At 51.3% G+C, this 61,635-nt stretch overlaps 1 protein-coding gene across 1 annotated transcript; it reads right to left on the bottom strand.

Annotated features, from left to right (window-relative positions):
- Positions 1–1,350: 1,350 nt before the first annotated feature.
- Positions 1,351–60,768, bottom strand: LOC309793371 (regulator of G-protein signaling 9-like; the record flags this gene model as incomplete). Its single annotated transcript, XM_082603844.1, has 11 exons — positions 60,683–60,768; positions 59,999–60,262; positions 23,834–23,930; positions 20,282–20,332; positions 18,831–18,937; positions 18,583–18,634; positions 18,270–18,328; positions 16,987–17,063; positions 11,049–11,130; positions 4,285–4,356; positions 1,351–1,476 (listed from the first exon to the last, which is right to left on the bottom strand). The coding sequence occupies exons 3-11, from the start codon at positions 23,907–23,909 to the stop codon at positions 1,351–1,353; spliced, it is 702 nt and encodes a 233-aa protein (XP_082459970.1). The 5' UTR covers positions 23,910–23,930; positions 59,999–60,262; positions 60,683–60,768.
- Between the last annotated feature and the right edge of the window lie 867 nt (positions 60,769–61,635).

Below are 61,635 nucleotides of genomic sequence, written 5' to 3'. Positions count from 1 at the left end.
TGGTCTCTCGGCCTGTCTCAACTATGGAGCAGAGATGCTAAAGCTTCTACCTCGTGAGCTGCTGAATCTGCACAGAGCCCTGACCAGGGGTGAAGCAGCCGGCCCCGTGGCCGGCACACAGGGAGCTGTGGGCAAGCCTCAGCCCTCCCCCTGCTACCACCGGTCACGCAGGAGCCCCTGGAAGACAGCCGTTTGTCCCCAGCTGGGGGAATACATGGCGGGAGGGGTTATAGCTCACGGAGGGCTCCAGGCGGGGGGCTCTGCAGAGCACAGGACTTCCTGCTGTGCAGCCACACTTCTCTCCTTCGCCCAAAGGCTGGTGTGGCCGCCAGTATAAACAGTGCTGTTCTCAGCAGCCGTTCGAGGCACCAGGCAAGGGTGTGGACACTGGTGTGGACCTGCCTCCCCCCCACCCTCAGCCAGGGCAGAAGGATGAGAAGAGACAAGGACAAGAAGGAAACTGGCGAGGGACAGTCCCCCAAGCAGGGTCGAGGGCCTCCAGACCCCATAAATGCTCTCTGGCAGCAGGGAGACAGCTGTAATGACAGTGAAAGCTGCAGTGTACACGTCGGATCCCGTTCTAGACACTTCACATAAATGACCTCGCTGAGGCCCCCGAAGAAGGAACTATTCTTATTCCCATTTTATAGATGAGGAAACTGAGACTTTGAGCTCAAGAGCTTGTCCAAGGTCACAGCTCCAGGGGGTGGCGGAGCTGTACTCACTCTGGTGTCAGAGCTCTCTCGAGCACATGGCACTGGCCCTCGTCACAAAACGACCCTGGTGACCCTGTCGGGGTCGGGGAAGGAGGGCCGGCCCCGGGCACTGCTGCCCACAGCAGGCTGGGGCCCGGCCACCACTCAGCCCCTCCCTGCAGGGCCAAATCCTCTCTGAGATAACGGGAAGGTGGCCCCCCACCTCCAGGCATCAGGACTGAGAGAGGACACGCTCCCTATGTGTCACCCTGGCTCTGGCTGGCTCCTCCCAGGGCTGGGTGCCCCAGTGGCCAGCGGCCATCAGCTTGAGGAAGCGGGTCACCCAGGGTCGTGGACACCTGCCAAGCCCACAGCCTCCTTCCTGTGCTCAGTGGTGTTTATGGCTCTTGGATCATTTGCCCCTGTTTAAGGAAAAAAGAGATCTTTTCAAGAATTTACGAATTCTTGGAAATGGGCCACCTCTTCAAACCGGCACCGAGAGATCTTCTCTGAACGAGGCAGAAATCTGACACCTCTGCACCCCCAAGGCCTCCTGGACACACGCCCCGTCCTCTGGACCCTCTCCTCTCAGGCCAGGTAAACAGGGGACACTGGGTCCCACTGTGGGGAAGGTCACACAGGTAAAGCCCAGCCCCTAACAGCTGGCTGTGACCCGCGCTGGCCGAGGGGAGGACGGAGGGGCCCCGTGCGCGGGAGGATTACGGTTCTTTGTTCTTCTTAATGCACCAGGGCAGCCAGAGTGCAGACAGGAGAAAGAGAGCTGGTGGGAGAGACACAGAAGACAGAGGGTAAACGGCAGTGACAGCGCCCTGGTCACACAGCACCGCGGCCGCAGCCTCACCCCCCGCCCGTGCGCGGACTCCGGGCTGAGAGCATCGCCCGCGTCTGCCAAGAAAGGGGCTCGGAGAGCAGGAGGCATCTCGGCCCCGAGGCTGCCCGCCAGGGAGCCTGGATACACTTCCTCAGCGGCGGGGCCTGGACGCCCTCCTGGGAAGGCTCCCCAGATAGCACCGAGAGGAAGCGGCTCACTCAGCATCTGTGCTGTCCTGCCAGGGCTGAAGCTAGAGATCCCGCCCCACGCACACGTGTGCACACACATGTGCACAGGCGCGCAGACACATGCATACAGCACACATACACACACAGACAGATGCGCACACACACACATATACACAGACACACAGAGACACATACACACACGTACACACATACACAGATGCGCACAGACACACACAGACGCACACAGACGCACACACACAGACACACAGACACATACACAGACACACACGTACACAGACATACACATAATACACACAGACACACACAGACACATATACACACAGATGCACACAGAGCCACACACGTATACATACACACACAGACACATACACACACATAGACACATACACACACGTACACAGACGCATACACATACATACACACACAGACGTGTGCACACAGACACACACATACATACACACACACAGATACATACACACAGAGACACACACACATACACAGACACATACATACACAGACGCACACACACAGACATATACATACACACACAAATGGACACAGATGCACAGACACATACGCAGATGTACACAGATGCATACACATACATACACACATATGCATGCACCCACACAGGCACACAGACACACACAGACACAGACACACACATATGCAAACAGATACACATACACACACATATACACACACAAACATACACACACACAGACACGTACACAGATGCACATACACACATATGCACGCACATACCTACATATACACATACACATACACATACACGCACAGGCACACACATACACAGACACAGCAGCGCCTGGTCCGAGCGAGCGCCGGGCCTCCCCCTCCCCCCGCCACCACAGAGGTTCCCACAGCTGCCTTATCCATAATAACTGCAAATCTTCCAGCTGGTTCAGTATTTTCCTTGATGACTGTTTCCTTAGTAACCAAGCCTGACAAGGCCCTGGCAATTATCTGTTATCTGACGAGGGGGACGTAGGAAAGGCCGCTGCAGGCTGACAGTGCCAAGCGTGCGTCAAAGGAAGGGTGACTCTGAATCACAGATGAGGGTCCCAGCAATGTCCCCGGGGGATGCCCTCTGGGGACGCGACGTCCCCTCCAGGTGGACTTCAGCCGAAACCGGGGCCTCTGGCCCACGCACTGGGGGGTTCCCCAAAGCCATCCTGAGTTCCAGGTCCCGGTGGGCAGCATACCCAAGTCAGAGCCTCCTGGCCAGCTTTCGCCTGCTCCTTCCTCTTGCCCCTCAACTTCCTTCCTCCTCCCTTCCGGGCTCACCCCCCACGCCCCGGCTCCCGCCCAGGGCTTAGGCACTGGCTCACGGATGACACGCTAGGCTAACAAGGCCCCTGACCCCTTGCTGCCCAAAGACAACGGTAGACAGAAAGCAAGGAAACCGTCTACCGCTAGTTTACATGGGTTTAGGCTGGTTTACTGGCATCTGTGGTTCTCAGCTGGGGCCATCTCGGCCCCCCGGGGGGCACCGGACAAAGTCTGGAGACAGTTTTGATGGTTGGGACTGAGGGGCAGGCAGGGAAAGGCTCGGAGCTACTGGCTTCCAGGGGTTGGAGGCCAAGGGAGGCTGCTGAACTTTCCACAATGCACAGGACAGCCCCCAGACCACGGTCTGGCCCCAGGTAACAGCGCCATGGTCGGGAAGCCCTAACCGGGATGCCCACTCTTTCAGCAGCTTCTGCACCATCTTTCTTTCTTTTTTTTTTTTTTGCAGTACGTGGGCCTCTCACTGTTATGGCCTCTCCCGTTGTGGAGCACAGGCTCCGGACGCACAGGCTCAGCGGCCATGGCTCACGGGCCCAGCTGCTCCACGGCATGTGGGATCTTCCCAGACCGGGGCACGAACCCGTGTCCCCTGCATCGGCAGACGGACTCTCAACCACTGCGCAACCAGGGAAGCCCTGCACCGTCTTTCTTTAAATAAAAACCCATCTTAGGAAATCAGCCACCCATCATCCATGGTGGCCTACTGGGGGGAAAGGGTCCTTTTAAAATAAAAAGCACAGGAGAATCTTTGCAAAGATCCCACCCAACGAGATGCAAAAGAAAGTGGGACAGTCCAGGTCCTGTCATGCAGATTAAGGTTTAAACCCAAAGTTGATTCAAGGGTTGTGAGCCTGGGGCCTATAGACTTTGGGGCGGGGGAGGGGGGACTGGAGGAAATTGTGTGCGAAATGCCTGTCTGCGCACCTCTGGGTGAAACGGGTTCATAACTTTCATCAGGTTTTCAAAGGGGGAAGTGACTCAGAAAAGTCTGAAGACCAACCATCTAGATCCCATTGGCTCTGCCCTGCACGCTGCCGACTCCGGCCTCTCTTGCCCAGAACCCCTGCCATGGCCACCCTGCTCTGACACCACACAGCCCACAGGCCTCCCCTCTTCGGCAGTCTCCAAGGGGAGGTACCAGTGCCCCAAAGACACAAACAGACAACAGACATGTGGACACCTTCCCAGCCTGAGACCCTGACCTAGGCCCCTCCCAGCGTATGCAGCAGAGACCTACCTGTTTTACCTCAGCGTCACTTGGATCAGTCACTCGGTCCAGGCCATAGTCCAGCACGTCATTCATTCCCGGCTTAGTGGGAAAACAAAAATAAAAACAACATAAGAACCGCTGCTGGGAGAGTCTCCAGTTTCTGATTAACTTTGGATCTTGGTCAAGCTGCCAACCGTGAGACCAAGCTGAGGGTCGTGGCCCAGCCTGTGGGGAGCTACAGGGGTGTGTGCGATTCTCCAGGTGAGCTGGTGAGTTTCATGGGGCTATTCCACCACCACAGCATCCCCAGAACCTAAAACAGAGGGATGGAGGGAGGGAGGATGGATGGATGGATGGAGGGTGGGTAGGTGAATGGATGGATGGATGGATAAGTGATGGATGGATGGATGGATGGATGGATGGATGAGAGGGTGGGCGCACAGATGGATAAACAAAATGCAAACTCAATCAGAGTTCACTGGGATTAGCACGTGGGACCCCCGACTCCCTTCCCGCTCTACAGTTCATTGTGTTGGAGAGTCCAGGCTTCCGTCAGGCACCCAGAGGTTCCAATCCCGGTTCTGCCACTTCCCAGCTGTGAGGAAGATCTTGGAAACTACTCCTCTCCGCCCTTCCCACCCCTGAGAACTGCAGACGAGCCCTCCTGCCTGTCAGGTTCTTGTGAAGATTTAGCACGATGGAGTATGAAGCTCTCAGCAGAGTGTCACTGTTACCAAGCAAAGGCTGTGTTCATCGTAAGGGCGCGTGTGTGAACACCTGGCCCAAAGCTGGCCTCGGTGTCTGCCTGTCTCCATCAGGCCTCCCCAGCCAGCCCGGCTTGGTCTCTCAGCCCCTCGAGGCCAGCAATTCGGGTCTTCCACCTCCTCTGGGTGGTGTGGGCACCCATCTGGTACAAAGAAATCCCTCCAGGGTGACGGAAGACAGACATCACACACACACACTCGCATACTCCCACACTACTCACATGTACACACTCACTCTCACACTCAAAGACTCGCTCACGTGCACACACCCCCTCCCACTCACAGCTCACATCATCACTCTTTCGCACTCTCACAGGTATGCATTCACACCCGAACGCAGCCACACGTGCTCACATTTGCAGCTCACACACGTACATACCGGCACAGCCACACACACACACGCACATGCACACACACACGCTGCCCCCCTCGGGGCCCCTGCCCCCCAGCAGGCCCTCCAGCCTCAGGGGCTTCTGTGCAGTCGTCTGCTCGCGTCTTGGACCCCTTCTCCAACTCTTGGCTCTGAACTTGATCCACACTCTGATGTGAATTCAGCTGCTCCACAGTGCGCCTGTGTAATCGGCGCAGGACCCTGAGCTGGAGCCACCCGGGGCCTTGTCCTGCCGGCCGGTCCCCGCCGGCCCCTCCAGCCTCCTCTGGCCGCCCCGCTGCCCCTCCTCACCTCTCAGCTGCTCCCATCGAGCTGCAGTCCCACCCCGGGGCCCTGCCTTCAGACCGCTCCACGGGGCTGCCTTTCTCCTGCTGCTGTTTTGGGAAACTCCCAGGCTGCATTCGCTCATGCACTCATTCATTCATTCTCTCATTCCCTTATCCACTCATTCATTCACTCACGCACTCCTTCATTCATTCACTCATTCCCTTATCCACTCATTCATTCACTCAGGTACTCATTCATCATTCACTCATTCATTCATGCATGCATTCATTCACCCACTCACTCACTCATTCACTCATGCACTCATTCATTCATCCACTCATTCACCAGGTAGCATGGGGGTCTCTGTTCTCCACCACAGTCATCAGAGCCACCGCTGACACAGTTTCTGGGATGCAAGAGGCAGCTGGAACGCAGATACCGCAGAGCTGACCGTCAGTGCACAGGACCCAAGGGCCACGGTGGCCTGGCGGTGGGCTGTCAGCAGACAGGGAGCCGTGCAGCCGCGTGCAGGCCAAGTGCAGGAAGCCCCGCCTGCCCAGAGACGCCAAGCCCACCACCACCCCCTCCAGCTGGAGGAAGTGTGAACGCCAAGGCACGGTGCCCGAGAACATCCCTGACGCAAAAGCCGAAGAGACAATTTGCTAACGGCTCCTTAACTCAGGTTAGGAAAGGACCTTCATACCCCCAAAGGCTGCCCACAAGGAGGGGACAGTCCCAGAGCCGGCATCCAGAGCAGGGCCGGGGGGGGCGCTGGTGCCACGTCCTGGTGACACATGGCTGCACTGCATCCCTCCCGTCCCTTGTCTTGTTCTCTCCTCTTCTCACCATGACTCTCTCCCCTAACGTACAGTTTGGACCTTTTTGGTGTGCGGCACAGAAAACAAAGAACAAATAAAACACCAGATAGTTTTAAAAACAAAACAAAACGGGACAGAGAGAGAGATGAGGTTGACGCAGGGAGAGACAGAATTAGAGGGAAGGGTTGGAGGAGCCTGATCTTGGCATGAACGTTACTTCCGCGGAGAGCTGGTCCCAGACCCCTGATCTGAAGCAGGACCCCCGCCCCTCACAGCTGTCCCCGCATCTGTACAGGGCACATCCATCCGTGCAGTAGTTCTAGTCTCAGTCCCTCCACCAGACTGTAAGCTCCCCGAGGGCCACGTCTGTCTCGGCTCCCAGTGCAAAGACCCCCATTGCCTCCTAAGCCCATGGCACAGAGTGGAAATTCACAAAACAGATGTTTGGGGTTTTTTTTCTTAATTTGGATCAGGTCAATGGACTCTCCCATCCTGTTTTAATGGTAAAACATTATATGTCAGACCACTTTCCTAGGTTCATAAATGGCCTTTGAAAATATTATTTTCAGGGCTTCCCTGGTGGCGCAGTGGTTGAGAGTCCACCTGCCGATGCAGGGGACACGGGTTCGTGCCCCGGTACGGGAAGATCCCACGTGCCGCGGAGCGGCTGGGCCCGTGAGCCATGGCCGCTGAGCCTGTGCGTCCAGAGCCTGTGCTCCACAACGGGAGAGGCCACAACAGTGAGAGGCCCGCGTACCAAAAAAAAAAAAAAGAAAATATTACTTTCATATTGTCCCAGTGTTCAGTCATGGAGCTATAACTTAATTTACTTTGCCCCTCTCTGGACATTCAGTCCAACCTCAGCAGGAAGTGGAGGACAGTCATCCTCTCGGGTGAGTGTCTGCACTTGTGGTTGAAACAGGCCGTTTAGCTCGACGCTCAGGCCAGCAACCGCCTGACTCAGAGCACACGCGCCACAGGCCACCTCTGTCCCCAGACCACATCCTTCTTGTACTCATGGTCCACGTGTCAGCGGCCTGTACCCTGGGGAGACACGGATGCCACAGATGGCACAGCAACAATGCACGGGAGGCCCCAAGACGACTTTTCTAAAGGAACCGTTTCTCCTTCCATTCGTTTACACGATGAACCTTTGTTTGCATTGTGCCCAGATCTGTACCCTGTTCCACTGGGGAAAAATGTGAGAGGAACATCGTTTTTCTTCATGACAGGATGCCCCCCACGCCCTGAATCCATCCCCCCTCGCTGTGCCCCTCACACTGAGGTCTCAGCTCCCGGAGGGCATGGCTCACCAGTGTCAGCAGTTTGGACTTGGAGCTGCTTGAGCTGAGAGAGGGGCCCACCCATGGGTGCACCTTCCACGGCAGCAGCATGTCAGACAGAGGTGTGTTCACGTCCCAGCACTGCCCAGGCCGCTGTGGCTTCCTGAACCTCGATGTCCCCACCTGAACGACGGGGCAATGACACCCCTATGTCACAGCATTTTCATCAGGTCCATGGGACCAGCCAGGCCCAGAGCTCAACCCAGGCACGTGGCAGGTGCTCAGCGGCCTTCGGCTGTTACATCACGCCCAGCGCCCGGCTCCCCGGCTGGTGCAGACTCGGGGCCCCAGGAAGGTTTCGTGGATCCAGGGACAGACGAACAGGGGATGAATCTGCTCAGTAAGTAGGGCAGCTGGCTAAAGTCACCCCCCCCCCCAGCCAGGTGCTTTGTCTGCCCGGCTGGCTCCTTCCCACCCAGCTGACAGTGTGTCTGGGGCCCCTGACGGTCTGACAGCCCCCAAGCGCCTGGGCTGCTGCGTTGTCAGTCAGATTGCTCAGTTTCCAGCCGAGACAGACTTCAAACCGGATGCTCTTCAAACAGGACGCGTCCCTCATCCTGACGCTCTTGGGCCACCAAGAGGCTGAAGGCTTTACGAAAGTCAGGGAGAGAAGGAGCCAGGGCCACCCGGCCCCGTCCCCGACTCCTGGTACGGTTTTGGGCGAGGGCATCGGCAGTGAGAGGGCCGGGGCGGGGAGAGAGGTCTTGTGTCCGGGGAGCTTCGTGTCTGCTCCAAGCACAGCAGGCTTCCTTCTGCACATGCCCCACCTCCCGTGCCACCACTGAGGGACAGGCACCTCTGAACCCGGCACCATGTGCATGAGAGTGGCAGCGACCACGTGACACTCTAGTGACCAAGGAGGTGACCAAAGGCCTTAAACGCACAACAACATCACGTGACACTGTCACCGGAGGCAAAGGAGCATGGAGACCAGGAGGGAAGGCTCTGCAGTCTGTGGGTCCAGGTGCCCCGGTGCTCACTCACTGGCTGTCACTGGCAAGTCAGCAGCAGCCCTGGGCCTCTGCTTCCTCATCAGCAAAACGGGACTAATTACGTAGCCTCTCAGGGAGGGCCGCAGAGGTGGAACAAGAAAGCGCATGCAGAACGATGCTTGGTGCACAGCCCGGGGCACCGTAAGTTCTCCACTCAGGTCTGCGGTGACGGTGACCATGACAACACAGGTGATGGAGGTGGGGGAAGTGGGGACCGTGCGGGAGGTGGTGGTAGAAGCCACTGTCAGGGACACACTGTTGAACGTCTGTGCTTCTGTATCACACAGGGAAGAGCCACTCGGCCACCTGCCCAGCGTCGGGGCCGAGAGCTGCCCCAGGAGGCCTGGGAACAACGCGGATAATCTGCTTCTCGTCATGTCCCTGTAGACCTCCTGGCTGCAGGGACAGAGGGGAGGATAGGGTCCCAGGGCAGCTCACGTGCACAGTCAGACTCTGTCGCCTGGCAAGGGATGCAGGCACACGGGTGTCGCACAGCACGGAGCCTCCACAGGTGATACGGAGGCCGTTTTCCACCCTACAAGGAGCAGGACCGCCTCGGTCATGGGTGCCACAGGGCACCAGCGCCTCTTACCACCTGAGAGGCTTATCCACCATTCGCCATTCTCCTCACCAAGGGTCCCCACCCCCCCCCGGCTTCAGGATCAGATGACAATATGGGCCGAGCAAGGCCTGCCTCCCTCTCACACAAAGATCTCACTCCTGCGCTACCAGCGGGACGGCGGGTGTGGGCTCTGACCTCCAGGACCCTGTGCTCGGTCAAGCAGCCTTCCGCTCAGGCCCCCAGGGACCTGGGTCGGGCATCCGCCAAGTGGTCTAACTGGAGGAGGTGCCCTGAAACAAAGCAAAACCAAACACGCCTCAACCCCAGGGCCTTAACCTCGGCAACAAGGCATCCAAACCAATGCCCTCGCAGCTGGAACACCTTATGGGCTGCCTGTCTTGAATGCAGAAAGAATAGTAGCAAAACAGCCCAAACGTGATGGGCTCCAAGTTCAAAACTCCAGAAGCTTTGGCCCCGTGAGGGACGCAGTTCGCTCTCTGGTTCTGAGAACTTGGTTCCCGGTCAGGCAAGACAACTAAAGGAGGAAGATGAGGAACGTGTGTTCCGAATGCTCCACTTTGCAGAATTCCTTCCACTTCTCCCACCTCCAGTGCCTGGTAGGCAGCACACGGGTCTGACGCGGGAGGGAACCGAGGTGGCAGAGGCCCCCGCGGTGGGTGGCGGTTACAGCCTGCTTCTCCGCGCTGGGGATATGGCTTCCCTCCCAAGTAATGAGCTGCTACAAGTCGCATCTCGTATGTCCAGTTTGTGCCTCTAGGCCACCTAACGTCCCAAAGCCAGAGACGCCACGTGTTCTAAGCCATGAGGCTGAGCACACGTTTATCCCCTGGCCCCCATCTCTGCCGGGGACCGGATCCAGAGAGGAAAAGGAGGGCAGCAAGAGACACACGGCATGGCTGTGGCGAGGCCGGCTTCCGGTTCCCTACACGTGTGATTTTTCCTGCCGTGGAGTCTGTGTCCTACTTTCTTCTTCTTACATTCTCTTCTAAGGCATCGAGTCCTAGCCCTCACTCACACAAGGCAGACTTATTCAGGCCCCTCCACTATGGAAATGCACTCAGTCCTAACAGCAATGGATGGGCCACGGGCGGACTCCATCCAGATGGTGAATTTCCTCTTCCAGCCAGAGGCCCTTGGATGTTAATCAACAGTGAGCAGCGAGCTTCCCTGGTGGTGCAGTGGTTGAGAGTCGGCCTGCCGGTGCAGATGACACAGGTTCGAGCCCTGGTCTGGGACGATCCCACATGCCGCGGAGCGACTGGGCCCGTGAGCCACAACTGCTGAGCCTGCGCATCTGGAGCTTGTGCTCCACAACGGGAGAGGCCGCGGCACTGAGAGGCCCGCGCACCGCCATGAAGAGTGGCCCCCGCTCGCCGCAACTAGAGAAAGCCCTCGCACAGACACGAAGACCCAACACAGCCAAAAATTAATTAATTAATTAATTAATTAAACTGACATGTCATTAAAAAAACAACAACAAAAAAAAAACAGTGAGCAGCAACTCCTGCAGATTCAATTCTAGCTCCAGGCAGAGATGAGCCACAAAAGGGGGATGGGGAGCAAGGTTGGGAGTGGGGTTGGGAGTGGTCGGGCACAAGAAGAGATGGGTGAGACCAGAGAGGACGGCACTCACGGGGCATCGGTGGACCAGCCAATACGCCTTCTCCTGGCAATCCAGTGCGTACCTGTCCGCTTTATTCCTTTCCTTTCCAGCCCTGAAAAGCCAAAAGCCAGGTTAAAGGCCAGTAAGGTTTTGCATCTTTTGCTCACTGATGGACCCTCTTCCTGCTGGACCCCGCTCCGGACCACTCTCCCAATCTGTCCAGATAATCTGTGCTTTTGCCATAATGAGAATCATGAAAATAGCGAACATTAATATCCTACTTATGTGCTAACTATCCTGCTAAATACTTTTATACATATTAACTCGAACCCTCCCAGTGAGCAATTCTCAATTTGCAGTTCAGGGGCTGAAGCAAAGAGAGGTTGAATGTCCCACTGAGGGCCGTGCTGTCACCAAGGGGCAGAGGTGGGACCTGAACCAGGGATCTGGTCCCGGAGTCCAGCTCCCCCTGAGAGCACCAGCGTATGATGCGATCGTGCCACCATGACCAGCCCGAGGATCAGACCATCTCCACCAGCGTCTCCACTGGAGTGAGCGTGGATGACATTCTGGGCCCACCTGGCTTCCGGATCTTTCCCTGCTCTGATAAACAACATAAGCAACACCTGAGTCAGGAGGCGACAGCAATGCCAGAGCCTGGGATGGGGAAAACACGGGCCCTGGGGAGTTCTGGTTTCTCTCTAGCCATCAGTTCCACTCTGTCACTTCAAAGAGTTTGCACCAAGTCAGGGTGTCTCTGAGCCCAGCTGATTACCATGAAAGGTTATTCACGCTCCCTCTCGTCTCTCAGTCTCCCTCTTTCCCATTACAGGTAGGAAATGACAGGGGTGAGGGAGTGCTCATTACCATACCCCATCCAGCACCATTGCCACGGCGACCTGCGCTCTGCTCGGTGATGCCCGGGCAACGCAGGATGACGCACACGCCCTCCTCGAGACAGAGTCGGCGGATTTCTGTGCCACAGCTCATGTATTGTGAGTAACATAATATCCAGAGAGCCAGGTGGGTGGAGAGTGCCCTTCTGGAGGGGTGCTTTGCAACCTCCTCTGGAAATTAACTATAAACACTGTCACTCCAACTTCCCCCTTGCCAACTGAAATGGATTTTCTACCGGGTTAACTACCCCGTGTCCTCAGGAAGATGGGCTGCAGATGGCCTGAGGCACTGTGGACTTTCCATAATGCTGGACCACCTTGGCAATAGAGTTGATCGCTAATTTACTGCAATGCCCTTTCTGGCTTTGCTCTGTGCTCTTGTGTGACAGAGGTTATTGGAGGAGAGTGGTGATGGACGGCGTTCAAGAGAACCAGTAAACAAAGAACTATCTTAGTTTGTCATGTTGTGATCTTTATGGCAACAGTATACCTTAGCCAATGACACTTTGATTCAATCATGTATTTACTGATCTCCACTATGTTGCAAACACTGGGAGAATTCGGGCGAACCAAATAAGACTGTAATGGACTGAACATTTGCGTCCCCCCAAAACTCATACGTTGAAGCCCTAACTCCCAATGCAACAGTATCTGGAGATGGGGCCTTTAAGAAGGAATTAGGGTTGAGAAGTAATTAGATGAGGTCATGAGAGTGGGGCCCTTATGACAGGATTAGTGCCCTGGTAATAGGAGATAACAGAAGAGTCTCTCTGTCTCTCTGTCTGTCCATCTCTCTCCTCCATTTGAGAGCACAACAAAAAGGCAGCTGTCTGCAAGCTGAGAAGACAGTCCTCATCAGAAACCAAACCCTGCCAGAACCTTGATCTTGAACTTCCCCCGCTCCAGACCTGTGAGAAAATATATGTCTGTTGTTTAAGACACCCAGCCTATGAGACTCTGATACGGCAGCCTGAGCAGACTGACACACAGACATATTTCCTGCCCTTCCTTGAGTACCTTTAGGTCTAAACATTCCACAAATAGTCCAGAAATAAATATAAAATTACAAATTGTGTCGTGAGCCGTGAGGACACATTCAGTGTCCTATAGTGCAGAATCAGGGATGGCCAGTGTGGTACTTTTTAAATAGTTATGTCTACAGTCCTGTGACCCTCCTTCCATTGCCAGGTGGGTCTATGTCTTCCCCCACTGAGACCAGGTGGGGTTTGTGGCTGTGTTGACCAACAGAGTATATCACAAATGGCACTGTGTGATTTCTGAGGCTGGGCCATCGAAGGTGGGGAAGCTGCCACCCTCCTCAGTGAAGTATTTGCCCTTGGGGCTTCCAACCACCTGTAGGCAGTGTTATATGCCTGGTGCTGTGAGGAAGCCCAAGGCAGACCTCCCAGCCCTCTGGCTGCAAGCACTTGAGAGGCTCTGATCCACAACTGCCCAGCCCAGCCGTCCCAAACTCCAGACCCACAGAACCCTTGAGAGATAATAAAATACTGTTGCCACTCTGAGCCATGTTGTTTCAGGATGATTATGTGCAGAATAACAGCTAATCAGAAAAGCTTATTTGATTGGGGTTGATATACACACACTTCCGTATATAAACTAGATAACTAATAAAGCCCTACTGTACAGCACAGGGAACTCTGCTCAGTACTCTGTAATGACCTGAATGGGAAAAGAACCTAAAAAAGAGTGTATATGTGTCTATGTCTAACTGATTCACTTTGCTATACACCCAAAACTAACAAAAGATTGTACCAACTATACCCCAATAAAAATTAAACAAAAAAAAAAAGAAATAAAAGCTTCTTTGAGCACATGACATTTGAACTGAGGGTTCTCTCTCGAAAGGGTGGGACAGGATCCTGTTTGTGTTTCAAAACTGGGGGCATGTGGGAGCAGAGGATGCTGCCATGGCCCAGCTGACAGTGAGGTTGGCTCCAGGGTGATGGAAGCAGACAGAAGGGGACAGGTGTGGCAGAAGGGATTCTGCCAGCAGTACCAGCGGGACTGGATGACTGAACACAGGACACGGGTTGGGGAGAGGTGAATGGGGGTTCGTTGTATGGACACGCGTAACGCTGAAGGGAGAGAAGGCTTGGGGAGCGAGGGGAAAGCATTCAAGTGTGGACAAAGTCAGGCTGAGGTGTGACGTCAACGTGAGATGTCGAGTTTATAGCTGAGATGCTGAGTCTGGGATTCAGGAGAGAGGTCTGTGTGCAGAGACTCAGGGGAATGAAATGGGTGCCTCATGAGCCAGACTACACGGCCAACCTGATTTTGTGGTGAGATCTTATACTTGCATTAGCTAGGCTTCTCCAGAGAAACAGAAGCAGTAGGAGAATACATAGAGAGAGACAGAGACAGAATTTATTTATTTCAAGAAATTCCCTCACACGATTGAGGAGGTTAGCAAGTCCAAATTCTGCAGGACACGCCAGCAGGCTGGAGGACTTAGGGAAGAGCTGATGCGGCAACTCAAGTCCAAGCCCGTCTAGAGGCCGAATTGCTTCTTCCTCTGGGAACCTCAGGCTTGTAACGCTTTCAACTGTCTGGATGAGGCCCACCCACATTGGGGAGAGTCACCTGCTTTACTTAAAGTCTATTGATTCAATACTAATCTCATCTAAAAAACACCTGCACAGTGACATCTGAGATGGGTATTGGACCAACTCTCTAGGCACCGTGGCCCAGCCAAGCGGACACATAAAATTAACCATCACAGATCCTAAACCTGAAATGTGAGGCAGCCTTTGAGTGAAGCAACAGAATCCATGGGGAAAAGCCAGCATCTCAGGAGGAGAGTGGCTTTCAGGAAGTGCTCATCCCAAGGCATCTAGAAGCGAATGGCCAAGGGGCTGCCCCATGATGTGGGCAGCTCAGAGCTTTACCCAGGCTGGGGCCAAGGCCTGAGTGGTGGGGCTTGCGGGGGACACTGGGGGTACCCCTGTGCTGCAAGGCAGCTCGGGGCTCCACAGTCCTCTGGGTCATGGGCTCATCCCGCTTGGAGCAGAGAGGCAGCAGAGGAAGATGGAGAGGGGTCAGGGGTGGGGCGGGGGCACATCCCAGTCAACTCTGTGTCCCTGGGGCCTGGCCCAGTGCTGGAACCCAGTAGGCACTAAAAACCGCCCACTGAGTGGGAGTAACACTAGGCCAGGCTGGACCACGACCTCACCAAGTGACCTTGGCCAAGTCTTCTGACCCCTCTAAGCCTCCGTTTCCCCAGTTGCAGATGTGAGGGGCGACAAGAATTACTGCTCCAGGCATTTCCTCTCCCCAGCGTGGGACGAGACAGTGCACGGAACCCACCCCGTGGAGCCTCACACACAAATGCACGCGACAAAAGATTAGCAAACTGCCCCCCCGCTGTTCTGTCTCAAAAACACCCGGGCAGAGGCACGTTCACGGTGAAAGGGCAGGGCCAGCTCTCCCCACAATGCCCCTCCGCATGAGTTCAGGCCTGAGAACAAATTTTCCCCACGTGAGCAATAGAGCCATCCTGCCTTCCGGATTCCTGTTTTGCCCGGATGGCACTCCTGTGTAACAGTGCTCACCACTGGGTATGGTTAATTTTATGGGCCCAGGGGTGCCCAGGTGATTGGTCAACATTATTCTTGGGGTGTCTGTGAGGATGTCTTCGGATGAGGGTGCTTTTAGTTGAAGACCTGAATAGAACAAAAAGGTTGATCCTCCTGCAAATAAGAGGAAGTGCCTCCTGCCTGGTGGCCTCGAGCTGGGACATCGGTCTCTTCCTGCCTTCAGGTTCCAGCTGAAACATCAGCTCTCCTGGGGGTCCAGCTGGCTGACTGCAGGTACTGGGACGGCTCAGCCTCCATAACTGTGTGACCGAATTCCTTGTAATAAATCTCAATCTCAATCTCTCTACTCTCTCTCCCCCTGCTCCTTCCCCTCCTCCACCTCCTCCCTAGCTAGATCAATACACAAGAGATTCTGTTTCTCTGGAGAAGCTTGACTCACACACCACTACTCTTCTTCCAGGGCTGCTTCAGGAGGACGGGGTCTCCACCATCCAGCCCAACCATGTGACAGCCACTCTAGACCTCCCGGGGTCTGGACCTGCCAGGGTGAGTGAGGCTGGGCCAGCTGGAGTCACGGTTCTGGTGGTCACTGCTATTGGTCCCCAGATATTCCTGACTCTCCTGCATCTCAGACACACAAGAGGACTGCACACCCCGTGCACCCTCCTTTGAAGCAGGCATAACCACACGAGCTGCCTTGGCTAGTGAATTGTGAGCAGAAGTGACGTGAGTCCCGGAGTGGCTGCAAGCATGTCAGGGCCCCAGCTGACCCACGGTGGACACGTGACACGAGCAAGAAACGAGCCTTGTGGTTTCATGCCTCTGATTGCTGGGTGATGTTTGTTACGACAGCCTAACCTTGTCCTGACTGATACATATTCCCCAACATGTACAGCTGGCCCTTACAGACAAGGCAGGGCCCCCAGGGGGAACTTCAGGTCCAGTTTTGAACGGGCAAATGAGGACGAGCAGTGAGTGGGCTCTAACAGGTGACTCTGATGACAGCTCTCCCACGTTTAAGATCCTTCCATGGCTCCCCACGGCCCTGAGCACAAAACCTTCTCCCGATCTGCTCCTGCTAACACATCCAGCCTCACTTCCGCCACTTTGGGGCTTTGCACTCTCTGTGCCAGCTCCAAGGGACGGCATCAGGGGGGCACTCCCATGCTCCCAGACTCTGGATGTCTGCTTAGAGCACCCTCCCTCCCACCTCTCCTCTCCTCTCCTCTCCACCCACCACCACCATCCCTCACCTGGATACACCCTCTGCAGCCTCCAGATTCAATGCTGTTTCTGAAGCTCCTTCTCCAAACCCCGACGTGGGGCTCTCAACTCACTGAGGCATCATGGCCTGTCTGCTTGTCTGCCGGGCTCCCTAGACGATGCCTCTACCTTCCCTATGCCTCACCCACTGTTTAACACGTAAACACCCAATAAAAGTTTATTTTATTAAAAAAGAAACAAAGAAGGAAGGGAGGAGGAAAGGCAACCAGGGGACCAACAAGACCTTTGACTCACCGGTACTGCTCTTTGGCCTGCATGATGACAAAGTCCCACTTGTAGTTAATTTTTTTGTTCAAGAAATTATAATTTTCCTAGAGGAGGAAAACAAAATGAGAACACTGAGCCCCACAACCTATGCTGTGTGCAGAGGGCAGGAAGCCTTAAGTCAACGACGAGACCCAGCCAAACGGTCTCCCAGCCCAGCTGTGCAAAGGCAGTCATTCAAAGGGTAGCACCGAATTCTCGACAAGCCTTCACAACAGAAGCCACAAGTTGGCTTGGTTTTTTTTTTTTTTAATAAATGTATCCCAAATCTGATAAGGAAGAGGGGGGTAGTGTGGAGGAGAATGTGGGAACTTAATATTCAACAACAGAGCACAACAAATTCACAAAGCTAAGCCCTAACATTGGTGTGATGCTGGCTTTCTGAAAACATGTCTGTAAAAAGCAAAAAAAACAGCAAGATTGTTGCTGTCTGCCCAGAAATCTAGCCTTTTGAGGGTTAGGGTGTGTTCTCTGAGAAATATAACTCATCCCGCCTAAAACAAAAGTCTGCACTCTTGTTTTCCCATCTCAAACTCAAGTTAAATTTGTCCATCCTGTAATATGCATTATCACACATATTAATTAAGTCCTATTATTTTGGGACAGCAGAAGGAAAGTGGCAGCTACTGTGTGCCCAGTAGTTACTGAGGCAAGGGCTTACGTTACAGCAGGAGAAACTGAACCTCAACATGGAGGAGAATTTACTTCAGCTGGCTGCTTCTAAATATATGGATGGATGAGGGATGGATGGATGGATGGATGAGGGATGGATGAGGGATGGATGGATGGATGAGGGATGGAAGGATGAGGGATGGATGGATGAGGGATGGATGGATGAGGGGTGGATGGATGGATGGATGGATGAGGGATGGATAGATGAGGGATGGATGGAGGGATGGATGGATGAGGGATGGATGGATGAGGGATGGATGGATGGATGGATGGATGGATGGATGAGACCTGGATGGATGAGGGATGGATGGATGGATGAGGGATGGAGGGATGGATGGATGAGGAATGGATGGATGAGGGATGGATGGATGGATGGATGAGGAATGGATGGATAAGGGATGGATGGATGGATGGATGAGGGATGGATGGATGGGGGATGGATGGATGGATGGATGAGGGATGGAGGGATGGATGGACGATGAGGGTACATATGAATCGATTAATGGGGGGAACAGGGGAAAACATCTCAAGACTATATTCCACTCAATTATAAGAACCTATACTTGAAAGCATCTCTATACCTTTTCATATTCTTCTAAAATCCCTTTCTTCTTGATATTTCTCTTGGCCAGATAGATGGCTGGAAAAGAAGACAATGACATTTTCCATCATCATCATATTTCAAAACCCCTCTATGCGTGAGACTGCTGTGCTCAGCTTAGTGAAGAGAACACTCAGCACACCCAGTCCCTCCCCTGGGAATCACTCCTAATACAGAGGAGAACTGACATAAAGGTGGTGATGACAGCAAGACAAATGTCACCAAAATGCAGCAAGTAAATAAGCAGCATGGTAAGCCCTCCCCAAGGCACAGGAGGAGGGGCGGAGTTTTACCATAGTCTGTGTCTTCAGCCGGCCACTGCTGGGTGGGCCAGAAATACGGTGTCTACAAGAGAAACCAGGGAACCAGGCTTACACACTGGGCTGTGAACCCCTGGCCCCCAGCCCTCTAGCTTAAAACATAAAGCTGCCTTAGCTCCCTCCACTGTTTCTAAAGATCTGTGAGGATGTGAAGCCAACCAATCATCTTTTCAGATGACACTAACCCCCTGTTAACACCCAAGGTCAAGGCCAAGGCTCACCTGAAATCGATAGAGGCTGCTGTCAGGCTTGAGAACGAGGTTCTTGGGGTCTTGCAGGGGGTAAATGTAGCCGTACTTGACAATTAAGTTACCCAAGTTCTGTGCCTCTGGGGAGAAGCAGTTGAGACAAGGAAGTTAAGAGCAGGGGGCCAAGGGCAGCAGCTCACGGCCCCGCCCCCACAGAGCACCCCAAACTCAGGGCAGGTACCCCCATCCTAACAGCACTTCAGCCAAGAAGTGGGGACAGTGGTTCCTGAACTTAGCTGTGGACAGGTATCAGCTGGGTAGCCAAGGCTAAAAGGAGGGTCCCCCAGCCCAACCCCCGAATGACAACTCAGTAAGTCTGGAGGGCAGTCAGTGAACCCAGTGTTGACGGTGCCACAGGTCATCCACTGCAGGCGTTTGGGGTGACAGGTGGGGAAATCCTGGAGGAGCATCGCTGGGCCCTTTGGGTCTGCAGAAGTCCAGAGGAGCAGGGAGAGAACGTCTCTGCTTGACCAACAGACACCTCTTCATCCCGAGAGGGGCAGGAAGGTGAGGCTGTGTTTATGGTCAACTTCTACCGCAAGCTCAGCTCTGTCTGCACCCTGGGTCCAGATCCCCGGCTCCTCCCCATGTCCCTTCAATTCCCACCCCCCTCCAGTCTGCTCAGAAACACAATCTTGGTTCTGGATTTGCACCGATTAAAGGAAAACTTTCCTGGTTCATCCTCAGAGGCACCAGTGAGAGCAGGTGTCTTTCTACTATCAAGAGAGAATCCCAGCCCTCCCATCCTGCAGGCCCAACGACCCAACCCACATCCTACCCTACAGCTCAGCCTCCCAGGAGCGAGGAGGCTTCCTCCCCACCCTCCCTCCTCATATCTCCCTCCCTCTATCAGAGACCAGACCCTCGTACCAACAGCCTTTTCGCTAGTGGCAAGTCAGGTCCCCGAGTCTTTCTGCTCCAATCCATCCTTCAGACTTCTATCTAACATCCCAGCTTAAATCTGATGACTGTACACACCGCCACGCTGCAAAACCCTCCGTGGGTTACACTGCCTCTCTCCCAGATAAAATTTGGAATCCAAGAATGTACCAGGTGCACCCCACCCGTCCACTGCCCTGCACACCCAGCTGAAGTCACTACTCCCCATCTCCCCTGTTACCACTCCATTCCTCGTTCATTCCATGTTTACGTCTTTGCTAATTTCCCCGCTGGGAAGACAGACCCTCTGAGCTTCCCTCCAGGATTCACAGGCATCACTTGTTTCGGGACCAAGGGTACGTATGCATCACCCCCTCCAGGAAGTCCTTCTTGATTACCCATGAAGTTCTCATCTCTCCAATTAAAATGTCAATTCCTCAGAGACGCGGGCTGAGCCCCCCGTTTAGCTTCTACCCTCCAGAGATGCCCCCAGGGTGACGCGCATACAGCAGCCCTTGGTCTCGGAGGAAAAGACGAGCTCTCACCCAGACTGGAGACCCACAGCCGCTGGGCGATCCACTGGAGAACATCACTCCCTGCAAAGCAGAAGCATTTGGCCACCGTCAGAGCCTCCCCGACCTCCATGCCCTCCTCCACACGGTTGCCCAGCTGGCCTCCTCCCTGTTCAGCTGTGATCTCATCCTTCTTCTGCTCAAAAGCTTCAGGGATGCCCCCCCTTCCCCCAACAAAGTTCAGTCCGAACCCTGCAGCCCATAATTCAGGGCCGTCCATGATCTGACTCTGGCCAGATTTCCAGCCTAACGTCCGCTACACCCTTCGGGCTTCACCTCTCTTGTGATACTTGTTCTCTTTCCTTACAATAATTGGTGCCTGGACTGTCATTCACCGAGCAGGAAGTAAACAGACTAAGACTTAACAATGAAAAAAAAAAAACAAAACACCAGACCCAAAGCAAGCTGTTCGTGGAACTCTGGATGGAGCCCGGACCCAGGGGAGTAAATCAGAGCCAGGGATGAGAGGGGAAAGGGGTGCGCCAAGGGCAGGGCTGGTTCTCCCACACCCCCAAGTTCCCAGGCAGAACTCTGAGGGGTCAGAGAATTCTAAATCCAAACCTGGCTTTCCAGGTCATTGTAAAGACGCTTTTGTCAAAGCAGGAAGATGAGACACTTTTTTAGGAACACTTTGTGGGTTGATTTACAACTTCAGACCATGGAACGCGGGCTCCGTGTGCCCTCTCGCCCTGGGCCCTGCGAGGCTGAGGGGCTGGCCTGGGAACAACGCAGACTGCAGGCCGGCGTGGAAGAAATCAGGGGAGGCACACGGGGACGAGATCAGGAGGGGATGTGCACCCCTCCGCCCCTAACAAGTGTTCAGATTGATCTAAGGGCCAAGGAAAGCCGGGTCCCACCAAGTCCAGAGCTGACGCAGGACCCCAGGGAAGCTGCGGCCTCCTCCTCGGCCCGGGCCCTCTGGCCCCATCGGGAGAACACACTCCTCATAGGAGGCGGGCGGGATCATCTCGGGAGAAGGATGCACCCCAACTCCGACGTCATCTTGCAAATGCCAACAACTATATTTTCCAGCCACCCCGGCCTGCTTTCCAGAGGCCAAGCTGGGTCCCCTGCCTGCGTGGAAACCGGCCCACGAAACACACCAAGGAGGAGGGTCAGGGTCTGAAACCCCGCTGCCTGTGTCCTTGTAGCTGGACTGTCGCAAAGGACACTTCCTCGCTTGCTTGCGGGTGGCGAAGGGGAGTTTCTTCTGACGCCCACGGAGGGGTGGGAGGGCTTAGGGCCCCTCCCCCACTCTCTGGGCTGAAGGCGCTGCCCGCAGCGTGGCTGGGGGTGGACCCCCTGTACCTGCCCTTTCTGCGCACGCCCCGGGCCACAGATATCCAGCTATCAGCTCTCCGCACCCACGTGCCCACCGCAATGGCTTTCAGAGGCTCCCCTGTGGCTCCTGGCTTTAGTCAGCGCTTTGTTTATTCAAAAGCAAAATTCTTCACCTAAACCCCTACGTAAAAATCCCAGGACTGGGTGTTTTAGACTTTCCACCCCAAGTCTCTACACGGTGGTGTGCAGACCAGGAAAGAGAGCCCCCGGCGGAGAGCAGACAGGTTAGCGCTCCCCACCAAGGGGCTGAAGGTTTTCTCATCCACTTGACCGCTTCCTGAAATAGATCGAATGAGATTACGGCCCCCCCCACCACTGTGTCCGCCAAGTGACGTGTGCTGGCAGCACCACAGGCTGCTCAGAGCCCACGTGGGCCAACGTCGTCCCCTTAAGTCCTGAGTCACCTGCCCTCTGAGGAGTCGGGTGGCACTGATCCAGTTTGCTTTGATTAGTGCCGATACTGCAGGACAGGGCTCCTCCTGGGTTCCGACTGCAGCTGGGACCAGGGGCCCCATGTGCCAGGAAGGAAAGCAGCTTGCAAACCCGGACGGGGGATGAGAGCATGGACGCTGGAGCGGTGTAGCCGGGCTCAAGCCCACGCTCAGCCCTGGATGCGTTTAGTGACCTGGGGACAAGATGCTGGAACTCTGCGTCTCCGTGTCCCCGGCTGCAAGAAAGGGCTGGGGCGGGGGTCACATCTCTCCCTACGCTCATCATGGGGGACACAGTGCGGGACACTGCCAGCTATGGGCCCCGTGGAGCGTCACTGAGCACCGGCCATGTGCACACTAGAGCCTTGTCTGGTTCCTGCGGGCATCTCCTGGGGCAGGGATCACTACTTCTTCACTACAGCAAAAAAAAAAAAAAAAAAAGAAAAGGCACCCAAAGGATTCAATCCCAGGGTGCCTGACTCAACGTCCAGCGCCCTTTGGACAGTTCGAGACCAGGATGGATTCATGCACTCGATAAATTTTTATTAAACTTGCACCCTGACCCCCAGCTGCCCTAAGCGTAGGGGTTACTCAGATGAGCTAGACGAGATCTCTCCCCTCGAGGGTTGCCCAATCCAGTGGAGAATTCAACCAGAATTCTGACGACCTGGAACCGAGAGGGGGTGGGGTCAGGGGTCAGAGACAGCCTGCAACGTCTTGGGGCGCCCAGGCTCCTCTGGGCCCTATTCTTTCCCAAGTCTAGACCATTGGAGTTTTCTTTTCTTCTGTGAGCTAGCCTGTCGCATGCCAACCCCTTCCTCTACTGCTCCCACCAGCCAGAGCTGGCCTCCTGTCGCTCACACTCAGGGAACCCAAGAGATGCTGCGCTGGCTGGGACACGCCTCCTTCTGGCCGGCTTGCCTCTGCAGAGACCCCAGTACCTCGAGTGACAAATACTCAGGTCATGGATGGGGTCAAGAGTGAGGGCTCACAGGGGACTCAGCACAGCGCGAGTCCCAGGCACGCGCTCTGAGAAGCTGCCCCCCTCTGCCAACAGCACGACTCGGTGGAAAAGGGACTCTTTACTGCAAAACCAAAATCACAAAACAAACGCAACGCACGGATCAAAATGCATTCTCATTTGGGGGTCCAGCCCCTTCTGCCGATATCCTGAAATGACGCCCTTTATCCCACCCCCAGAGAAAGGAGACTAAGGTGCCCTGCCCTTGGGGGAGTCAAGAAGGGTCTGAATGTTAATTAGAAGACAGGGAAGGATGGAGAAAACAAAGGCCAATTCTTTTTTTTTTTTTCCTTTGGCCAAATAGTATTTTTTTCTGCTACTTGATTTTATTAAAACAAATCAAACAAGACAATCAAATAAAAAACAACAGTAAAGGTTTTTAAAATGACCTCCTGGGGAGGAGGAATGGCTTCACAAGGTGACCTACTAGATTCTTTTCTCTTTCCTTTCTGACTCCTTGCCCAGAAGGAGCCTGTGGTGCATGAATCGGCAAGTAAGCAGTAAGTATATTCGGCTGTGTGGGCCACGTTACGGTCTCTGCACAGCTATTTAACTCTGCCATTGCAGAGTAAAAGCAGCCACAGACAATACATAAATGAGGACGTGTATCTGTTCCAATAAAACTTTATTCACACATACAGAACCCGGGGCGCATTTGGCCCATGAGCTATAGTGTGCCAACCTCTGTGTACGGTCTGTTCCAGGCCAAGACCAAATCACAAGATACATTACCCGTCATGGCGTGAGGGACGCTGATGACCGTGACCTTCTGGTTCTGCATTCTGACCCCCATCTCTGGGTCCTGCATGTCCTTGACGAGGGCTTCAATCTGCAAGACAGAACCGCCAAAGCTGGCTAAGCAGAACCATCTCGAAGGCTGAGTGAGGCCCTTCTGGCAGCACCGAGGGAGCAAAAAGGACCACAGGGCACTTATAACCAGGAGCCCACTGCCTAGATGGGCAGTGCGCAGCTGTCAGGCAACCAGAACTAAACGCGCGCATCGGAGGCACAAACACCTCCCCAGGTGTGAGAGCTCGGACGGATTCATTCTGACAAGGAGATGCTGCAGAGGCTTTTAGGAGAAGATGGGACTTAGCAAAAAAGGGTTTTGTTGGATAGAAAGTGAGAGAGCTACAAGGCACGGGAGAATGACAGTGCCCAGGGTGGGAGCGGGACGGGGGTAGGGGAGGGGCCAGGTCTCAGGGGGCCTCGGATGCCCCCTCCCCCCACAGAGGGTGGGCTCTGTCCCAGCAGCTCTGGCTGGAGAGCAGTGTCATCGGGCCCGCACCTGAGAGAGGCGCATCGAAGCATGAAGAAACCCGCCCCAACAGAGAAAAGCAGGGGCCTGTTCAACACTATTGCGATGGTCCGGGCACAAGATGATGGGGCTTCCACCCCTCCCACTTCCGCCCCTCCGTCTGTCCTCAGCAGGGCAGCCCATGCGAGACTTTCAATTATTTTAGGCTGTATCTCTCCTCCGCTTGAAACTCTGCAAGGGCCATTCCACTCAGTCAGTGGCCAAGTTCTCCTACTGGTCTACATGGCTGGGATCACTTCCCCCCGACTCTTCCCCTAATAGGCTCAGGAGCCACACCCAGCTGCATCCTACTTCGTGCTGCAACCGCGAACTCCCTCCAGCCCCCGGCATTCCTATAGCATTCACCTTCCAACGTACGAAATAATCTACCTGCTAATTATAACGTTTGCCATGTGTCTCCCTCGCTCCTAGAAAGTAAGGTCTTCAAGAGCAAATCTTTTTTTTTTTTTTTTTTAATTTTTTGGCCGCGCTGCACAGCATGTGAGTTCTTAGTTCCCTGACCAGGGATCAAACCTGTGTCCCCTGCAGCAGAAGCACAGAATCTTGACCACTGGACCACCAGGGAAGTCCTGAGGGCAAATCTTTTGTCTGTTGCTGTTTGCTGCTGTATTCTGACTGCCTGGAACAGCGCCCAGCACATGGACAGTACCCAGTAAACAGCCGGCACATGAATTAATAAATAAATAAAGGCAGGGGCAGAGAAGATGATAAGAAGGCATGGCTTTTAGAGCCCTTGTTCTGACTCTAATTACCTAGAATTAACTATACATACGAGTGACTGACTGGTTCAGTAAGGGTGGCGAAGAATCAAGGCAAAGTTTATAACTTATATGATCGGAATTGCCAGTTACCAAAATAGAAATGTCAAAAGGAGGAGCACTTTGGGAGAGCAAACACTTTTGCTTTTGGAATGCTGACTGTGAAGGGCTGCTGAGATAGCCACAACATCTGGAAGGTGATTGGAAACGAATGTCCCAACTTTAAAGGACACGACGGTCAGAGATCAGAACTCGATTCACGAACATCGATGAGAGAGTTGACACCAGAGAGAATCCATGAACCATCGGAGGAAGCTGAACTGCAGGAAGACACCCACAAGGACAGCCCTGATTGTCTTTAGAGTATTTTTTTAACATTGACGAATATAAAATATTTTTCCACTTGAAAAAATTAATAGGAGTAAAATTAACTGAAGGATATTTTAAAACAAACTGGATGGGTTGGCACAATTGAAAAAAGACACCCAAGCACTTCTCTGGCCAATGCTGATGACAGGCATCGACAAAGCCTCACATGCAGACGCTTCAAAGTTCATGCTCCTCCAGGAAACTCCTCGCGAGGGGGATACCGTGCACACCCCCAGCCCCCCAGGTGCTTGCAAATGATCAGTCCGTCATTCAACAGCCAGGCAGCCATGGTGGACTCAGGGAACCAAAGATAAAGAGATCTGGTCCCTGAGCTTAAGGAGTTCACCGTCTAGTGCAAGGATATTACAGGACGATATGGGAAGTACAGTGACCAGGGTGAGGCCATGGTGTCCTGACAACACACCTGTGCCAGGCAGGAGGTGGCCGGGAGAGGCACTCCTGGAGTGGTCATAAAAAGACAAATAGGAATTAGGATGCAGAAAGGGCAAAGGATGGCAGGCGAGGACCCTAAGGCTCAGTGAGCAGCAAAAGCAGAAACACAAAATACGAACGAGTAAGTGGAAACAAAGACCTCTCCTGTCCTCCTCCGGCTGGAAGCCCTCTCCTGAGGTCAGGGCAGCTGCGCACGGCTGGACAGATGCTCATGGAAGGTCGCCCCTCACACCCAACCTGTCCACATCCCAACCACGACCCAAAGCAAAATGGCTCACTGAGCCACTGCTTCCCCCAGTTTAACTAGCTTGGTTACATGATCCTTTTTCTCCTGCTGTTTCATAAAATAACTCATCCTCAAACTGTACAGCCCTTTACAATTTCCAAAGTCCTTTTAGAGTTTGCGTGTGCTTGTGGCCCAAAGAAAAGGAACCCAAGATTTTCATGTCCATTTCAGTTCTCTCCTAACTGCAGGAGTCCACTCAACCTCTCTGAATTCCCTTCCACTACCATAAAATGACAGTATATTCGCAATTGATAGCGTTTTGTTACCTCTTAGAATCTAAGTAATTGTGTAAAAATGTTTCATAAGGGGCTTCCCTAGTGGCGCAGTGGTTGAGAGTCCGCCTGCCGATGCAGGGGATGCGGGTTCGTGCCCCGGTCCGGGAAGATCCCACATGCCGCGGAGCGGCTGGGCCCGTGAACCATGGCCGCTGAGCCTGCGCGTCTGGAGCCTGTGCTCCACAATGGGAGGGGCCACAACAGTGAGAGGCCCGCGTGCCGCAAAAAAAAAAAAAAAAAAAATGCTTTGTAAGGACGGATATATAAAGATATATAAGCATGAAGATATATACTTTATGAGGAGAGATTTGTTAGTGTTTGTGGGTTAGAATAATTAACATCAGTAGTGTTCGTATACTCAGTGCATCTTTAAAATTTTGCATGCAGAGCTGATGCCTGGGAATAAAAACCCTGCTCTACCAATCATCCAAATATAGATATTTATTGAGCATGTATTAGGTGCCCAGCCCTGGCAGGGGGGTTGGTACAGTAAAGTAAAAGACAGCCTCCCAGTCCTCAGAGAGTTGGGAAGATATTGGTATGAAGATAAACAAATGAACTACGATAAACACTAGGGTTCTGGGTGCGAAGAAAATTCAGTTCAAATCCCCCTCCAATAAGTACGCGAGGTAAATCACTAAACTTCACTAAGGCTCATCCTCTGTAAAGCAGAGATGAGCACAGTACCTACATCATCAGACGGATGTTGTGAAGATCAAAGGAGATGAAGCATTGAAAGCACCTAATACCATGCTATGCACAGAGAATTTATTAGACAGCAACTGCAGACTGAATTATGCACCAAAAAATAGGGAAAGCAGTGATGGGAGTAAGAGCCGGGAGAAGAAGAGGATGGCTGAGATGATCCCCAAAAATCACACACAGAGAGTGAGGAGTCTCCCGGCCGGCCGCTGTACTGCAAGGGACGGATGGTGCGAGGGGCCCTGCACTGCCTGACGCAGGAAAGTGAAAGGCTGAGCTTGGAACCCTTGGGCACGGTTGGTGGGAATGCAAAATGTATGCAGGTTCCTCCCAAAATGAAAAATAGAACTGAGACAGGCTGGGACCTGGGGTCCTTTGCTGCAGCGCCCGCACCTGGACACACGTCGCCTCAAGCAACAAAATACAAAGAAACTATAAGGGATGAAAAATGCGCGCATGCCCAGTTGGGGCAAATTCTGGACAACAAGATACAAAAAAGGCCCAAAGAACCCAACTGCCACTTCCGAAGAGCCGGGAGCAACAGCAGGGTGCTGTGCAGGCCCCCTGCACTCAACACCACCAAGGGGTGGGCAAAACATGTCAGCCACCACTCCTTCCCGACCCCCGGACGCACCCCCACGCCACCCCATGTAAGGAGCCAGCTGCTCCCTGCCTCAGCGAGCGAGCAAGGGGACCTGTTACTTGTTCTCGGTCCCCCCTGCTGCAGCAGGGGCCCCAGTAAAGCCTCGCCTGAATTTCTTGTCTAGCCTCTAGTGAATTTCTATTGCTCAAGGAGGCCAAGAACCCTGGTCAGCGACAGAACTACCAGATAATCCAGCAATCCTAATTCTGGGTATTTATCGAAAAGAATCAAAATCAGGATCTCGAAGAGATATGAACACTCCCAGGTCCACAGCAGCACCATGGTCAACAGCCAAGATGTGGAACCACCTGAGTGTCCGCTGGTGGATGAACAGGTAAAGAAAATGTGGCACATCCAGGGATTATTACTCAGCCCTAAAGAAAGGAAGGAAATTCTGGAATCTACGACAGCCTGGATGAACCTGAAGGACGTTATGCTAAGTGAATAAGCCAGTCTCGGAAGGACTGCACGATTCCACTACCTAAAATCGGCTAATTCACAGAACCAGTGGTAGGGCAGTTGCCAGGGCCTGGGGGAGGGGGAGACGGGGAGATGCAATCACTGGGCATGAGGTTACAGTCAAGAAGATAAAGTAAGTTCTAGAAACCTGCCCTGCAATATTGTTTCTATAATTAACAACTTTGTGAATTATACACTTTAAAAAAATGTAGGAGGGTAGTTTCTTGTGTGATGTGTTCTCACCACAATAAAACAGAATTTTTTTTTTTAAAGAGAGAGAGAGAGAGAGAGAGAGAGAGATGGCCAGGCTGTGCTGGAGGTGAAAGGTCATGCAGGGAGCCCTGAACTGGAGACACTCCACCCGCCACCCCGGAGGCTGGCAGGCCCCCCACGTCCCCAGGGCGGGAGGGGGGGGACACACGACGCCCTAGGTCAGCGCGAAGGGCTGGGCTGTCCTATTTCCACCTGCTGCTAAACCAGCACCGGCAGCAGAACCACAATCCTGAGAAGCGGCCGAGATCAGGGGCAAGGTCACGGCCGCTCCGGGCCCAGCGCCGGCCCCTCAGCTGCCCGCGGGACCGGCCGGGGCCCAGGGGCGCCAGGGGCTCCTGGTGCAAGACCCACCGCGAGCTCGTCCGCACAGACGCGCTCTCAGCTCGCGGGATCGTTCTGGAACGGAAATGATGCGTTTCCACTCCACTCGGAGCTGCAGTGCTTGGCCTCCTGCAAGGTCGGGGCCTGGGGGCATCTCGGGCCACGGGGGCACCGAGCGGCTCCCAGCGGAGAAGGGGGCATGGGGACACCCCAGGAGGTGGCCGGAGGGCGGCTGCTTCCCCCGGACGCGGGCGGGGACCGAGGGGCCACGGGCGGCAGGGGCCCCCTTTTCTGGAGTTGTTTTTTCTAACTGAAGCACAGTTGATTCGCAGTGTTGTGCCGGTCTCTCCTGTACAGCAAAGTGACTCAGTTACACACATACAGACGTTCTTTCTTATACACATCCTCTCCCGTTATGCTCTTCTGGAATTCTGGGCTGACCGTGAGCCTCGGATTCACCTGCTCCTCCAAGAAGTGCCCGCCATTCTGACGCGGGAGCCCAGGCCCCCCCTTTCCCAGGGTAACTGCCAGAGGAAAGTCCACATTTGCTCCAAAACTTTTATCAGCTGAAACAGCAGCATTTCATGGCGTCAGGGCGCCCATATATTGGAGAAGAAAGAGAAACCCCCGTTATGAGTTAGAAACCTGAGCTTCTCCGACAGAAAGTCAGGGGATTTGATTCCTTCTCTCTGCGTTAGAAAAAAAAAAATCTAGTTATAAAGAGTTTGAAAATAACCTTCAGAGGAGGAATAATGAGAGTTATTTTAAAAACACAATGAGGGGAGTCAGATTTCTTTCTGGCAGGTGTGTCACCTTCACAGAAGAGAAGGGCTGGGGGCAGCAGGGAACATCACAGGGGCCTCGAGAACAGTTTGAGGGAGTTCGGCCCATTGGGCTTTGGATCCACTGTCTTCAGAACTTTCCCTGTATCAGTTCCTCTGAGGGGTCTCCCCAGGCACCCAACAAGGAAACCGTAGGACTCTGGCCGCCAGTCCCGTCTCTGAGAGACTCTGTTATGGGCTGGATGGCGCCCACCCCTCACATTCATAGGTTGGGGTCCTACCTAACCCCCAGGACCTCAGAATGTGACTGGATTGGGAGAGAGGGTCCTTGACAAGGTAACTGAGTTAAAAGGAGGTCACCAGGGCGGCCCTGTGACAGCGTGACTGGCGTCCTTTGAAGAACAGGAGATGAGGACACAGACGCCACGGGGGGGCGAGCAGGTGGGGACACGCGGAGAAGACGGTGTCTGCAGGCCACGGAGAGGGGCCGCCGGAAGGCACGCCGCGCACACCTTGCCTGGGCCCGGCGGTGCTCGGCCGTGGCGGCCCCAGCCCAGTCATACAGGCTCTGGGCTCCGGCTCTGCTTGCAGCAGAAGAGCCCCTCTGCCCCTCACAGACAGGGGACAACCCGCGTTGTGTCCCCAGGTCCCCAGAGGGTGAGGAGCCCTTGCCTTTCTGCTCCCAACTGCTGCCAACCCTCACGCCCTCGTCCTCGTGCCTGGTGGGCGTCCCCCAGAAACAGGGAGGCACGGCCACCCCCGCCCCAAACGTCAGGCCCCCTCCCGTCTCCCACACTCAGCTCCCCGCGATCCTGGGCCGCACGAGGACGGTGGGGTAACCGGGTGGTGCTGAGCCCCGGGTGACCCCGAGCTGGGGGCGGGATGGGGGCGTCGGATGCCACGTGCTCCGCGTGACTGCAGGCGTGTCACCAAGGAACAGGAACGCCGGCTCCAAAGGCCTCGACGTCCCACCTTCCACGCCCACGCTGCCCCTCGCTGTCACTGCCTGTGCAAGATCTCGGGCTGGGACTTTCCTCTGAGCCGGAGAAGGTTCCCCGGGGGGTGGTAATAATCAGTATTCTGTACAGAGAGGGAGCAAGTGACCTGGAACCACGGGGTTGTCTGGCAAACAGAAGGGGCTCCCACTAAGGGGCCTGTCCACCCAGAGGCCAGCGGACCCCTGGACCATCTCACCCCGAAGCCTCTCGGACCCTCGCGGGCACCACACACGCTCTGATCGGTGCTTAGGCCACCCCAGCCAGAAGCCCAGGAAGCATCCCCCATGACCCCGGCCAGCTTCTGCAGACTGCTTTTGTTTCTGACCTGTCTCCTAACAGGCCTCTGTGGCACGTCTCACCTCCCTCCTGGACCATCAGGCTCGGCCCTCCCGGCCTCTGCCTTGGGCCTGGCAGGTCCCCCGCCTCCAGGGCGCCCTCCAGGGGTGGTGCTGTTGACATTTGGGGCCGGCTGTCCCGTGCACCGTAGGTGTCTAGCAGCGTTCCTGCCTCTTCCCTCCAGCTGCCAGGGGCAGCCCTCTCCCCAGCTGGGACACCCCCAAATGTCTCCAGATGTCACCAAACGTCCTGGGGCTTTCCTCTGGGCTGAGCATTCAAATCACCTGGGAAGCTTTTCTGTATTTGATTTTATACGTATACATATATATATATATATATATATATATATTTTGTTTGTTTGTTTTTTTTGGTCGCACCGCACAGCATGCAGGATCTTAGTTCACTGACCAGGGATGGAAACTTTGCCCCCTGCAGTGGAAGTGAGGAGTCTTAACTACTGGACCGCCAGGGAAGTCCGTGGGAAGCTTTTCTTTGAAAACACCAATGTTTTGGGACTTCCCTGGTGGCCCAGTGGTTAAGACTCCACACTCCCAATGCAGGGGGTTCAATCCCTGGTCAGGGAACTAGAGCCCGCATGCCACAACTAAGACCCAGTGTGGCCAAATAAATAAATAAATATATATTTTTAAAAACCCAATGTTTGGACTTCATCTGACTTGACTACTTAATTATCTCCTAAGTAAATCAGAAACTCTAAGGATGGTGATCTGATAACAATGTTTTTTAAAGTGCAGCCAGGGTAGAGAAGCACTCCTACCCTCTAATCAGAATCATCTTTCTAACATGGGAACCAACTCGTTTTAGTCGTCCCCGATTTTAAAACGTCAAATGGATTCTCAGCGAACACAGAACGCGTCAGACCCCCGGCTGGACGTGCGAAGCCCCCAGTTCTGGAGCCTCCTTCACTACCAGCCTTTCCATCACCAACTTCCTGCCCAGCCCTGCCCCCCAGTCAGCTACGCCAACCCCTGAAGACTCTCCCACGGCACAGCGCTATTCCATACTGTCAAGCTTTGCATTCCCCCAAATGCCACTCATCTTCCCATCCTCCTGGCAAAAAAAAAACACCTACTAAATTTACACACCTCCACTCAGTTACAAGCCCCCCTGTGAAAGCTGCTGGTCCCCACCCCAGATGGCATTGACCACTCCCTGCTCTTTGTTTTTTTGGGGTTTTGTTTTTTGCTTTTTGTTTTTGCGGTATGAGGGCCTCTCACTGTTGTGGCCTCTCCCGCTGCGGAGTACAGGCTCCGGACGCGCAGGCTCAGCGGCCATGGCTCACAGGCCCAGCCGCTCCACGGCATGTGGGATCTTCCCGGACCGGGGCACGAACCCGCGTCCCCTGCATCAGCAGGCGGACTCTCAACCACTGCGCCACCAGGGAAGCCCCTGCTCTGTGTTTTATATACGTGCATCTCCTCTAACGACGTCTCCCACGACCTACAGAACATTCTTCTTACTTATACAGTGGTCCTTCTCTATTAGACCCTAAGCTCCAGGAGGAAGGGGCCGTGTCCTAATCCCACAGTGCCCCAGCATCAGGCACAGCGCCCAGCACAAACGCGCACGATTCTGTGCACGTGTTGAATGAAAGAATGATACAAGCGAAAGATCCCGTGCTCTGCCCGGGTCCCCTCACTTTTGTTTCCGCACCCCCTTGCCCCACAGCAAAAGGAGATGCCAGATGCCACAAAGGAAAGCAAAGCAGTCGAGGCTTCTCCATGAGGCACCGAGACAGTCAGACGTGAGGTGCATCTCAAGGGCAGCAACTGCTGCTCCAGGCTGGTATGGAGATCTGGACATCACGGGGGAGGGGGGGATGGAGGGGGGACGGGCCAGCACTAGGACAGGAGCTCACGGGGGCCACGGGAGGCGGTCCACTGGGCGGCATCCCACACACACACACGCACGCACATGCACTTAGCACACGCCGTTCCTCTGCCTGGAACAGCCTTCTTTCTCTCTGCCTAGAACCCCCCCTTTATCCTTCAGTTCTCAGCTCCGCGTCCCCCAGGCACCTTCGGTCAGGCCTTCCCACGGCCTCTCCTGCCCCCAACATCACAGGAAAGCTCACAGCACTGGATCACGTTTGGCGACAACCTGTATTTTTCCTGGTTCCACCACTTAGCAGCTACGACTGGGGCGAGTGACGTCATCTCTCTGAGCTTCCTGCTCTGTAAAATGGTGATGATAACCCTGTCTCATGGAATAGATGAGAACACGCATGTAAGGGCCCCACTGGGGACACAGCCTACTTCAAAAATATCCATTGAGTGGAGGGTGACAGGTGCACCCAAGTCCACATTCCTTAGGTCTGGGTCCCTCTCCAAAGGCTGGGCACCTCGTTCAGCTGCTTCAGGGTTGAGGGCCCCTGGCACAGGCTCTTGGGACCTGCTCTGTGATCTGACCGAGGACCTCAGAAGACACAGACAGACGGGGGTCTCTCCCCATCTAACAAGGCAAAGGGAAAGAGCAGTGCTGAGGTGCGGGCAGGGTCTGCAGGGCAGAGGGGGTGGGGAGAGCCGGCCATCACAGCGGAGGGGCCCCCGAGTGGGGCCTGGGAGTGGGATGGGGGCTCGGCCGGTGAGGAGGGGAAAAAGGGCTTTCCCAGTGGAGGAATCTGAGGCTTGAAGGGCACAGGGTTCCTGGAAAGACGAGGAGGTCGTTGAGGCCAGACCCCCCTGAGTGAGGGGGGCTGCTCTGTTCTGTGTCCCTGCAGGGCAGGTGTGGGAGGCCGGCAGGAGGTCAAGCCGGAGGGGTGGGTGGGAGCAGGGATCCTCAGTGGCCGGGCTGGGAAGGCTGGACGTCACCCTGTGCACGGGAGAAACCAGCGGAGGGTTTCAGGGCGAGGGGATCCGTGTCGGTTTGGGAAAGAAACCCAACATGCCGATGAATGGTATTGTGGAGGCTGGCAGGTGGGGTGGAAGACAGGAGGCTGGGGTGGAAAAGAGGAGGCAGGGGTGGAGGACAGGAGGCTGGGGTGGAGGATGGGAGGCTGGGGTGGAAAAGAGGAGGCAGGGGTGGAGGACAGGAGGCTGGGGTGGAGGATGGGAGGCTGGGGTGGAAAAGAGGAGGCAGGGGTGGAGGACAGGAGGCTGGGGTGGAAAAGAGGAGGCTGGGGTGGAAAAGAGGAGGCAGCGGTGGAAGACAGGAGGCTGGGGTGGAGGATGGAAGGCTGGGGTGGAAAAGAGGCTGGGGTGGAGGAGGATGGGCTGGAGACCAAGACACCAGTCAGAAGGCCCAGGTAAAGACAGGAATGTCTACCACATCACAGTCATGATGAAACACAATGTCTGAGGCTCAAAAACAAACAGAATGTCTCCAGACAATTGCTCTCAGAGCCTCAGCACCAGAGCTACCCTGTCTGGGAGAAGAAGGCAGTCCTGGGAAATCCTGGAAGATGACTGATGGCTCTCAGAGATCCAGTCTGGGCAGTTTTCTCTGATTTTAGGAGGTGGTGTCTGCAGTAGAGGCTCTCAGGGTTCTTTCCCAGCGAGACAACACTCCACCTCTGTTTTATATCCTCACACCTCTACCACCTGGAATATGCACAAGCTTATTGAAGTAGGTGGACCGAGGGTGACCAACTGTCCCAGTGTGCCCAGGACTGTCCAGGTTTTAGCGTTGAAAGTCTTAGACAAATCTGGACAGTTCTGACTATGCCAATTTGCTGAGCTCCAAGGGCTCAGGGCAGGGCTCTTACTGTCACAAAGCATTCAGCTAATTCTACTCAAGACAAGCCTAAGACGGTGGACACCACCTGTGAAAAGTGGCTGCAAATGGGAGGAAGGGCGGGCAAGTGACCCAGGACCTAATCCTCTGCTGACCTCTTCTGATACTGATCATCTCAAAAGCCCAGAACAAAATGAGTCATTTCATCCCCAAATACATCACCACACAAGGTGCGTTCCACCCCGCACAAGTCCCCAGTATGGACACCCCCTGTGCCCAGCCACTTGCTCTGAGAACGCCTTTGCGTGGGGAGGGTCCTGACTCCCGCTGCGCACAGAGAGACCTGAGATCCACAAATACACACACTTGAATAAGGAATCTAGGGGCGCTGCAAGTGGGATGTCCCTTTAGCCTGCAAATCACACCGTTTTCACGGTCTATGTGTACACACTCACCACACACACACGCTTTAAAATACTGCAGTGTTGAATCAGAAAAACAGCAAACATGTTAATTTAACATCTGGGAGCCTCTAATAGTATTAGGAGACTGTCTCAAATCTGACCCAGCCTCGCTGAACTGCCTTCCTGCGCCTGCTCTCCCAAGTAACAGGTTGTTTTCAGCCTCCAGCCGGCAGTCGCCCTCGGCTGCAGATTCTCCACTATAAACAGGTAACAGAAAACCTAATCATTGGAGTCTTTAAAAGACGGACAGACAGAAACATAAGGCAAATAAGTCACTTAATGACATCAAGCGGCTGTCCCCCCGGGACAGCTGTCCCCCCGCCCTTCCCCGCATCGCCGCCGGCACTTCCCGGAGTTGGTCCCCGTGCCACTCCCGGTTCCAGGTGATGGGACCGCGCTCACCTTCCGCAGAAATGCCATCCTCGGCCTGTGCTGCTGGCCTTGGTGTCCGATTGTCATCCTGGACCCTGGCGGACGCAGAACCTGGACACAAACGGAGGGAAGAGGAAGCCCCCGGAGAGCGCGCCGGCGTCCCCGTGCCCGGGCTGGGTGGTGCGGCTCGCAGCGCCCGCGACCCGCGCGCCCGCGCCCTCGGGAAGCTGCCCGAATCCGCGCCGACCAATCAGCGCGCCGCCCCGCGGGCCGGGCGTGCTCTGCGCCGGCGCCCACCTGCCGCCAGGGGGCGGTGTCAGGCTCCGCCGGGGCCCGAAGAGGCGCCGGTGAGCCCCGCGCGACGGGGACCCGCGTGGGAGGCTCTGTGGCCGAGGGCGAGCCCTTAAGGAGGATGGGACTTCGGTCAGGAAGGGCGACAAGGCACGGGAAAGGGGGGGAAGGGATAGATTCGGCGTTTGGGATTAACATATATACACCACTATATTTAAAATAGATAAAACGACTATACTCCAGTAAAAATTATTTTTTTAGGAAAAGGATATTTATGGCAAAATAAAAAGATAATCCTGAAAGACCCACTGTACAGCACAGGGAACTCTGCTCAATATTCTGTAATAACCTAAATGGGAAGAGAATTTGAAAAAGAATAGGTACATGTATATGTATAACTGAATCACTTTGCTATACATCTGAAACTAACACAACATTGTATCTCAACTATACTCCAATAAAAAATTAAAAAATTTTTAAATGTTTAGAAGTGTTTAGGGGAAAAGCAAATTCTACGTGGAATTGGTAAGATGTTGGTTAACAAAAGAAAGGACATGAAAAATAAAGAAGGAAAGTTGAAGTCCCTGCTGGGCCAGCTGCCTGGTCTATTTTTTCAGTTTCTTTTCTGTTATAGGTTATTACAAGAGATCGAATATAGTTCCCTGTGCTATACAGTAAATCTTTGTTGTTTAAGATGCTCTATATCTGGATGGGAGTGATGGTTATACACAGGTAATCATGTTTGTCAAAACTCATCCAACTGTACTCTTAAAATTGGAGCATGACATTGTCTGTAAACTATACCTCAATAAAAAGACTGACCCAAAAAAGCAAGTATTATCTTGCAAGACGGCAGAGGGACATCGTGCTAAAATGAAATTCTCCTGTGACTCAGTCAGGTAAGTGGACATCTAATCATCATCACCACCATCACCACCATCACCATTGTCATCACTATAGTCATCCGCGGCCTCCTCTTCATCAACACAGAGGTGTGATTCGGGACCTATATGGGGGTCCTGCTGCCCTGGATACCATACAATGGGATCTCCATGAGCCTGGCCCCTGTAGGACAAACCTCATCCAAGCACAATGATATGGTCATTTACACAGCAGTGCCCTTTAAACCCCAGTTCCAAGGTCACCTCCCAGGAAAATGTCCCAACACCTCTGGTCAACTCAACAATTAAGTTCAGTCCACTGTGCTTAGTGCTCAGGAGATAAAACTTAAAATGTCCTGCTCTCAGCCCTTGTGCCCTCCTCCCAGACTGGGAGGAGGGGCAGAATCACCCACAGTTCATCTCTCCATGATGGATGCCTCAGACTGCCTGCAGGCAGAGACTTTCTTAGAGGGGTCAGGGTTAGAGCAACCGTGGGACACCACTGCCCTCACCCAGGCCCGAGGGATGGAGAGCCGGAGCCCTGGTGGGGGGCTGCCATGCAGGGGCTCTCATCCTGGAGGGACACAGCCATGGCTAGAAAGGATGATGGCGGAATAAATACCCCGACTCTCTCTCCTCTAAGTGCTTCCCATCTGTCGGTCCTGACGGGAAGCCAGAGGGTGATAGAGGCCCGGGGATGCAGCCGGTCAAGATCAGCCTCCCAGGGCACACAGCCAGGCAGAGAAGGGCAAAGGGTTGGGGGTGGCAAGGACTTAGGGGAGGCAAATTGTGAAGAAGCAGCACCATGGGTTAAATGTCTTCGATAGCGTGGAAGCCCAGAGCACAGATCTTGGAGTTGATTCTGTGTCCCCAAGCACTCTGGACAGCTCGGTGACAGCACTACCCAGCCCCCACAGATGTCTCCCTGACTCAGACAGAAGTCATGTTGAATTCACCTGACTCCCTGGGCCACTGCCCGTGCTCTGGGCCATGTTTGCACTTCATATAATTCTGTCTCGTTTGCATTTTGTCACAAGTGTGTATTACACTGGCGATTCTAAAAAATAATATATATATAAAAAAATCTTAGATGCATGAATGTTTCTTCCTAGCTCCCCTGAGAGAGGCAATAGCTCATGAAAACATATTCTGGGAGGGAACTCAGAGGGCCTTAATTTCCACGCAGTGAGCACACTGGGCCCACGGACAGACCCTCTCTGCACACCCACTGGTCAGCGCCAGTTCAGCAATAAAGGGAAGGAGGTGTGGGTGGAGCCCTACGCAGCCCACACCTAAGTTTCTCCCTGCCTTTCACCTTCTCCACAAGAAGCTACTTGAGACCCTCAGAAGCTGACCACACCTGGTGTGGCTCTGAGTGCTTGACCCGGGAGAGAGGGAGAAAAAGAGGAACTTTGGGGAACTTTTCTGGAAGGTTTCCTGCTTCTTCATCAACTGGGGATTGTTCGGAAACTATTTTGGCCCAGCAGGGGCTACCAGGTACCATCACCAAGTACGGTCCTAGAATAAAAATCCCATCCTTATCTTTTTCCTCCTAAATTAAATGAATTGGATGCATCCAGAGGTGATACTTTTCCCAAGCATGGCTAGAGATAAACACAGGAAAACAGAACAAGATCACGCCTCCCTCTGTCCCACCCTCTTCCCAACTCCGTGGGGTGCACTTCTGTCTACCTGTGGAGCAGGTCAGGTTGGAACTAGTAAATGGCATCTGCAACTTTTTTGTTACCTTAACAGTACTGTTTTTCATTATAGCGGTACTGTTTTTCATTATAGAAAATTTGGAGCTATGGTTCTTTTAAAAATGACAGTTATGTAAATTGGTACAGCTACCGTGGAAAATAGTATAGAGGTTTCTCAAGAAACTAAAAACAGAACTACCATAGGACCCAGCAATTCTACTCCTGGGTATTTATCCAAAAAAGAAAAACAAAAAAAACCCCCCAAAAACCCTAATTCTAAAAGATACATGCACCCTATGTTCATAGCAGCACTATTTACAATAACCAAGACAGATGAATGGACAAAGAAGATGTGGTTTATATATTCAATGGAATACTACTCAGCCATAAAAAGAATGAAATGCCATTTGTAGCAACATGGATGGACCTAGAGATTATCATACTAAGGCAGAAAGAAAAAGACAAATACCATATGATATCACTTATATGTGGAATCTAAAATATGACACGAATGAACCTATCTACAAGACAGAAACAAACTCACAGACAGAGAGAACAGACTTGTGGTTGCCAAGGGGGAGGGGGGAGGGAGAGGGATGGACTGGGAGTTTGGAGTTGGTAGATGCAAACTATTACGTTTAGAATGGAGAACAAGGTCCTACTATATAACACAGGGAACTACATCCAATCTCCTGGGATAAACCATAATGGGAAAGAATATTTTAAAAAAGAATGTAGATATGTGTGTAACTGAGTCACTTTACTGTACAGCAGAGATTGCCGCAACTTTGTAAATCAACTCTACTTCAATTTAAAAAAAACTAAAAACAGAACTACCATATGACCCAACAATTCCACTCCTGGGTATTTATCCAAAAGAAAAAAACCCCACTAATTCGAAAAGATACAAGCACCCCTATGTTCAGAGCAGCACTATTTACAATAGCCAAGATATGGAAGCAACCTAAATGTCCATCAACAGATGAATGGATAAAGATGATGTGGTACATATATGCAATGGAATATTACTCAGCCATTAAAAATGAATGAAATTTTGCCATTGGAAGGGACATGGATGGGCCTGGAGGGCATTATGCTTAGTGAAATAAGCCAGACAAAGAAAGAAAAATACTGTATGATATCACTTATATGTGGAATCTGAAAACTACAACAAACTAGTAAATGTAACAAAAAAGAAGCAGACTCACAGATACCGAGAACCAACTAGTGATTCCTAGTGGGGAGGGGTATGAGGGGAGGGGCAATATGGGTAGGGGATTAAGAGGTACAAATTATTAGGTATCAAACAAGCTACAAGGATATATTGTACAATATGGGGAATAAATAACTACCAATGGTGTATAACCTTTAAAAATTGTGAATCACTATATTGTACACCTGTAACTTATATAATATTGTACAGCAACTATACTTCCATTTTTTAAAAAATTTTAATTCAAAAAAGGAAAAAATGGCATTACAGGAAAAGGCATTTTCACAACTTGAAATAGGCTTTCGTTTTAAGACAGCTGAGGGCTTCGGGGGAAGTGTGAAGGCCTCCAGGCTGTGCTGTGGTCTCTGCTCAGCCTCTCACCGGATGTGAGACTTAACAGCTTTATTGAGGGATAACTGACATACACTAAACTGCATATATCTGAAGTGCACGCTTTGATGAGTTTCGATATATGTATACCCCCATGAACCTACACCCACGGTCAAGATGGGGAGCACATCTGTCACCCCCCCAAGTTTCCTTATGCCCTTTGTGACCCCTCCCCCCGCTGTCCCCAGGCAACCCCTGACCTGCTTTCTGTCACCGTGAATTAGTGGGAGGGGTGAATCTGATCACGTTACCTAATCTCTCCAAGTCTCTACTTTCTCAGTAGTAATAAGAAAGAGCCCGACTTGATGAATTCAAAATTCCCCTCCAATCTGAAAGTCACATGACTTTAATAAGTGAAGGTAAATAAATACACAGCTCAATCAGCCTGAAGGCTGGCAGAGTGGGATTTAGCGCTCCGTACAAAGCGAGGCCTCTCTGGACTTAGACCAGCCACCACAAAACGGGATTCCACGTGGCAGACATTCAAAAGAGCCGAAGAGCTGAGTGCCACCATGGATGTGCCCCCAACCATTCCTGCCCCGCGTGATCGGGGAGGGTTGGGGGAGAGGGGCAAGAGGGACCCACCTTAGGAGAAGAGACCCCAAGAAAATGTATTACTTGGTGCACCCCATCTGTATCAATCTTACTGAAATCCTTCTCTTTTGTCAAACATGCCCATCCTGCGAAGGATTTTTAAACCCAAAGCATGCCAGCGAGGGTCCTCTACTGGTGCTCACATGCTCCCCCTGCCGGTGGGGTGGCTCAGCCTCCAAAACCCTGGGTTCCCAGCCCCTCATCCTGCCCCCAGCAGCCACCTCTGTCCACGGAGAGCAGGTGTCTTTCTTAGGGCTTTCCAAAGCAAGGGATTTTCCAAAGTTCCTGCACATTCTGCTCTTTCCCTTGGTTTCCCCAGGAACAGCAATGTCTGGAAGGGTACAGGAAGATGATGCTACAGGAGATGCCAAGGAAATAAAAATATTAGCCCATGAAAGAATTTTCTTCTAAGACTATACTTTCAGGGATCATTTCTATAGTTCGTTACTAGGGAAGTTTCTCTGAAAGAGATATGGGAACATATGTATATGTATAACTGATTCACTTTGTTATAAAGCAGAAACTAACACACCATTGTAAAGCAATTAGACTCCAATAAAGATGTAAAAAAAAAAAAAGAATTTTCTTCTGACATCCATTGCTTCCACGTCACCCAGATGCTGCATTTGAAGATCAACTTCACCCATGCTCTTTGCTCCCACGTGTGGGTCTAATATTGCTTTCTCTCTCTTCTCTCTCTCTTCTCTTTCTAGGTAGGTAGGTAGATAGATTATAGATAGATAGATAGATAGATAGATAGATAGATAGATAGATAGACAATGTCCGGTTACATCACCTGAACCTTGGAAAAGCCAGTTCTGCTCTTTCCCTTTCCCTCTTTATGTTTGGTACACAGCCCTCCTGGGTTCAAACTCAAGTCACTTTACAGACAACCATATTTGGTGTTTTGTAAAAAGTGCAAAACTTTAGGGGAGGAAGGAGTGACTGCTAATGAGTATGGAGTTTCTTCTTGGGGATAATGAAAATGTTCTGGAATTAGACAGTGGTGATGGTTGCGTGACCTTTTGAATAGACTAAAAGGACTGAACTGTACACTTGAAAACAGTGAATTGTAATGGTATGGAAATTATACCTCAAGTTTTTAAAGTGCAAGCTCAGAGAAATCATTTTCCCCAGGTTTTGCTATTATAAGGCCCCCTCTCTTTCTCAAAAATCTTCAGCGGCTCCCCATCACCTCCCTAATAAAATTCATTCTCTCCCACTCTGGCCCGATCTAAACTGTCTCCTGTAGTGTCACTACCCCTCGACATGGAGTTTCTTTCTCTCGCCAGCCTTGAAGTCTGCTTTTTCACCAGCCTGTGGTGGATTTTCGCCCCCCAGGTCTTTCCCACCAGGTGTTCTGCTGACACCTCCCTCCTCCCCATTCCTTCACCACTGAGTTCGTGCCATCCCCGTGGCATTTTTCCACGCACAAATTTGGGTGGGACATCATTGGTGTTCATCTTACATCCCCTGCTAATCGATGAGTTTCACCAAGAATAAGGTCAGCCAGCAGCTTGTGAGCAGCGGTCTCTGGGTTTTGGTTTTGGTTCTGGCGGGGTGTAGATCTGATTGTGGCACTGCCAATTTCTGAGGTGTAAATACTCCTGTTAATGTGACATCAGTGACCACAGAATCACTGGACGGGAGGTGAAGGTCCTTCTGTATCTGTTGGATTCATTTTGCAGCAGCAAAAACTGCTAAGGATTAGCAAAACCTGAGCTGGAGCATCGTTACATAAAGACTGAGCAGAAAATTTTGTAGCAACTAGAACTGTTCCAGAAACTTCAGAGGTGATCTCATGGACCAGGGAACTGGGAGTCATTGTAATATTCGCAGCTTAAGAGGCCATGGTCTAGGATGTTGTAGACAAGACCTACACTACACTCAATGGTTGCATCTCTTCCGACTCTGAGAATTATTGAGTCTCAGATGGGTGTGGCTCCAAGGGAGTCTTGTATGGCTGGTATCACTCAACCAATATCACCTTCAGAGGCTGGGCAATCACCCCTTAGAAAGGGTTTTCTGGCTGCCCCGATCCACCTCTTCCATGCACTTAAGGAAGCCTGCCCTTTTAAGCCCACTCTTCACTCTGCATCGTATGTGTGAAGTTTTGCACATGAACGTTGGGCTTGCAGGGCAGTATCTGATATGTTGCGGGTAGATTTGATTTCCTTGAAGGCGGTGGTTATTTCGCCTGCCAGTCCCCAAGGGAAGAAATAGGTTCTAAGGCAGAAAAAAGAAGCAGGAATTCAGAAAGTCAGTCTTGGGTACCAGTCTATTGCTGGAACTCACCTGCCCACCATAAGAGAACAAGTCCAGGGCCAGGAAGAAACGGAGTCTGCAATCTCCAGGGATCACACCATTTTTGTTAAGAAAATTGTTCTAGTTTCATGTGGTTTTTGCCATTTCCCTTTTGTGTCTCCTCTAGGATTCATGACATTTTCATTCATTGTTCCAGCGTTCTCTACTCTGTGTCAGGGAGTATTCAGTTTTGTTCAACAAACCTTGACGGAGCACCGTTTCTGGGCTGGGAACCATGTTAAGCACCCGTGGTATAAAGGTGACTAAGACACAGTCCTGCCTTGAAGATGTCTCCAGTAGAAAAGAAAGACATAAAATATAATTCTGGGATAGTGCAGTGGATGGTGTGGGAGTATGTGGAAGGCAAAAAAGAAAAGGAAAGAACAGAAAGGTGGTAAGAGCCTGCTCAGATGAAATCATAATGGTTTCACATAACAGGCCTTAGTGTACCTGCTCATTCACTGAGGGCTCGCAACAACCTAGGAGTAGTTGTCTATTATTAAGACCCCCAGTCAACAAATGAGTAAAGAGAGGGGAAAGGTTGGGAGGGAGATAAATTAGGAGATTGGGATTAACACCCACACACTACTGTATATAAAATAGATAAGCAACAAGGACCTACAGTATAGCACAGGGAACACTACTCAATACTCTGTAATAACCTATATGGGAAAATAATCTGAAAAAGAATAGATGTAAACATATGAATCACTTGTAAGTCAACTCTACTCCAATATAAAATTTAAAAAAATGTTTAAATGAGTAAAGAATAAAAATAACAAGCTGAAGTTTTTGCCCCTATTAAGAGCAGAGCCAGGGCTGGGACCCAGGCAGCCTGGCCTCTGACTTCACACCTCACCTCCATGCAATGCCAGGGTCCTCGGATCGGCCAGGAACTGTGTCCTGTGCCCGCCTCAGTCGTGAACTGAGAGCTAGCTGGTTTCCCACAGAAAAATCATGGTGTTAAAACCAGAAAGAGAGAAAACTGGGTGCTCGGCAAGCAAAATCAACAGCTGTCCATGGTAGAGTCACTTCAGAAATGCAGCTTTTCCTCTCTCTCGGGTTGTTGGTCTGGGATGAGCTTTCCACAGATGGTTATCTCACGTGTCAGGGTCTGAACTTACTTCTTCAATGGCTTCTGACACAGAGCGCCAAGTAGTTTTTCTTCAATGGCTTCTGACACAGAGCGCCAAGTAGTTTTTCAGCAGGATTGCATATTTACATTCCATTTGCCCAGAATGAACTAATTTCACCATGCCCTTGTTTGTGTTGGGTGCTACTACGTTTCTTATACCTAGACAATTCTAATTTTTCTAGATTCTGTATTTGCACGTGCATAGTTTTCCCTTTTTAGATCAGAAAATCCATATAAGAGGGTACTATCTCAAAGTTGTTAACGTGACGCTCTGAATCCACAGGTGAGCCAGAAGGGGCCCAGTCGGAGGGAAGGACAGGTGTGCCCGTTCATCCTTGCCGTTTTAGGGGTGAAGAGGGCTGCGTTTGGGAGAAAAAAACAAAAGCCGCAGGTCCAGCACCCAGGCTGGGGTTCACGTTCAAAAGGCACTTCAGTGTAAATCCGTTTTAAAAAAAAATTATTTAGCGTCATTTCAGCTGTGTGATTGCATAAAAGCTAGACTTTACGTCATTAAAAAACGGATGTCCGCCTGCACTGGTAAAAACCGGCTAGAAAACTGATAGGGAGTTTGGGGGTGCCCTACTGTGTTCCTGCATCTCCATTTTTAAACATCGTGATGCGGGGAATTTCCGCCGCTCTGCTAGCACTGCTGCCAGGTGCGCACAGACACGAAAGGGCAGGGAAAGGTTCCGCGGTCCCCGTCCCTTCCCGCAGAGGGGCCGGGCCCGGCCCAGACCATAGAGGCGCGGACACCTCCAAAGTCCTAGGGAGGAAACGCGGGCTCCCGGAGGCGGACTTCCGCCGGCAGCCATGTCCGGCCCCGCCCCTCCGGGCCCTGGCGCCTGCTGTGTGTGGGTCTGCTACGGGGAGCTGGTGGCGGGTGCGGACCCTGGAAGTTTGGGGCCCCTTCCCCGAAGTGGGGGGTCGGGGTCGGCCCCTGAACCCCCAGCGCTGTGGACTTGTTTCCTCGTTATAACTCCTCGAGCCGTGGTGAAACCCGCCCTAAAAATACGTGATTTAGGCTTGTCTTGGTGTATCTGAGAGAACGACCGGCTGCCTGTGTGAAAAACAGTCAAGTAGCTAAAACAAACAAGTGTGTCTTCGTGTTTTGTCGTGTGCAGATGCGGAGGGAGGACTTGGGGCGCAAGACGAGGCCCTGCGCCCTGGAAGGAGCGGGGCGCCGGGGGACAAGGCGGCCCGGAAGATCGGCACGGCCTCCCCCGGGCGGGGGGCGGGGAGGGTGAGGCTCAGAACTGAGCTCTCGCCCGGAAGTGGGCCTGGCGATTAGATCCCTGCGGAGCACTGGCCGCGGTTCTTCCTCTTCAGTACCGCGCTCGCTACAGGTGCTGACTGCCTAGACTTTTGTACTTCCGTGTCCTCGATTTTAAAGTGAGGATGGTACCGGCCATCCTGTCCTACTGTGGAATCCTGTCCTACTGTGTATCATCTTATACTACTGTGTGTGATCCTGTCCTACTGTGTGTGATTGTACTGTGGCATATATTCTTTAGTGAACCGGATTTACCTTCTCTGACACTATAAGATTGTGTTGGAGGAATGTTTCATAGAAAGAAACTTTGACTGCAGTGTGTTCCTGAGGGGAAAATAAAAGATGGACAAGATTGGGATTTGAACTGCGGTCTCTTGCCACAGTTACTGACAGAATATTAAATTGTTCTGAGAAGCTTTGCAGTAATGGAACTCACCTAACTCTGTTTAGCCGGGTGTTTCTCAAGCATTTGACCACAGAAACTTGAGTAACACCCTATTAATAGCTCCCCAACGCGGTTTTGACCAGAACGCATTTTTGGGAGACGCTGACATAAAGAAATCATTCACGTGAGCACAGACCTGTGCAACAGTCACTCTCACTTCTCAAAAGACATTTCAGAACTACTTTTTGAAAACCACCTGACTGGATTTCAGTAAGGATAGTTTCAGTTTTACAGACATTGGAGAAATTGGTCCATAAATAATGAAGTACTACAAGCTGTTAACATTTGGAAAAGGAAGTGAACCTTCCTCACCCTTCCTCCTTTGTACATCATGGACAGTAAATAACATCTTAACATCACTGCGCCAGTATTATCAGCGTATTATCAGCATATTATTCATAAAGCAATAGGAATAATTACTTTGAAAAACACAGATCGTTCCAAGTGGAAATTCTACAACTCAGGGCTTCTGAATGACAAACCTTGGACATTTGTTCAAGGACCTACTTTAGTAAAACATGATTAACATTTCCTGCTATAAATAGAATGTAGCTAAGAAACGCTTAAGTATGTTGTATGTATATATGAAGGGACATTCGCTCGAAACTTGCCCTAACATTATAGAATAAAATTTAGTACACGGACTGTCTTCAGCTTTATTCACGATGACTTAGCTGCTGAAGTAACAATAGAAGCTCTTAAGGCAATTTCATGTGTTTGGTGCAAACCTCTTATCAAGGGGAGCTTTGAAGTGACTTACCAGTGTGTTACTAAACTTGCACTTTCAAGCAGGACCTGCCTAAGGATGACAGTAACAAGACGTTACAGTGTCCTTGTTCCAGTGTCTGGTCCTCCATCCTGTTGGGCCAGAAACCTACACCGTTCGCACAGAGATAACCAGGCTCCAGAGGACACACTAACGCTAACCAAACTCAAAAGGGACCAATGTATAAACCCGGAGTGTAAGGTAATTCATTTCTAGTGAAAAATATAACTATCAGGCAGCTGGCAAACTTTATTCACCAACAGTGTGTTCCTTCTTGAAAGAAGATCTACATGGGAGTCCAGATTCATATACTATGGGTATATCATATAGGAGACACATGGCATGGAATCAGAACAAGAATGATACCCAAGTTTAATGGCATTGGGTGTCTTCACCCTACAGGTGTACCTGTCAGGTTAGCTAGATCATTTTCCTGGGTAAAAGCACTCTCATCCATGGTGCTAGAGACAAGATAAGCCATTTTGTCTCTTTGAACATCTCTTTCAGAGATGCTTTCCCATATTCTTTCTTGATCTGGAGTACAATGCAATTGACTTGGTTCAATCTTTTCTGTTTACAGCCCCCATCCAGCTGGACCTCCATGAAGTTGCACCTGGGGCAGAAAGATAGGCTACTGTGTGGTCACACAGAGACTTTCCTCCCTGGGGGCAGAGAAAGCCAGAAGCCTGCTTGGGAGACCCTGTCTCTGTCTGCCTGAAGCACAGGTGAACTGGATTGTGGAGGGCACCTTGACAAGAAGAAAGATCACAGCTGGGGCAGTCAGGGAGGTCTGATGGAGAGGGCCACATAGTGCAAAGTCACACAGGTTTCTTCAGGAAGCCATCTGCTTGAACAGTGAGTAACGTGTGCCTGCGATGCAAAATTCTGCTTCTTTAAACAGAATTTAATGATTTAAAGTATATGCACCACATTCTGTTGGTGAAAATCATGGTTGTGAAAACATGTTCGAAAGATCTGTATATGTTGTCTTTTCTAAGTGAACATTTTATTTCGATTAAAATATACGTACATATAACATGCTAATCAAAATGCGTTTTACTTAGTTCTCCCTCACCTTCAATCTATTGATATACTCTAAATTGATGTTTTTCAGGCCCTTGACCTTCACCCCATAAGAGGCATTACAGTGTTCCCCAATTTTATGATTGAGAATGGTCTGAATAGGAAAGGGGCATAAGAGAAAGGCCAAATATAACTTTTCTGCTAATTAATTTCATAGAACAACCAGCAAAGATTTTAAAAATAATTTCCTGGTCACAACAGGAAAGAGAGAATTCATTGTCAATAGGTCTGCAGAATGAAAATGAATCAATGAATCATCCTTGGGACTTCCCTGCTGGCGCAGTGGTTAAGAATCCGCCTACCAACACAGGGGACACATGTTCGATCCCTGGTCTGGGAAGATCCCACCTGCTGTGGAGCAACTAAGCCCATGCACCACAACTATTGAGCCCGTGTGCTGCAACTACTGAGCCTGCGTGCCTAGAGCCCGTGCTCCGCAACAAGAGAAGCCACCACAATAAGAAGCCCATGCACCGCAACAAAGAGTAGCCCCTGTTCACCACAACTAGAGAAAGCCCACACGTAGCAACAAAGACCCAACACAGCCAAAAATAAATAAAATCATTAAAAAAAAAAAAAGAATCATCCTAGTCAGAAACATGGAAATGCAGGAAGGAATGAAAAATACCAGAAAGGATAAAAATATGGGGAATTAGTAATAAATATTAAATGTCAACCTAACAATTATCATGTCTCATGGAGATAAATTTATGTGTAGAACTAAAAATGTATGAAACAACACAAAAAGAGGAAAGGGATAAACTTTTAGGAAAGCTAAAGTTGTCTAAGGTCCTAGCAGTACTGGGAAACTGGTAAAAGTAATAAATTGTATTAGACAGAAATAAGACAAGAGTACATATTGTCTAATCTCTAGGATAACAACTAAAAGAAAATAATGTATAATAACAGAATGTATAACCTACAAGTTTGGGGTGGGGAATAGAGTAAGAGATAATATTTTATTAATCCACAAGAAGGCAAGAAAAAAGAAAAATGGAACATAAAACAGATTAGCCAAATAGAAAAAAAAATAGAAAGTAGGAATAAATCCAACTATATCAGCAGTTGCTTTATATGTAAACGGACTAAATAATACAAGAAAAAGACTAAGATTGTCAGATGTGATAAAGAAAACAAAACATGTAACTTCTAAGAGAGACACTTTAAATATACAGAGACAGAATGATTAAAGTAGAAGGATGGGAAAAGATAGATTACACAAACCCTAGCAAAAAGAAATCAAGTGTATCTGTATCAGTATCAAATAAGACTTTAAGGCAAGAAGCATTACTAGAACTAAAGAAATATCATAATGGGTCAATCCAACAAGAAGATAACAAGTCACAAATCTGTACATAGTCAATGACATAACTTCAAAATACATACAGCAAAAATTAAAGAAGAAAGAGACAAATCCACAATCATAGCGAAAAACTAACACACTTTCCTCAATAGCTTATACAACCAGCAGATAAAAGACCAATCAGGATATAGAAGATAAAACACACAATTAACAAACTTGACCTGGTGGCTATACGTAGAATTCTGTACTCAACAATGACAGAATTTACATTTTTAAGTGTAAGTGAAACATATACCAGAATTGACCATATAGTGGATTATAAAGAAAGCCTCAACCAATTTCAAAACATTGAAATCATTCAGAGAATTTTTTTTTTTTTTTTTTTTTTTTTTTGCAGTTCGCAGTCCTCTCACTGTTGTGGCCTCTCCCGTTGCGGAGCACAGGTTCCGGATGCGCAGGCTTAGCGGCCATGGCTCACGGGCCCAGCCGCTTTGCGGCATGTGGGATCCTCCCGGACCGGGGCACGAACCCATGTCCCCTGCATCGGCAGGCGGACTCTCAACCACTGCGCCACCAGGGAAGCCCCAGAGAATGTTATTTGACCACAGTGGAATTAAGCTTAGAAATCAGTAAAAAAAAAGATTATATGCATTGTCTGGAAATTTAAAAATATATTCCTAAATAATTCATAAACTAAAGAAAACCCCCAGATATTAGAAAATATTTTTAATTGAATGATAATAAAGACATAACATATAAAAACTCACAGGATTCAGCTAATGCAGGGCACAGAGAGAAACTTATAACCTTAAAAATGTACACATTAGAGGGACTTCCCTGGTGGCGCAGTGGATAAGACTCCGCGCTCCCAATGTAGGGGGCCCAGGTTCCATCCCTGGCCAGGGAACTAGATCTCACGTGCATGCCGCAACTAAGAGTTCACATGCCACAACTAAGGAGCCCACGAGCTGCAACTAAGACCCAGTGCAACCAAATAAATATTAAAAAAAAAAAAGAATTCAATGGAAGAAAGACATCAAAAAAAATGTACACATTAGAAAAATGGTAGGCTGAAAATCAGTGATTTATTCTTCTATTTCAAGAATGTATTAAAAGAACAGCAAGTTAAATATAAGGAAAATAGAAGGAAGTAAATGAGAAAAATGATAAACAGTGAAGTAGAACACAAATATACAACAGAGAAAATCAAAAGTTGGCTCTTTGAAAATATCTTTAAATGGTAAACTCCTAACAATACTGTCCTACAAAAACAAAACAAATGCCCAGTATTAGAAATGAAAAAGAATGTCACTACAGAGCCTACAGACATCAAAAGGATTAATAAACATATTACTTTTTAAACTTCACACTAAAATTTTGAAATTTCAGATGAAATGGGAAATTTTCTTGAAAAATGCAGCTTTCCAAAGCCCACTGAAGAAAATGAAAATTTTAATATCTAATATCTAATAAATAAATTGAAGTTATTCAAGAACTTCCCACAAAGAAAACTCCAAGCGTATCTGGCTTCACCAGTTAATTCTTGCAAATATTTAAATAACACGAATCTTGCACAAACTCTTCCCGAGAATAGAAAAGCAGAGTATACTTCCCAACTCTTTATGTGGCCAACATAACCTTGATAGAAAATTGGACTAGAATCTTACAAGAAGGAAAAATCACTGGCCAGTCACTCACGTTGTGATATAATAAAAATGAATATTTGGCCTTTGTCCAGGTTCCTGGCACACAGCTCTGAACCCCTTGGAATCTCAGGGTAACACAAGTGTCTCTTGTATGCTGATGAGGTGGCTGGTGCCTGGAGGCCCTTCGGGCTGGTCACCAGAAAGAGAGGCCTGATTAGAGGATTGAAACTTCCAGCCCAGACCCCTAAACTGTAGGGAGGGAAGAGGGATGGAGATTGAGCTAATCACCGCCGGCCAATGAGTCAATCGATCATGTCTACATAATGAAACCGCCATAAAAACTCCTAAACGGCAGGGTTCATAGTGCTTCTGGGTTGGTGAGCACATCAAGGCACCAGCAGGGTGACTTGCCTGGAGACAGCATGGAGGCTCCAAGCATGCCCTCACCCCCGTATCTTGCTCTATGCCTCTCTTCCATTTGCCTATTACAGAACCCTGTCATTTACAATAAACCGGTAGCAGTAAGTAAAGCACTTCCCTGAGTTCCCTGAGTCGTTTAACGAAATATCTAAACTTGGTGGGTGGGGTGGGGGGCAGGTATGTGGAAGCCCCCAGTTTACAGCCAGTTGGTCAGAAGCACTGGCGACCTGAGCCTTGGGACTGGTGTCTGAAGTGGGGGTGTTCTTGTGGGACTGAGCCCCCTACACCTAACTCCAGGTAGTTAGTATTTCAGACCAAAAAAAGTGGCCGGCCATTTCAGCAGGCAAAGAATGGTGCCCAGGGCCAAGTCATCAGCGACTGCGGCCACTTCGGCCACGCCACCCCGGTGGTTTGCCCTGAGGGGAACGCTGGATGCAGAAAAACAGGCTACTGGCCCCAGAGGGTTAAGATGCAGATCTAAGGAATTTCGATGAGCTCAGACCCTTGCATCTTCCCATACACAGAAAAGGACTAAAATCACTTACTTGACGTGTCTGTTTTTTGTGATTAGCAGTAATCTTTTGACTTTCGACTACACAATTTTTTTTCAGCAAAAACTCCTCTATATCCTGACTCCTTCCTTGCCTCTTTGGAATGTTCTCCAGAGCTATGTGAGAGGCTGTCTCCCAGGCCATAGTCCTCAGTAAGGTCCCAGAATAAAACATAACTCACAACTTTTAGGTTGTGCGTTTTTTCCTTTCAGTCGACAGTGTCAAAATTGAGTTGAATTGTTAGACACCCAGTTGGTGTCAGAGAATTAGAGAACTGGTTGGTGTCAGGAGAGGGAAAAAACCTCACTTGTGAATATTAGATGCAAAATCCTAAATAAATTACTAGCAAATAAAATCAAGCATCCAGCTAGGGTTTATTTCAGGAATGCAAGTGATGCAATATTCTAAAGTCAATCAAGGTAAGTCATCACATTAGTAGAAAAAAAAATCATTAACCATGTTGGTGCACACCTAAAAATGATGACATCAGGGAAAGTGGTTTCAAGAAGTAAGATCAGATGCATCTTTCCTTCCTCCCTCTGAGTCCTACCCCTCCAGTCTGAGTTAATTTGTAGGAGAAAACTGCAGTCTGTTCCAGGCCTGGCCTGGCCTGAACTACAGGCTGTATTACCTGTTAAGTCACAAGGACTCCTGATTACAGGACCCTCTGGCTTTGCATTTTGACCCCCATCTCTGGTTCTGCATGTCTTTTACTGATGCTTCAATCTGCAAGACAAAACAGAAGGAGGCTAGCAAGCCGGTACTATTGAACAATTAATTATTGTACCAGGTGCTCTGGCAGGTCCTAGAAAAACAAACATGAATCAAGGTCCTGGAAGATTAAGTAACTCATCAAAGGTCCCACTGCTGATACATGGCAGGGCTGAGATATGAACGCAGTCAGTCTGGTTCCCGAATTCATAGTCTTATTCATTCTGTGTCACTAACTCTATGTATGGATCACTAAGCATAATACTAAGCTTTAAGTGTCAAATTGACATGTTACACATGCTGTGAAAGTGTAAAGGAAAGAGATTAATTTGACTGGGGGTAGGTTGGTTTAGAAGAGCTTTAAAGAAAGAAGCAGCATTTAAACTGGAACTTAGAAGATGACAATTTTAAACAGCAGAGAAAGTGTGTTAGTCAGGACAGACTGGGTTATGCTGCAGTAACAAAGGTTAAACACAACAAAGATTTGTTTCTCTTATGCAAATGCTAATTCATTGTCCTGGCAATGTCCAGGGCACTCCCTCAATGCCATGACTCAGGGATGCAGGCTGTTACCATCTATGGTCCACATGCCTTCACGAGCGCTGTGCAGGGAAGACACCAAAAGTGGAGAATTTGGGCTTCCCTGGTGGCGCAGTGGTTGAGAGTCACCCTGCCAATGCAGGGCACATGGGTTCGAGTCCTGGTCTGGGAAGATCCCACATGCCACGGAGCAGCTGGCCCCGTGAGCCACAATTACTGAGCCTGCGCGTCTGGAGCCTGTGCTCTGCAACAAGAGAGGCCGTGATAGTGAGAGGCCCGCGCACCGCGATGAGGAGTGGCCCCCACTTGCCACAACTAGAGAAAGCCCTCACACAGAAACGAAGACCCAACACAGCCATAAATAAATAAATAAATAATAATTTAAAAAAAAAAAAAGTGGAGAATTTGCACCTGCCTTTCAATGCTTTCAGCCTGGAAACCACACGTATCACTACTGCTTGTAGCCTGTTGGTTCTAAGACAGCACATGGGATATAGGGTGAGAATTTTTTGCCTCTGCCACTGAGAAAAGGGGCGTTCCAGACTGAGGAGCGAACATGTGCAAAGGTATGAGAGGATAAAAATGCATGGTATGCAACATAAGAGCAAAGAGACCTAGGACCCAATAGGCCTTGATGATCATTTCATAGGTGTATTAGTTTGCTCGGGCTGCCGTAACAAAATACCACAGACTGTGGGGCTTAAACTTCAGAAATGTATGTTCTCACAGTTCTGGAGGCCGGAAAGTCTGAGGTCGGGGTACCAGCAATGTTGTTTTCTCCTGAGGCCTCTCTCCTTGGCTTGCAGACGGCCATCCCTCTGCCCACGGGCCCCTGGTGTCTCTCCGTGTGTCTTAATCTCCTCTCATTAGGACACCAGACAAATTGGATTAGGGCCCAAATGAGTGGCATCACTTGACCTTAATCACCTCTTTAAAGGCTTTACCTCTGTTACAGACTGAATGCTGGCATCTTCCCCAAATTCATATATTGAAGCCCTAACACCCGGTGTGACTGTATTTGGAGGTGGAGCCTCTCAGAAGTTATTAACGTGAAATGAGGTCATAAGGATGGGGCCTGGATCTGGTAGGATTAGAGCTCATGAGGACAGAGACCAGCGAGCTTGCTCTCTGGGAACTTTCTCTCTCTGGGAACTCACAGAGAGGTGGCAGCTGCCTACAAGCCAAAGAGAGATGCCTCAGAATGAGACCCACCTTGCTGGCCCCTTGATCTTGAACTTCCAGAACGGCGAGAAAATAGATTTCTGTCATTTAAGCCGCCCAGCACGTAGCTATCCTGAATTGACTAAGACAGTCTCGGAATACAGTCACAGTCTGAGAAGCTGGGGGTTAGGGCTTCGACACGTGAAGCTGGGGGACACAATTCAGCCCATGACAATGGGCACGTGGAAGCTGTCGGGGAGGAACGTCATAGTTTGCCTTGATTCACAAGATCACAGAAGGCAACAAAAAGGGGGGCACGCAGAGGTGGGAGCCCAGAGAGCGGGTGAGTGCGATAGTTCAGGCGGCAGCCCAAGGACTGGGAGGATGGAGACTGGGGGGATGCTACTCCCTGGAGACTGGATTCGCCTTGGGGAGGGAAGAGAACCTGACTGCAAGGTGTCCAGGCTCCAGCGCAGGAAGCACAAAAGCAGGAGCCTGGGACTTCCCTGGTGGCGCAGTGGTTGAGAGTCCGCCTGCCGATGCAGGGGACACGGGTTCGTGCCCCAGTCCGGGAAGATCCCGCATGCCGCGGAGTGGCTGGGCCCGTGAGCCATGGCCACTGAGCCTGCGCGTCCGGAGCCTGTGCTCCGCAAGGGAGAGGCTACAACAGTGAGAGGCCCGCGTACCACAATTAAAAAAAAAAAAAAGCAGCAGCCTGTTTTGGAAGAGGAAGATTTCCGTGTGTGCTGTGCTGCTGGATCGGCTTCAGAATGCCTAGGGGACGACTGGAGACAGTGCCCCCAGCTCCGGGGGAGGAGGAGGGCAGAGGGGCAGCCAGGGGGAGGGCAGAGCAGAAGCAGAGGGACGGGGCTGGAGGTGTCAGCGTGTGTGCAGACGACCGCCCTCGGAACTCGGGTCTCCCTTCCCGCCCCCCCTCACACCTCTACCTCCTGCTGCTACACGTCCACCGGGGGCCCCCAAATGCGACCAACGCCCTGACTCCTGCCCACCTGGCCCAAAGCCGTCCAGACAGACTGCTCATCTCACTGTCTCACTCTAGCGATTTTCCTGCAGTTCATCCGATTCCATGTCACCTTGTATAAACCCTCAGTTCACAAAGCCCTTTTACAGGCATGAAGGTACCCGTGGTCTGAACGGGGCAGTGGTCTTCCCAGCCTCGCGGAAGCTTCTATGTCAGCTCCGTGACCCTGGGCCTGTCATCTAACCTCTCTGGACCTCAGGGTTTTCATCCGCTGCAGAAAAAATGCACTACCCGCTTCCTCTACTTAAAAAAGCAGTTGTGAAGATCAAATGAAAATACTGAATGTGGAACAGCTTTATCATCTCTAAGGCAACATAGGAACAGTGACATCTGGGGTGGGAGTGGCAGTGATAGAAGTTATTGTCACATGATGCCCTTTAGGGGTCAACAAATAAGGTTACATGAGAAAAGCTCAGCCAGACAACCAAATCCAAAGAGAGCGACTGAACTGAATGCTTCCTCTGGAGCCAACTGTATGATTGCTACAAATAAACAACATAATCCTCGTCCTCTGGGAGCCAGGGCAGCAGAATACGGAGACAGGGAGAGATGCACACACAGCACAGGATAAAGCGTGTCGCAGCTGGGCGTACGGGTCCTGCACAGGAGCTCAGAGGGAGCGGAGATCCTCTGGATGGTCCAGGGGTGCTTCCTGGAGGGAGTGGACTTTGAAGGGAGCCCACGATGTGGCCAGGCCGGGGTGGGTGCACACTGACCTGGCTGCGCTGGAGGTGAAATGTCATGCAGGGAGCCCTGAACTGGAGACACTCCACCCACCACCCCGGTGGCTGGCAGGCCCCCCACGTCCCCAGGGCGGGGTGGGGGGACACACGACACCCTAGGTCAGCGCGAAGGGCTGGGCTGTCCTATTTCCACCTGCTGCTAAACCAGCACCAGCAGCAGAACCACAATCCTGAGAAGCGGCCGAGATCAGGGGCAAGGTCACGGCCGCTCCGGGCCCAGCGCCGGCCCCTCAGCTGCCCGCGGGACCGGCCGGGGCCCGGGGCACCCAGGGGTCCTCGTGCAAGACCCACCGTGAGCTCGTCCGCACAGACACGCTCTCAGCTCGCAGGATCCTTGTGGAACGGAAATGATGCATTTCCACTCCACTCGGAGCTGCAGTGCTTGGCCTCCTGCACGGTCAGGGTCTGGGGGCGTCTCGGGCCACGGGGACACCGAGCGGCTCCCAGCGGAGAAGGGGGCACGGGGACACCCCAGGAGGTGGCCGGAGGGCTGCTTCCCCCGGAAGCGGGCGGGGACCGAGGGGCGGCAGGGGTCACTCCTTCCCCAACACACACACACACACACACACCTGTTACGCTCATTTCTGATGACAGCGCTTAGAGCTCCATCCTGTCCCTCACAGCTTTGCAAGTTATACACAACTTTTCCTGAAAATACTGTACTTCGCTGGGTGAAGCCACCAGCTTCTTAGTAGAGAATCTGGGGGAGCTAGTTAGGCACTTTACCTGCTTTGCCAGTTAGAAATGTAAACTCCTCTGATGAAAAAAAAAAAATCAGCAGGCTCATTCCTTTCCCTTTGTGTTGAAAAAAATCAATCTACAAAGAATTTGAAACCCTTCAAAGGGGATTAACAAGAGCTATTTTCAAAAACCCAACAGAGACAAATTTCTTTCCAGCCGGGAGGGCCCACTTTGCACAAAGGGTTTGCCAGGAAGAGGGGAACATGTGTGCACCATGTATGCTCTTAGGGAGTTACCATGGTCTGAATGTTTGTGTCACCCCCCAGATTCAACCTAACCCCCAAAGCAATCATCTCCCACAGAAGGTGGGGTGACGAGGGTGGAATCCTCATGTGTGGGATTAGTGCCTGTATAAAGGAGACCCGGAAGCTCCCTCGCCCCTTCTACCATGTGAGAACACAGCCAGAAGTCTGCGACCAGGAAGAGGGTCCTCACCAGAGCCCAACCCTGCTTGCTGGCACCCTGATCTCAGACCTCCAGGCTCCAGAAGAGAGAGAAATAAATTTCTGTTGTTTGGAAGCTACCCAGGCTGTGGTATTTTGTTATAGCAGCCCCAATGGACTTAGACAGGAGTCTTCCCATTAGGGCAGAGAATAATTTTCCTCTGTAAGTTCACTTAAGTGGTTCCCTTTTAAAAAGTTATAATAAATGTAAAGTGCAAAAAAAAAATACGACTGACCCCTAGGATCTCAGAGAGGCAACCTCAGCCATCTCCTTTTCTTAAGCAGAAACTCTGTCCACCAACCACAGAAAATCCGCCTTGATTTTAAAGCTCTTCAGAAAGGATGCTGCTGTGGCCTTTCTCCGAGCCCCCGATCATCTCTGTGTTCTGTGTGCATCCCTCCTGTGGGTCTTCTTTCATCAGACACAGGGAAGACCCCCTGGCCCTTTCCCAACACACAAACACACAGACAGACAGACACACACACACACACACACAGAGTTGACCAGACCACAGCTTCCCGGCTATAACAAGAGGTCATCATTGGCCTGTCAGACCCCACAGTAGGCCTAGCGTCTCCACTCTCACATTCCAGCTCACTGAGGTATGACATCAAGCGTTTCAAGGAATCCAGTCACTAAAAGTATCAGAAGCCATGGCTTCAACATCCGTCTGCCCACACTCATGGTTTCTTCTCACATTACATGGCTGTCACTCTCCACGAGATCTCAGCGAGCGGTGCTCCCATAAACCAGAGAGGGCTCCCTGCCAACAGGACTCATCACGTCCTTTGCTGCGCAAAGCTGTGAATAGTGATCTTTCTTTCCTCATAAGGGCTCGTGTCCCAACTACAGTGCTGCCGTCCACAGCCCAAATGCCCAAGCCCCCCACCATGTGGCCTCCTAGCTGCATCCAGCCTCGATATAACTTTTGTTACATCCCCGATAACCACTGAGAACCACTGTCAAGTCTTCCAGAGCCTCCCTCTAGAAAAAGAGCTGCCTGTTGGCCATCGTCATTGGGCTCCAGTCAACAACAGACAGGCAATAGATCCACGGCTCTATGCACGTCCCTCCTCCTGTGTCCTGGTCCTCTTCCGGCGCCCCATCGGCCTCAAGAACGTCCTCCGAGCTCCAGCTAAACCACCACCAAATCTTCCAGAACCCTTCTGTGACACTCCACCCAGGATAAAGTGAATGCCTGCAAGGGCGCTTCCTCTACCCTCCAGGCATTTGCCATTGCACCTGTGATGTGCCATAGGGTTGGTGTACATGACCACCTCCCACTACTAGACTAGAAGCCACTTGAGGACAGGGACCACAGCCCCACTGTCTTTGTTATCCAGCATCTAACGATGTCTGACACATAGTAGGTGCTTAATAAATGCTTGTTGTGGGAAGATTGTATAAATGATGCTAGCAATTCTAAATCAGCCTAACCCTATACTATAATTTGAAAAGATACATGCACACCAATGTCCATAGCAGCACTATTCACAACAGCCAAGATATGGACGCAACCTAAATGCTCATCGACATAGGAACAGATAAAGAAGATGTGGTACATAAATACATATGTATATGTATATACAATGGACTATTACTCAGCCATAAAAACGAATGAAATAATGCCATTTTCAGCAACATGGATGGACCTAGAGATGATCATACTAAGTGAAGTAAGTCAGAAAGAGAAACACAAGTATCATATGATATCGCTTATATGTGGAATCTTAAAAAAAGAAAAAGATACAAATGAACTTATTTACAAAACAGAAATAGACCCACAGACATAGAAAACAAACTTGTGGTTACCAAAGGGGAAAGGGGGGGAAGGATAAATTAGGAGTCTAGGATTAACATATACAAACTACTGTATATAAAATAGATAAACAACAAGGACCTACTGTACAGCATAGGGAACTCTACTCAGTATTTTGTAGAGTAAGGGAAAATAATCTGAAAAAGAATCTGAAAAAGCAGGGTCAATTCGGTATGTGTCTGTGTGTGTGTGTCTGTGTGTTGGGAAAGGGCCAGGGGGTCTTCCCTTTGTCTGATGAAAGGAGACCCGCAGGAGGGATGCACACAGAACACAGAGATGATGGGGGGCTCGGAGAAAGGTCACGTGTATATATATATGTGTATATATATATACACATATATGTTATATGTATGTATCACTGTTCTGTACACCTGAAACTAACACAACATTATAAATCACCTACACTTCAATCAGTAAATAAATAAATCAGCCCAAGCCTCATTATGATGCCTATTCCTTGCAGTCCTCGCTGAGGACCACCTGTTTCCCTAAATCAAGAGGAAAGCTTTTCAGAGGGCTGCAGCAAGTTTTTTCCCACCTCCCCCTAGATGGTCAGGGCTGCCGGGACACAGGAAATGACAGGCTGGACCAGGAACAGAGCCCTGCGGGTGCCGGAGGCCACATTCTTCGAACCAGTGTGTCATCAGCTAACTCCACCAGGTGAAGCTCCTGGCTTTGGATGCTCCACCTCTTTCTGCCACATCTTAAACAAGCCCAGGACCCTCCGTGGTGCGCGCCCATCACCAGGCTGTGCAAAAAGAAACCAGACGTGGGGCTGGTGGTCACGACCATGTAGGGGTGGCACTGGGCCTGAGATGGCAGCCTGTGAGCCACAGGAGAAAGAAGGGCCCTTCTGACCAGCACCGTTCCCCCCAGTCCTGTCACAAGCCTGTCATTTCCTAAGCAGCTGGACTTGGAGTGGACACCGGAGGACGCTGAGCAAACTCTCTAAGCTCAGGGAAAAGTCACCCCATCCATTGCTCTGGCTCACAGCCGAGTGGTCTTTTGAACTTGAATCTGACATTGCTTGCCTGCTCCAAATTCCTCCGTGGCTTCTTTTGGGAAAAATCAGACCACCTTTGAAAGGCACAGGAGATTTTTACCATGTATCTTTGCCTGCCTGTCTGACCTCACACTCCCCGTGTATAAAAATCTCAGCAACAAGGAACAACTTGCCTTAAACACACCAGACTCGCACACACCTCTGCTCTGACGCACGTTGCTCCCGCTGCCTGGGTCTTCCTTCCGCCTCTTCTGGGCCCAGAAGAAGCCCCGATGCAGCATCCTTCAGTCTTAGATTCAAGGGTCTTCCTCTGCTGGGCGTCCCTGGCTCCTGGAGTAGAATCCGAAGCCCTTGCCCACTAGACTCTGTACTTTATGTTCCTAGCATTGTAGCGAGACCAGCTTCACTGTATCGCACCGACCGTTCTTCCAGTACTGGTCCTTACTCGCCTCAGTTTCCTTACCTGTAAAATGGGGATAATTGTCAAACCTATCGCTGTAGTGTCAGTGGGAGGACTGAGGCCCGGAAGTGGCCGTAGGGGTTGGAAAGGGAGCCGGGGAAAGAAGGGCAATACCCCGCGCATTCCTGTGCAGGTGTGCAGGTTCCCCCCACCTCCGTGGGTCACTGGGGTTACGGGGAGCCTCTGGGAGCAAGGGCATGGAGGGCAGAACACCCCCAGGACAGTACGGCCCCAGTGGGGAGGAAGCTTCTGGTAACGGGCTCCTCACCGCCCTACATGGACCAAGAGGCAGCCTGGAAACTGAGATCCTGTGGTTATTAAGACCACAAGGGCTGCCCCCCGCCCCTGCCCACATCGCCGCCGGCACTTCCCGGAGTTGGTCCCCGCGCCCCTCCCGGGCCCAGGTGATGGAACCGCGCTCACCTTCCGCAGAAATGCCATCCTCGGCCTGTACTGCTGACCTTGGTGTCGGATTGTCATCCTGGACCCTGGCGGACGCAGAACGTGGACACAACCGGAGGTAAGAGGAAGCCCCCGGAGAGGGCTCCGGCGTCCCCATGCGCAGGCTGGGTGGCGCGGCCTGCGGCGACCCCGGGAAGCTGCCCGAATCCGCGCCGGCCAATCAGCGCGCCGCGCCGCGGGCCGGCCGTGCTCTGCGCCGGCGCCCACCTGCCGCCAGGGGGCGCTGTCGGGCTCCTCCGGGACCCCCGGAGCCGCAGGTGAGCCCCGCGCTACCGGAACCCGCGTGGGAGGCTCTGCGGCAGGGGGTGAGCTTGGACCGCAGCACCAAAGCCCGGGGAGCGAAAACAGTGCATCACAGGCCTTAGACCCCTGCCTGGGCTGCCACCAGCTCCCTGCGTGGGCCTTAGCAAATTGCTTAGGAGCATCAGTCTCCTCATCTCACGGGAGAAAAGCAAGTGAGTGGGTGGGAAGTGACACCTGTGTGTCAGGTGCTCTGAGGACGGAATGAGTAACCGGGCTAACCGGCAGTGTGGCTGGCGGTGAAGAACGCTGCCCCGCCCTCTCAGACGGGCTGGCTCCGGACCCGGAATCTCCACTGGCTGTGCGGTCTCAAGCCAGTTACGGAACCTTTTCCCCATCTTGTCAATGAGGATGGTGCACACTCCCTGTGCTTTTTCTTTGTGTGTGTGTGTGTGGGGTTGATTTGGGTTTAACATTACTGAGCTAATACATGTAAAAAGCACTTCGACAATATCATATGATCTCACTTATAGGTGGAATCTAAAAAAAAATGATACAAATGAACTTACTTACAGAACAGAAACAGACTCACAGACACAGAAAACAAACTTACGGTTACCAAAGGGAAAGGGGTGGGGATAAATTAGGAGGTTGGGATTAACATATACACACTG

The sequence above is a fragment of the Mesoplodon mirus genome (genome assembly GCF_964341445.2).
Source record: "Mesoplodon mirus genome assembly, chromosome: 18".
Lineage (NCBI taxonomy): Eukaryota > Metazoa > Chordata > Mammalia > Artiodactyla > Ziphiidae > Mesoplodon > Mesoplodon mirus.
This window is presented reverse-complemented; position numbering and strand designations above follow the sequence as displayed.